Raw genomic sequence first — 72,089 nt, 5'->3', positions numbered from 1 at the left:
AGGTTCTTACACAATGGTCTTAAGGCTGTTTGTTCTCCCCACTTGTCTGTAAATAACAATAACCAAAAAAGAAGCTTTTCTTCTAACTCAGAAAAATATTCCCTGCAGATATTCTGCTACTCTGGAGACTACACACCTCCATGAAGATTTTTCAAGTCCTATATTTATGTCTTGCAGCCATACCCCCTTGAACTGTGATGTTATCAGACCTCCCAAATAAAGCAGTATACAGTCAGTCCCAGGAAGAATAATCTCCAGAGCCATATCAGAGCTGCTAGACCCTTTTGCTAATTACTATTATACATTTTGAGGTTTTTTCCCCCATCAACCCATGAAGCCAAATACCACTGTGGGACCAAGAAGTGGATCTTTCAATATTGAGAGAGTAGAGTTTGGACAGCCAAAGTAATTTCAATCCTACAGCTTTGTGGAAAAGGTGTGCAAGTTAGTGTGACAGCTCAGTTTCCCAGGAGAAGGTTGGAGAACATTCCAGAAGAGTTAGCTGTCGAGTTTGCATGATCAAATTCATGTGAAAACATTGCATTTAAAAACAAGACATGAGGATGCCACTTTGGCTTATATTGAATTTTTTGGTTAGCAGCAGCCTGGGCTGCTTTGTATTTAAATAATTTGCACCTACAGGAGCAGTTTGGTTTTATTTGTAAGAAACTGGAATTGGATGTGAGAGATTTGGGTTCAAATTCCACGTGTGACATATCTCTTCCCCCCTGAAGTTCATTTTCACCCATGAAAAGTAAAGATACTGATATTTCTTTCATTTTCCTTATCCTACCTGGCTGTGAGCTCTGGATTTTAGAGTGAGTCAGTAGACCACCTTCCTCTGTGGGGCCATCTTCACAGCTGGCTGCTGTACTCCTATAACCCCTGCAACAGTAAGTTCTCATTAGGGACTCTTAAAAATGTGCTTTATCATGGCTAGAGAAATCTTCTTTCAGATTATTAATTAAAATGAAATCCAATTCCTTTCAACTATGGACCATGACATTTGCAGAGGGAACATTAAGGGCAGAGAAATTTAAACGAGCTATCTTGAAAGTTTTGTGCTTGAAGGCTTGAAGATGCATTTGCCCTCTCCTCTCCCCTCCCTGTATGCACTGTTTCAGATCCATTGCTTATTGACTGATAGACTTATTGGTGAATTCTACAGCAGTGATCCAGCCCAGGGAGGTCAGCAGGGTGCAATTACCAGCAGAACAGGCTTGGGTGTGCTTCTGAACTACTCCTCCCTGCACAGCTCTTTCAGTATGCATATCACATCTCCCTGCTAGTAGCAGGCTGATGAGTGTGTGCAGTTAGTGCAGGCACACACATACTTCTGCGCTTTCCCTGAAAGTGGAGCATTAGCAACTGCAGTCAAAACGCACCGACGCCTCTTCAGCCCTGAGCCGAGCAGCAACTGTCTGATTCTGTCTGCAGGAACTAGAAACAGCACTGGAGGCAAGTTTAAAAAGGACTTAGTGACACCCTGCTGTCACATCTGGTTTCATGGACCTACTTATTAGTAGTCCATTTAAAATTACTTTGCTGGTCCCATCTGTAGTGCACATTCTTGAGAAGTGGCTGGCTGGGAAGGAGGGAGCACACTGCTGAAGGTATGTTACAATCCTCTTTATCTTACATCTTGAGCTGAATGTTTTCTATCTGTGCATCTCGCAGACATTCCTGGTATATGCAGTTTTGCACTGAGAGCTGATGGAGAAGGGCTGTAAAAAATCCTAGCATTAGGAAAAGATAGGCAGGCAATTTCATTTGATTTTTTCCCCCCTTTCAATTAGCCATGCTGATTGTTTGTTAAGGGGTAAATTCAAATGTCTGGATTAAACTTTCTGGAAAGATGACAACTCTGACAGCATGCAGCATCACAAACAAATAGACTGCTGTTATTTCTAGGAGGGAAAAATGTCCATTCATTGGTTGTTTAGCTGTGGACCTGGAACATTGTTTTCAAAAGGATGTGTTTATTAAATATGGGCTGTGTATGCACTGCCAGCTGAAATTTGCATACATGTTTTGAGATTTGAAAAAAAAGACTCTAACTTTCAAAATGCTCTGGACTGAAGCACACTTCTTTAGACAACAGGAGTGAGCCAGGCTTTTCATTTCACTTAAGTTCTTTTACTGGCATATATTCATCTGGTAAAAACTCTGCCAAATACAAGAAGTTTGCTGTTATTGCATTTCCATAAATGTAACAGCTGTGAAGAGCATGAATATTCATAGTGTTTAGATTTTTGCTCCAAAGATTTTTATGATAATTCTGACTTTTCAAAGGGGGTGGGACCTTAGATCAAAGGATTTTATGCAGGTTGAGATATTGTGATAAGCCATATATAAGAGCTTCCTCAAAATGCCCCATTATAGATAAACATATACTGCAGTGCACAGCTGACTGTACCTGTTATTTACTCACAGCCAACTTGATCTGTTGCTTTTACTTGGAGGTTCTTTTGCTAACAGTTCAACAGCAATGAAAATGAGGTACAGTTCAGATGCTGGTCTCTGATGGGATGTTATTTCCCTAATGCTATAAAGCTTTAAAACATATCCAAGACATTGTTAATATTATGATGGTTAAATTTTATCTTGGTACATCTTGCATTTTCACTTACTGAAAACTTATTTTGGGATGTTTCTAAGGTCAGAGAAGCCCACTACTATCTTGTGTATTTTAAGAAGGCAAAGTGATTTGAGTAATCTTTCCTTAGGAAAATTATCCTGTTAGTAGTTTGTCAAAATTGTATGAGCAGCAGAGATGGTCCTCCCCTGCAGGTAGAAGTAGAATGGTCTTGAAAATACACGGGCAGCGTATGTTCATGTGTGTCTAGAGATTTCACCTAAAAAATTTAAATAATCCTATCTGCCTCTAGATCTCAGTGACTTCTCTGTTACTAAAAATATTCTATTAATGGGTCATACTGCAGGTTTCTGTAACTTCACAGTGAAGGAAACAACTAGACAGGAATTGTGTTACATAAAACCACTGAGAAATTCTCTTAAGGTTTGTTGTAATTATTTCTTTAAAAATCCTCCCAGTACCCGGGAAGTGTTGGGAGCTGTGGAGTACCTTCCTCTCAAAAGTGTGACAAGTGGAGCTATCCATGCATGCTCAAAGTGAATTTAACATTCCTAATGTCCAGGGGCACCACTTTGGCAGACTGTCTTCACTCAGCCTGGACTGTGCTGCTCACCACTGGCAAGGTCAGCCTGGTTGGAGAGCTGTGCCTCCCAGCTGCTCCAGTCCTCACCCAAGCTGGGCTGTCACTTAGTGTCTCCTCCTCAGGGGACAGGAAAAACTATTTGTCCCTTTCATCCGTCGTTTTTAATGACAGCTGAATCAGTCTGGGGCTTAGGTGGAAAGTTTCTGTTCATCCCCTCCTATCCACCCACCTCCACATGGCAGATATGCAGGGACTGCAGACATAAAATACATTTAAATACGCATGAGAAAAAGAACAATTTAATGGGTCAGAACCTGTTTCCAGGGAGAAGAAATCAGACTACTCTCCTGAAATCAGTAGGAAGTTGTTTACATGAACAGAAGTTGTTTACAGAGGTGCAAACTGATTCAAAATTTCACTTTCCCTTGGTGCTGTTTGAATTTCTGTGACCTGAGGACCTGGCTCTGTTCCTTTGAAGCTTGGCTTTATTCCAGGAAAAGTAGCCAAAATGGGGAATTTGTCTTTTCCCTCACTAGAAAAACAACCTGTCTGTATACAGTGACAACAGATATCTGAGAACAAACACCTTTTTTTTCCTTTCCCCTCACCAAAGCCTAGGAGAAAAAGAAACCTCACACCAAAATACCCAATGAAAAACATCCTCCCAAACATCTCTGTTTAATTCCCTTTAAGTCATACAAGGTCTCCTCTCCTGCTTTAATGTGTGTCAGGCTCCCTCCTGACCTCCACCCCCTCGCTGGAGGAGGCGAGAGTTAATTCACTTTGACCCCTCGGCTGCCTCAGCCCTGCTCCTCTTCAAAGCAGATTTGCCGATGGTATCACCGCAGCTGCTGATGCGTTCTCTCCTGTGCCTTGCGAGTCAGAGGCGGCACCCGGAGCCTCCCTCGGGTGTGCTCTGTGAGTTACAGCCCCCCAGCCACAGCACTGCCATTCCCGAGCCCACCAGCCCTCTAGTGTTTTGAGGCATTTGATGCAAAGAGGTCTCTCTGCAGCTGCAGAGGTAAAGAGGGGGATTTGGAAAAGCTCACAAAAGCTTAATGGATTTATTGGAATCGAGAGTGATTGGTAAAGCCATACAGTGTCCAATCCTTCTGTATGAAAAAAGCAAGAGCTGGGTTTTGTGTGCTTTTAGAGCCCCAAAACCTCTACAATTGCACTGCTGCATGGCTGTGAGTCTGTCAGAGGCTGTTGCCATACAAACTGCTGCAGAGTTGCTATAGAAGACAGTTAGTTGTTTACACACTGTAACTGGGATTTCTGAGAGCATCCTGTATCTCACACACACGCTGCAAAACTGGAGTATTGCACGGGTTCCTCAGCTCTCCCATGGATGAGAGCTGAAAATGAAGATGAAGGGGAGGAAATGCCATGAAGCCTCAATATTGTAGCAAACTGGGATCCAGATGGCAAACCTTTTTACAGCAATATGGTGGATTAACTTTAAGACTCCCCTGGCTACTACTCTCCTGTTTAATTTGTCTTTGCTTAATGCTGTTTTGGTGTGATGTTTTTTGCGGGGTAATACCACAAAAGAGTGTGGTTTCAGGCATAGTCTTCTATCAGGAGAACTTTGTTTCATCTCTATTAACCCCTTCAGAGCTAATTAGCTAATTGCATTATCAGTAGCAACAATTTGAACAATATGTGGAGAAAATACATTCACAAAACAGGCAAAGTACGAAACCAAGGTGATTTGCACATAAAGGAAGAAAAACAAGCTGTTGGAGGGAGAACAAGTTTTCACTCTTCTGGGCTTTATTCAGAAATAATTTTTGGTAGTGCACCTGCAATAATAACTGAATGCAGCTGCAATAATGGCTCACATGGGAGATGCAAACCTCAGATTGGTGTTATATACCTGCCAACATTTTTGAAGCTAGATGTCAGGTAGTTTTGTTTCACCCTGTAATTTGTAGATTCATCCCTGTCTTCTTGCAAGCTGCTACTGGTGTTAGAATACATTCTTCCTTCGAGCAGCCACAGCAAGGATCATCACTGCCTTCAGCTTCTTCAAAAAGCTGGTTGGTGAGACACCCAGTGGTGACAGTGAGCACCCGTGAGCTGGACAGGGGGACCTCCTGGGTGCCTTCCTGCAACTTATCCTTTAGCAGAAATCTTGTCAGAAAGTCACCCTCAGACAAGGTGATGCTTAAGATTCCTTCCCTTTACTCTCCAATTCTGTCACTAACTGACACAGATTGGATGGAAGTTATTAAAAAGAAATATTATTTAAATAAAATGTCTTTGGAACACCTCTTGATAATTTTGGTCCAGATTATGCCACTTTGGAAGGGGGTTTATAACTCATTCCCATACGAGCACATATGGGAATGAACAGCCAGTTCCACCCCGATTCTGTATCTCACAGGATAGGTACATTCAAACCATTCAAAATGGGAATTAAAAATCCACATCCAGGTTCCACACTGTGAGACAGTTCATCTGCCATCACTCCCATCCCTGCCTAAGCTGATGACGGAATTCATTATGTCTCCCTGCTTAGGCTAAAAATTCCTTTGAGCTACCTTTTGGAGAGTGTAACTTAGAAACAGAAGGCAAAAATGAAATTAAATTCCAAATTAATCCCAGAAATAAACCTGTGTATAGTAAGTGAAATATTGTTTTAGGCTCTACAGATTGTGTTGACCTGCTCACTGTTAACTAAAATGGGAGCTTAGTCTTCTAACACCTGATAATTTGTCACTGGTTTAGTGAGTACTTTCTCCTTTGTGTCCTGTGCTCTGGACTATCAACCCTTACAAACCAATAATTAACTGTTGTGGATCTCCCTGGGGGTGAGGAGAAGCAATTCATTATGATGAAATAGTGCTTTTTGCCATAAAGTTCCTAAGCAGAACTTTGGCAGAGTGAATAATGCAGGAGGAGATTTGATTCAGGAAGGTTGCTAACAAACATTTTCACCAGCTGGACATTTGGACTTGGCCAGAGTGTAGTGTTTACATTATTTTGGTGATATAGAAAGAAATTAAGGAACAATTACAAGATTCTTTCATATTTGAGGACTCGGGAGAAATATCATTATCCAATTGAAAAAAAATCATCTAATTAAATAAGTAATGAGAAAATGTAAAACAAATGCAGTTTCAGATGCATGGGAAAGTTAACAGATAATTTAAAAGACTTACTACAAAATGTTGGCAAGTTTTATTTTGCAAGACAAATGCTGCTGTGGTTTCTGTAAATCCAGGGGATAAAAAAATTATACATACTTTTTATTAAATATTTCAAGTTACTATTTATAAATAAAGCTACAGTACTGACTAGTTTTCTCTTTAATAAAACCCAAATTCTGATATCTCTAAAAGATGATGGAAGATGTAGCTAGGCTTATTAAAGATAAATAAAGCTCTATAATATTTTTTTTCATTGCATTAGTTTTTTTCTAAACAAAATCTCTTATCTCAGAAAGCCATCAAGTTCTCACAAGGAACATAAATCACAGCAGAATAGGCAGCCTCCTGCTTCATTCACTGAGCTCCATATGCTTATCTACCTCATGTTTCTGCATCCCAGGCTCCTAAAATGCTTCAGTCAACATTCCTTCTGAATTGTGATACGTCATGTTAATCAGCCTCTACAGTGTCCCAAAAACGTTTGTAAATTAGACTTTTGATGAAGCAGAATATTTTGACAGGATTTTTGCATAAATCACACACACAAGCGTGCTCACACACAGAACCTGTTTGGAGAGGAGGACAGTTTTGGATGTCATGTTTTTCCTGGAGTATACATTGTGAGCAGCATGCTGATGCTGTTGTGAGTAGGAACACGTATGTGGCAGGATGCCAGGTCCCATAGCAAGAAGCAAATCAAGTTTAAGTCCACTCTTGGCAAGAAAAAATGTACCAGGGAGAATGAAACAGAGCAGTTTCCTCTTCCTTTGTCCTCCTTTCTCCCACTTCCTTTCTGGCACTTTGTTGTCAGTGGTAATATCAGCATTTTATGTCCTGTTATGGTAGATAAATGTTTTAACTTAATCTGTTCTTCCAGAATAATCCGAACTCAAAAATCAAAACAATTTATTTGAATTTAAATAAATTTAAATAAAATGTAATTAAATTTGCTGGTTTTCATATTGTTTATAAAGTAACTCAGTCCACTGAGTATATAGAAAGCCAAACTGAGGCTTGTTCATATAAGTCTTGTGGGCATTAGCACTGCCTGGCTGCAAATCTCTCCATATTTATTCTCCTCTGACCTCCTTTGCTACAGTTTTATGTTCCACCTTGTCCTTCAGGCCTGTGCTCAGGCTGCTTACAGTCTGCACAGGTCTGTCTCATCTGTCCCTCCTGCTGGAGTGCTGGGGCTGAGCGAGCAGAACAGGAGCAGGCAGCGCTGTGTGTCTCTCTGGGCAGCCCTCAGGCTGTAGCTGTGCAGGCAAGGACCTTCACTGCCCCAAACTGCTACAGCTGGGGCCCTGGTTGACATGTTCTGAGGTGTCCCCATGAATTCACTCCACCTCCTACATCTCAGTCCGGATGGGAGGCACAACAATAGTTTTGCATACTTAAGAGTGCTTTTTGACATGGGAGCATACAATATAGAATCATAGCACGGTGTGGGTTGGGAAGGACCATAAAAATTTCCTGACCATGGGCAAGGTTGGCGCCTGTTAGGTCAGGTTGCTCAGAGCCCCATCCAACCTGGCCTTGAACACTTCCAGAGAGGGGGTGTGTATCTCACCAGGAAGTGGCATACACCTGAGAAACTGCCAGACCTCACCAAGAAAGTATGGGACCATGTCTACTTATCTTCCCCAGTGATGTTGCAGTCTAATAACCCTGTCAGCTCTGGTTTCTTCACAGAGCTTTCCCTTTTCTCAAAGTTGCTGTGCTTTCACAAGGTTTATATAGGCTATCTCTTTGGCAACTTTTGCACAGTTGGGGCTTATAATACTTCCCTGATATTATTACAGTGTACATTTTTGCATCCTGTATCTGCAGTGATAATGCACTCTTTGTCATACATACTGTGCACCAGCTAAAAGAATCACAGAATATGCTGAGATGGAGGGGCACCCACAAGGATCCAACCCAAGATGAGTCCAACCCTTAGCCCTGCACAGGACATCCCCAAGAGTCACACCACGTACCTGACAACACAATACTCTATTTTCTGTATATAGATAAAACAGTATATGTCCAATACTTACACTGTGCATGAGGTAATACACACAAAATCAAACATATTTGCAATCATATATGCAATTCATGTTTCACAAAACACACATTACCCACAGAGAAAGGTCAGTGATTTGTCATCTAGGGCAAATCCAACAGAGTTTGGAGTATCAGGTTAAAGCATCCCATAGCTGAAAAACATACAGGTTAGCTACTGCTTTTTTAAAAAGGTAAAAGAGCTTATAAGTATGTACAATTTTATGGCTAAATATAAACAGAAGAATGCTTCAATAATCATAATTACAGCTGTAGAGCCAAATTCTCCTAATGATGCAATAGCCATATATATAGATATGCATATATATTCTATTTCACAGTTTGAAGTTCTTAATTCTCAACATTCAAATCTTAGTTTCCTGCCAATTTGATAATTATTCCTGTTGTCAATTGCTTTCTAAAATTAGTTTGAATGAGGTGGAACTAAGTTTAGTTTAAAAAATTAAAACGAGGTGCTGTGCCTAGAGATGCTGCCATATCCCTTTCTTTCTGCCTTGTATTGCTGCTTTCTGGAACAAGCTGTTTGATCCCGTCTCTTGCTGATAATTTTGCACTGTCTGCTGGTGGAAGCTGGGGGAGGGGACAAAGCTGATGAATATTAGAACAGTGAGAGAGCTGAAGATGTTAAAAAACAGGGAAGCTTTGCAAACTAGGTAGAAATAGAGTAGTATTGCTCTTTGCAAGCTCAGTAGAAATGAAGTAGTATTACTTGTGAGAGCTTTAATAGCAGTCACACAATCACTGGCTTAAATGTGTTTTGGTTTTGGGTGCTTTTAATGGCAATAATTAGCTAATCAATATTGTTTCAGAATGGAAAAATATCCTGCTAAACAACAGAATAACATTGATTAACTAAGCTAGTACCATTTTAAGGAACATTAAGTAATCAAGACTGTTTCCATGATGACATCCCAAAGTGAGAGAAAATCAGGCAACTCTAGTATTGGATGAAGCTGGGACTGCATTTGCACTGTTGCTGAGGAGACAACAGTGCTGCATTTGCCTGTGCAGAATTGTAGTAAAATGTCTGAGGGAGGCACTGGGTTCATATCAGTGAACTGGATCTTATCCAAGATATAAACTGGATGTTTTCTGAAGATATGGATTTCATTCCACTCTTTTCATTACTCTTTATATACTTGCTAATTCAAACTGATATGTTTAATTTGAATATCTCAAATAATTAATGATTATATATAATCTAGTACTTTGAAATTTATTGAGAGGCCTTAGGAACTTTTCAGGAGATGCCACTCTTAATAGATGTACTTTGCATCAGAGCAAAATTAATGATGGGGTGGGAGATTTTACAAAGAAGTCCTGTATGCTGGTGGAACAAGTAGGAATAGGGTCCACAAGTCCTGGGTGCTAATTTACTGCTATATCTACTCAACATCTTGAACTTTTAAAATAAAGAATCCAGATTAATCCAGAATTACATATATTTTCATATATTGAAGCAACTACAGTTACAGCTGCAGCTTTTCAGACTCTGCAAAGCAAGTTGTATGTAGATGCCCAGATTTAGACATTCTGATCAGGATTCACTGAGAGCAATATTTCTCTGAGATACAATACTGATTCCTTTACTGTGTGATATTGCAGGAGATGACACTGCACTGCTTTTACTGTATCTGGGGTAGCATAAAGACCAAGGCGAGGCTGAACAGGACTCTGAGCAACCTGATTTGGCTGAAGATGTCCCTGCTCATTGCAGGGGTGTTGGACTACATGATCTTTAAAGGTCCCTCTCAGTCCAAACTGTTCTATGATTCCATAATTCTATGATTTGACCTATAAATTACTTTGCATGAGTGGAAGGCAGTGAGCACTTGATAAAAAGTATAACATCTTCAAGGACTGATCCAGGGTGCCAAAAAAAACCCAAAGGGGCTCAGAAATAACAAAAAAAGTGTGGGGGTGAGCTGGTGGTGGTTGAAAATTCTTGAATCTGCTTGAAACCAAGTGGGAATGACATTAAGCTCTTTTCTAGGCATAAGAGCAGTCAACATCCCTTCTCCCAAGGGTTAACTGAGCAGACATTGTGTTTCATGATGCATGAGCATGTCTTTAAAGCATTCACTCCTGGAGGCAGGTCATTACATATGAATCCCAAGTTTCAACTGGGAAAAATATTTGTAACATGCAGAGCATTGAGTACAAGCTTGAAAATAGGATCCTTTATAGTATGAAAACTCAAAAGAAAAAGAAAAAAAAAAAAGAGTTTAAAAATCTTTTTTTTGAGAAGTGGCATTCAATCAAAAGACAGTTTTCCATTCAGAATTGGTCTTGCAATAATCAGGAAAATAGTGTACACACTATTTAATGTTCAGGTTTAACCTCACCACAATGAAAGCAGAAATGTTGGACAGATGAGAATTCTAATTATTCTTAAGGGTATCAGGAAAGCTGTTTCCCCAAAGCTGAGTTTGAAAATCACTTTCTATAGAGAGGATCAGACTGTACTTTCATGGTAGTCAAATTTAGTCAAGAGGTGAGACATGGATTTTATCCATTAGGGCTTTGGATTAGTCTATGAACTGAAATATACCATTATTGCATTACAGCCTGGAGAGGACTGAAAGGGAGAAGCTCTGCTTGTATGTTTAAAAAGATGGAGCAGATGCAATCTCTGTCTCAGTTTTCAAACCCTGATGCAGACAATTCTCACAATGGTTTTGTTTTCTATCATAGGCCATACTTGTTGTATATAATTGTGAGGGAGGCTGTCTTTCTACCTGATATCTTCTCAGCCAGCTGGTGTTTTGTTTGGGTTGATGGTATGCATAGTTTCACCCTTACAAAGGGGGCAATCTCTGCAGAGGATTACAGGAGGTGGTTCAAGTGGATAGATCTGACTGGTAGGATAACAAGTAAGATGTTATGACCTGTCCATGTTTTCACACTTTGTCTTGATAGTTTTTTGTCTGAAGCCAATTTACTGTATTCAGTATTCAAAAGGATTTGACTTGATCTTGCCCATTAGAGTTCTTCTGACAGGTGCTATAACTCATCTTCCTTCCTTTGTAGATCAGGAAACAGGAATTTACTGAAAACTAATTTCTAATCTGGAGTTCTGCACTACTGAATTCATTTGCCAGAAGACTAAAAGCAAAGTAAGGGCTGGAATAAACTTTACTTTTTACTGACATGCAAATTTAGTTTATTTTGAGTAAGCACTAGAAAACAGGCCTTATTATCCAAGTAGAAATGTTCAGTATAGTCTTTCTAACATTATCTGGTCAACTTGAGAGCGTTAAACACTCTGGCAAATTAGATAAAGCATGAATTCAAATAGAATATTTATATTCTTTTAATATACAGAATTTATTTCATGGCTGGGTATTCCAAAAGGTCTCACTAGGACTACCATTGGATCTTGTAAAATTCTGAGAGTCAGTGATTTGTGAATGCAACATTTATCCTCAGAATTACTTTACTTTACTTGGATTATACCCATATGTTCTGCAACAATCATAAGGGGAACTGACAGGAAAAGATATCCTTGCTCAGGACAGTGCATTCATGACAAGACAGACTGTGTGCACACTGAAGAGAATAAAAAGGACAAAATAGGGTCCATGTTTAAAAATTTCTCTGGTAAATAATGAAAGGAATGGTTCCAACAGACTTTGTGGAACCAGAAATCTGCAAATTGCTTCCACCCAGTGCAGAAACTAATACCTCTGGTGGAGACATTGATTTTCCAAATACAGGGTGCTGTTAATGGTAACAGTCTCCATATTTCTTGATGCAATGTCAACAATGATTTGTGTTAAATTAGAACTGAATAAGAAATTTTAATTAGTTTTAATGAAAATGAATATACATCATCTACAGAAATTTTGGCCTTGTTAGTTTTTCAACTTAGTTTCTATTCTGAATACATCTCTTTTACAAATTGCATTTTAAATTTATTTACCTTCAGGAGTGAGGATTTTTCTATTGCCTGAGTTTTGTTTCTCTAATAGGTGCATATGGCACATGATCAACTCTCTCCCTTGTGACTTGTATAAGTAAACTGTATTGATCTCACTGCTTTTTCAAAATTTTGCATATTTTCCAGTCCATCAGTGATCCAGTGGTTATTTTCTGAATCTTTTCCAAGGGTAGAAGCCTTCTTTTTCCTTCTACCTAGAGGCCTGTAGTCAGCGGTTTTCCCCAGGGATGAATTGTAGGTCCATTATTATTAAACTCTTTCAGCTGTGCCCAGCAACAGATCAAGGAGTAATGGTCAACCTCAGCTGGAGGAGGAGCTAATTTACACTGAAAAAGGCTGTCCAGGAAGGTCATGGATTCTCCCTGTCCAGAGACATTCAAAACTCACCTGTTCAAAACATGTTCCTGTTTAATCTGCTTTAGGTGACCCTGCCTTTGCAGTGATGATTTACATAGATCCCTTCCAACCCTAACAATCCTGTGATTCTATGATAATTGTGTCATTCTGTGCTAGTATTCTTAACATATGGAGAGCAGAACTGTGGCCAGACTTACAGTAGGAATTATAACTTCGACAAACATATGTTCTGTTGGATTTTTTATCATGAAGAATATTTCCATGTTTATAACCTAGTATAATAGCAACCCTTTTGATTGCAAAGTTGTACTGAGAAGCTGCTCTCAGTTTATCACACTTTGTCATCTGAAGACTGTTTCCAGATAGAATCTGCCATTGAACTACCATGGCCTATATTATTGTCACTGGCTTGTGGTTTAAGATTTGAAACATGTATGGTTTGTTAAAAGGGGTGACCTTTCCTTCTCCTTTATTGACTGCTGCCTAGGCATTTTGGTCATCAAAATCTATATCTTTTTTATATGTGGTTTTGTTTAGTATATATCTATTCCTAAGCCATTGACAAAAAGATTAAGATATAAACAGCCAAAAAGAACTAAAAAAATTCATTAAGTTTATACTTGACACACAGCTGGTTGGCACTGATTCAGATGTAGCACTGTGTTCTGAATCTTATTATTTACTACTTTTTCAGTAATTTATTTTGTGAATATTAAATTGTTCAGTCTTTATCACTCAAGATTCCATGTGGTCCCAATTTGAGTGCATAACAGAAATCATTACAGCAACATCATTATTTTCATCAAAGTTCTAAACAGCAAAATGTTGTCTATACACTTAAATTTTCTACAAATGTAGAATAATATCAACATTGCTGCATTCTTTTACTTCTTATTAGTTCAATTTTATATTAGCCATTCTATTATTTGGTCTGGGATGCTGTTGTATTTACAGATCCATAGCTTTCCACACAAAATAAAAAAAAAAAACAAAACAGTTTCTTACATACTTTTAAAAGCATAGCTATATTCTGGACCATCTCCAGAATATATTGGAAAGTGAACATTTGTGATCCACAGAATTTTTTCCATATTATTTAGGATTTGAGTATTACCTGGATCTGCTTACTTAAGAATTCTCACTTTCACTAACTGTTGCTAATTAGTTACAATTGTAGTCAGTAGTGTTTCTCTCACTTTATATTTTACAACTGCATTATTAACTCTCCCTGCCACCATAAAAATATTTACTGGAAAAAATGTCTTCCCTCCTTTATTGTTATTAATTATTCTATTTCATCCTCCTAGAAATTTATCCATGTAGCTTGTTATATGAATGATCTGGAAGAAACTTGTCCAAATTTTCAAAATTTGCATGAAGTATGTCTTTTCCCTGACAGCAGACATTGTACCTTTTGTGGCAACACCAACTACAACAGAACAAAGATTTTTTTCTCTGATAGCATCAGTTATAACTTCTAAGGAAGATGATTTTTCTGAAGTGGTAAAATATCATCTGATCCTCCCATAGTCTAGCCAGAAATTGCAATGAAACTTTGAACTGACACTAGTCTATCAATAACTGGATTGGAAAAATAGTAAGGGTATTTTTTTTTAATAAACAAATGTTGCTAGTTATAAAGTTACTATTAATATTATTGCTTAAAAATGAGGAAGTGTTTTCTGACTAGAGGTAGAACTGAAATGCTACATTTTCTTACTTATTCTGCCAGGTTTTGATGTTGATGTCAAACTCTTGTATGCAGGATCAAACTGAATTCTTACAGTGTTTAATTGTCAAAAAAAGAGCGCTCTTTAAAAATCAACAGAATTTTTATTTGAAGGTATGGAATTATTAAAGAAATCAATACTTGCTCACATTTTAATCTGCAGGAGAAAGTGGAAAACAGAAAATAAGCAGGAATGCATGGGCCCTCTTGTAAATCAGCTGAATCTCAGAGTACAGGCTAGGCTGCTGTAGACTCAACTGCTATTTATGTTATTCTTCTCATGCTTGGATCAAATTTGAATGAATTTTAGAAGAAATTCCATCTCAATGAATAGTGTTTATAAACTTTGCTTGTCTTTTTATTTTTCCTTCCTTACTTCCTTGTTTGAACACATAGAAGTTATTGCCATCAAAGGAAGAGTTTAGAGTGCTGGTGAACTGTAGGTGTTTCTTCTATTTTTTTTTCTGTTTTAAAAATATTTCAGAGCATTGTAAGACTGATTACCTTACTTTTCTTTTAATGCTAAACAAATATTTTTTTCAGACTAAATGGTTTTATTCCTGAAACCTTCTGAAATCTCTTTCTCGCATATTGTCTTTAGAACATTTGCTTGGTGTCATCTTTAACATCCTGGTCCATTTTTCATGGGGTGGGAAGGAAGGAAATTTAGTAGTTTAAGGTGCAGAATAGTTCATTAAACAATGAGAAAATTAAAGATTCAAACTGAATCTTTAAATCCACTCTGGATCTTTAAAAGACCACTTTGGGTCTGGAGAAGAAAGATTCACTGATTTTAATTTTAAACTTTGTGTAAACTCAAGAAAATATGACTCAAACACAAAATGCTTAAACACTTAAAGATGGATCAAATGAACAACTAAAAGTTTTTGTAGAAAAATATCCAGCATTTTGCTGAGATTGATGTCTGGTATATCTTCTTGTAACTTACATAATAATTTCCATTGTAAAACAATTCTTAATGTATTCTAGGTGAGAATAATTAATGCGGTTTTACTTCTGAACTTTATTGCTGTTATGATCACTGTGTTCAGCAAATAGTTGAAGTTTAGTGTCAAAGAGCAAAGGGTTTTTTCTGGTAAAAGGCACAAAGTAGGCAAAGCAAAGACACAGACCAGAGGAAGGACAGACACTCTCTTGTTGAAGGAATCCTACCACAGTGTCATAACTCTCTTTATGAAGGGAAGAATTGGGCACACAGAAAGGCTTTGTGAATGAGACCCTATTGACCTGAACTTAGACACCTACATTAGCCAGGTGAGACCTCCCAATGCAGATTTTCAAAGTTTCTGCACAGTCAGTGCCTGTATGAATAATGTAAGCACTTGCTTTAGACCTGTTCATTAGATACCTCAAATTTAGGAGAAAGATGTATGTCTAAAATTGTTCTGAATCCTATATAAAGATTTCTGTGACTTCTGTGAGCGTTATATCAATGATACAGAAGAACACTGAAGTTATGTCAAGTAAAAGAGAAATGTGATAAACAGAGAGGTCTAACGCTGTATCTGGAAGCAGATAGGGCCTCCATCTCTCCCTCATTTAAATATCTTATGCATAATCTTGGCTTCTTTGCTGGTTTTTTTTTTTTTTTTAATTCCTAAGAAATTGTACACCATGCCTCAGATTAGTTGAAAAAGAAAATTTATCAATAAAAACTGTTTCAAAGAGTTGCTTATTTCTACTTAATACCTTGTCCAATGAGGGTGATTTTGTAAAGAATGTCTGTATTATGCCATTGACTGCCAAAATCAAGCAGATCCTGAGCCAAATATAAAGAAACTAAATATTTTTCATGCTTTTCCTTTTTAATCTGCCATTTGAAAAACTTCCATGACATTTGGCTCTAGATTAGATAGATGTGTCTTGTTTTCATCTGAATGAACAGTTACCCACCAACTTTTCGAGAGAAATTCAGTCAGCCAGGCACTGAAGGGAAGCAATCCTTGTGTATGAATCCAGGTCAGCTATGGATGGGAAGTTCCTTGGAGGATGGCACTCAGAAACTCCCATGGGCACACTGGCTGGGGGCAAGCTAAAAGGTTTTCAATTAAGATATGGGATTATTCCAGGACATTACTCCTTCTCTTTCCTCCAGTCATGTCTGCTCCATACAGATCTACAAACAGCCAAATAAGATAAAGTTTATTTTAAGGCTTGGCATCACCTTTTGTGTGTAAGTCTTTCTGCTCTTATGATAAGGTCTTCTGGTTTTACCAAATTATTCAAACAATTCAACAACTTTCTTGACTTTCTATAGACACATTGTTCTTTAATGTCTCTGTTTTGGAAACTGCTGATATTGCCTCCTTCACAGACTTCTGTGGAAACATTCCAGAAGTTCACTGTGAAAAAAAGGGCTGCTTTTATCTATTTTAAGCCAGTTTCCCAAAGTGCCCCAAGTGCTTGCAGTAATATGTGGGTGAGGATTCATGGTTCTGCATTCATTTTGTAAAACACCTTCACAATGTAAAGCTCTAACACATTTCGCTCAGCTTTCTTCTTCTTAAAGTGAAGAAGAAAAAAGAAGAAAGTAAAGATGAAGACTGAGAACAAAACTTAGTCCCTTCTCACAGAGAAGGTTTCTTCCTCTTTGTGACTCTAGTAGCTGTGCTCTGTGCCTTCTTTAATATGTCAGTCCTGCTCTGCAGAGATGAACAAGACATGGTAACCAAGGTTTTATGCTGTTATTACCTTCTCTTCTGTTTTCAATGCCCTTCAAATGAGTTTCTTTTTTTAGCTGTTGCTTCGTGGGGAGCCATGATACTTTGAAAGCAGCTGTATTTTCCTTAGGAACTGTACTTTCACACCTTGAGGAAGGTTATGGCATGAGAGCAGAGGCTGCCAGCTTTCACTCTTATAGCAATGGGCAGTAAAAAGAAGATTTTTGAACTCAATGAAAAGTCACCACTTTATAACCTAAAGGTGGCCTACAAGAAGGATGGAGAGGGACTTTTTACAAGGGCATGTGATGTGGCAGTGATGGGATAAGAGGAAACTGCATTAAACTGAAGAATTTAATCTAGAATTAGATTAGATATTAGGAAGAAATATTTTGATTAGAGCAGGTGACATGCCAGCTCAGGTTGCCAGAGAAGCTGTGACTCTTCCAGCCCTGTAAGTGTTCAAGGCCAACCTGGGCTAGTGGAAGGTGTTCCTGCACATGGCAAGGAAGTTTGAAATAGATGGTCTTTTAAGTCCCTTCCAACCCAAATCATTCCACTATTCTATGACTCTGTAGTTAAGAAGTAAAGCTCTTCCATGTTTCATATACTTTATTGGACACAAAAGAAAAAACTTTGTAAATATGAAGCAAATTATTTTGCCTCTGTTTTTCCAAGATTTTTGATGCACTCCAAATGTTTCTACTTGCAAGTTCTAAAAGGCCATTTACAAACCCCTTTTAGCTCATAATTTTTTTTTGTTTTGGTTTTTTTTTGGTTTTTTTGAGAGATTATTTTCTTTTGTAACTTAGATACTCAGTAACCCATTGCTGTACTCTAGAATTTCTTTCAACTACTGTAACTCTCAGAACCCACTGTCAGGGGCTAAAGCCATATATTATATAGCATTGAAGTTGATCTTTTTCTCAGTGAGACAGTTTTATTTTATTTTATTTGACACAATAATATTTATTATCTACAAAGTCACAGCATATATAATACTTGAAAAATTGCACCTACAGCAGGGGAAAAGGGGCTTTGTTTTGAAGGTGGTTGAACCAAATCTTACAGTGATCAGTAGAAATCCAGATTCTGTGCTTTGGTATCTCTAGCAAAGCTACCTGCTGTCTGAGTATCAATCAGGACACAAGGAAAATGGTTGTTGAGTCATTCAGAGAGATAAAGCTGACTGCAACAGAGATTTTCAGGTTATATTACTCCTTGTTGCCTCATACACACAGGAATTTGTTTTCATATGACTAAATGGTTTAATGATCTTTAGATTTCTAGACTTCTGAAACAAGCATTTCTCTTAGTTACAGCCTGGATTTCAGTTCAGTTTTGCAACCTAAAATGAGAAAGGGCCCTGTGGATGTCAGTTATGAGAAGGAGTAAATTGATAATCATTTGTGGGCAGGTGCCTAGCAATAGACATAAGAAAAAAACAACTTATTATGATAGAAGCATCTGGATTCAAGCTGGATCTTGACTTTAAGTGGAAATAATGAGGATACTTCTCCAAGAGGAAAAGAAAGTCTGCTTACTGCTGGGTATCCTTGCTCCCCTCACCCTGCTAACTCCTTAAGGTTCTACACTAAGAATTCCTGCAGTTATTATTCCTGGTGGAAGAATGTTTGGGGGTGTCATTTTACTGTGAATGATTACTGAATTCAAAACCTAACAATCCAGGGACATTCTGAAAGTTCCAAATGTGACCACTGAGTGGCAATCAGAGTATACTCTTGAAAAGTCTGGGATTCTTTCTCTTGGACTGAGCAGTATGCAGGCAGCCAGCCTGTGTCCTTCTCAAGCATTTACCATGGCTCCCAAATTACACGTGGATTGTAACAAGTCCATGTGTATCTGGACAGGTACAGGAACTGTGCTGGGATGAAGGTGCTGGTTAGTCCAAAACTGCTACCAAAACTGAAACAGGACAGCAAGGCATAAGAAAGCTGGAGCAACCAGCCCATCTTGAGACTGTCCTGCATATGCAGCCTTATCCAGCAGTGAGAGCTAGAACCATGAGGAGATGCTCTGTTTACTATCCTGGATCCCTTAAAAGGCTGCCTCCAGTTTGGCATGTTCATGGTGTGTGTCTTGAGGCTGATAATCAGCTCAAAAAGTCAAGAAAATTTGTGCTTGGTTTTCAAAAATGTTATGGTACCATCTATATTGCAACTAGCTCTGAAGAAAACCTAAAACTGACCAAGTGAATCGTGTCTACCCAGAAACCACTTATCAAAGGCTTAGTTTTGATGTCTCCTAGCTCATTTTGAAATTGCAGGTGCTAAATTCTGTCAACTTCATGAGGTCTGGGGCTCCTTATACCAAGGAACTTATGTATGCATAGGCAGCTATGGGACACAGTATTCTGAAATAGTCAATTGATCAATTTTAGGCTGATCTACCTGGATTTCCATCTTCTATGTGTAAAATAGACATGACTGCTTTCCCCTTTTTTATGGAGTTACTATAAATGTTGTGGTGAATGGAGTAAGGAACTTTCAATAAGGAGAATGTGGAAAGTTTGGGCTGGACTGGAAAGTTTCAGCTGTTCTAGAAGCTGTGTAAATGGGATTTTGTCAAATGTTTCTTCAGCTTTCATGTTTTCCCACTAACATGTGCATGATTAATATTTTAAAAGTGGAATGGACTTTCTCTTACAAGTTACAGTACTGTGTCAGAGTCATCAAGCATTTTGTTTACCCAGAATTTCTTGGAGCCTGTTCCACAACACATTCTCTTTCAAAATGTAGCATTTCAATCTCAAAGAAGCATCTAGAAGAGCTTCATTGTGTTCTGCAGCTTTTCACACACACATACACACAAACACACATATTTAAAAAAACCATAAAAAACCTTCAAACTAACATATATTTACAGTTTTTTTTCCCCATAGCATTCTTTGTAAATATTGTCTATATGTCTTTTTGTCCTGTAATTAGTATTTAATGAAGTGACTGGGTTAAAATGGCATTTCATAATATTCCAACTAATTAAATTCCTATATGATTTTCAGCTAAGAAACAGTTTTCCTTAGAGAGAAAAAGAAAACAAAAACTTCTAAATCAAATCCATATCACTTTTTAAAAAAACATTGCAAATATTTACTGCTATGTTTGGAAGCTTCTCTTGTGTTGCTATTCAAACACGGTGTGGAGCACTTCTCTTTGGAAAAGATATTAAAACCTCATCATTTTCCTCAAGAAAAATTAAAGCAAATCTATATATAATGATTCTCTAAGAAATTTAGGAAAGGATTTCAGTTATGAGTTAGCATCCTTACATAGGCAAAGAAGAGAAATTGAGTTGCTTGAAACGAAATGTGTTTTTAGAGGTAATATTTTTCAGTAGATGCTATTTTAAGCAAAAGACATGCTGAACTGAAAAGTGAGACTTAAAATCCCAGATTATAGTTTAGTGATTCCTGGCAGATATAGCTCTCTCCAAGGTGAGCAATAGCTTTTTAAATTTGACCTATACCCAAAACTGATTTGGACCAAAAAGACTTTCAAGCTCACAAAAAGTCTTTCCAGAGGTTGGTTTGAGCAATGTTTTTGAGCTTAGAGGACACTCCAGAGGCCACATGAGCAAAAGGAGTTGTGGCAGTGATATTAGCTCTCTGCTCAGAGTTTCAACATTGATTTCATGGGGAGCAGGATTAACTGGTCTACTAAAAATAGTCTATTATTTTTAATAGGATTACCACGATTTTTTTGCTCATTCAGAACAAAAAACTCATGAAAAAAGACATCCAGTTCTCCAGGGAGATCACTGTGATTATCAGTAATAATAGGCCTTGAACACTTGTGGTGATGGGGCAGCCACAGGGCAGCCTGCTTCTCTGGGCAGCCTGTGCAAGTGCCTCACCACCCTCACAGGAAAGAATTTCTTCCCTATATCTGATCAAATCCTGTCCTCTCTCAGTTTGAAGTCATTACCCTTTGTCCTATTGCTCCTGCCCTTGTCAAACATTCTTCTCCATCTCTCTTGTAGCCCTTTCAGGTACTTCATAGTGCTAGAAGATCACTCTGGAGCTGTCTCTCCTCCAGGCTGAACAAGCTCAACTCTTTTAGCCTGTCTTCATAGCAGAAGTGATGTGTATGTGTTCCAATATGTCCATTATCCTTCTTGTGCTATGATTGCAGGGCTGATTGCAGTACTCCAGGTGGGGGTCTCATGGCTGTACAGTTGAAGGGAGGATCAGCTCTCTAAATTATGTGCTGCACAGATGTGCAGTTTGGAGAACCTGAAAAACCTGAGACAATTAATTAGGGAGCTTTATGTTATATGTCAAATATAAACTTTGCTTTTAAAAATCTCTCATTTTTGTTATATATATATATATATATATATATATATATATATATAATACATGGATGCATACCTTATATATTAACCAATCTGCTTCATTAAACCACAATGCACAAAGAGAGTAATGGCATTTATCTCTCTGTAACTATTGAAGTGTATCCCTCATATTTTTTAACAACACAGTTAGCATGAATCCAAATGCCAGTTAGTGCTCAGAACTCTGCAAGTTGTGGGCCACTGACACCTCTCAGATCTTGTCCCAAGAACTAAGATAAATTAATATTTCAAGTGTGTTACAGATGACTACTTGCCATATGGAGACATGGCCTTTAGGAATGGGTTGTGATTTATAGATACTAGATGATGCCCTAAAAATTTTGTAGTCACCCTGAGAACTTTTTGTACAACTACTGCACTGTATAAGAGCCTATTTTAAAACTAAATTTAAGCTTAGACCTTTCCTGCAGAAGAGTTAATTTAATGCAATCCTTGGTGGTATTAAATCAGAAATATTTATGTGGAGTTAATCTGCTTTTTATTTAATCCCTGGCACATTTTTATGTGCCAGGACAAGACAGGATAAAAATTAGCCAAACTCAATGCAATAGAAGACACTCTCAGGACTCATTCTTTGGCACCACTGTAAGTACCATTATGATGCCACTGGATTCCACCTCCTGATGCAGTAGAATGTAGATTCAGAGGAGAAAATCAGAAGTGTATTTGTATCACTAGTCGGACACATTTAATTTCTGTTTTGTATTCAAGAACAGTTTGGAGAGCAAAACCTGTCCTTGATTTACTCCTATAACTAGAAGGTGGCAATGCAAACAATAGTGAAGGTGGAAAGAAACTTGCAGTGAAGTTCCTTCCCAGGTACTCAGGAAAATACTACATATCCATCAAGGAAAGTAGTTATTCCCCAGTGACAGGGAGATCAGGCAGAGATTTTAACTCCAGAAGGTATTTCTTGAAGCTACAATGCCTTTCAGAAGTACTGTCAGGTTAGTGTAATTTTTACAGCTTGTATTCTTACACCCAGACTATATTGCAGTCAAAAAATACCACACTGTGACATATACACCTACAGAACCTCCAGTTCCATTTAACCTGTTCTTAAATGCTAGACCCTCCTGTAAATACAGTAAAACAGCAAACACAACAAATACTCCTACTATTCATGCAACCTGTCTATTCTCTGAGTAGAGCATTTAGTAGTTTAACTTGTCAAAACATGCACTATATGTTCAATCTTACTTCTGTTACCTGCATTTTACTTCTCCCTGCTGGTTGCTCCTGCCTGCACACTGTCTCAATCTCAGCTGCAAAGTCCTTGGGGCAGGACATATTCTGCATGTGATACTTCTTGAAGCCTCAGTCCTATTTCGGGCTATACAGGACTATATAGGAATAGCAGAATCTCTCTTTGGTTAATTATGATAATTCCGTAGAATCAAATGGAAGGTACTGGCCAAGGCAGGAAATGTGGTTTTTTGTTTCTTTTTTTTTTTTTTTTTTTTTTTTTTTTTTTTTTTTTTTTTTTCTTCTGATTAGCTGTTTTAAATCTCAGAAGAAAACAGAAAAATTAACTGGAAATTGCTTTTAAAATTTTGCATGGATATAGCAGCACCTGTATCCCAAGAGGTTTCCCAGGGAAATGAAAAAGCTGTCTGCTCCAAGTGAGAAGAAAACCACAGTGGTTGGTTCAGAATGATCATGAAACAGAAACAGCAATGCATGACAGGTCTCTAGTGGCTGAATGGCACCTCACTTTATATCCTTACTGCCAAATGCTAGAGACATTTTTGTTACTGCTCAGCATGCATAGATCAGGCTTTGTCAAATGTACGGTCTGGGATTGTGGCATCAGTTGCAAGTGGTATTAAAGTGTTGCAAACATATGAAATGATTAAATTTTTCACTCCATAAACATGTATTTTCCAGTACACAGCAGCAGCCATAAAGGAATGGAACATTAAGATCCTCTCAGACAAAAAACTTGTGTAACTCTTCCATAGGGATTTGATAATAATTTGATGAGAAATGCCAGGCAGAAATATGGGCTAAATCAGCACCTGACCTATTTGTAGTCCATGAAATTGAGAGCTCCTCCTTGAAATGTGAAATAAAAATTGGGTTTCTTTTGTGACCACATTGTGCTCTGTTTCTGCAAAGTGTGTGTGCAGGAGTGTAAACAACAGTGGAAATTTTAAGAAAATGCACAAACTCCCAACCAGAGCCACAACAGAGAAATGAAATTTCTTTTTCTTGATACAGCTCTGGATGCTTTCTGGTATTCATGAGGGGGGGGGGGGGGGAAACTGTAGATCAATATTACTGGCTCAGAACAATAATATCATTTGCCCCACATTCTCCGGTTTTCCCTATCTTAAATTGCATTTTTTGAGGAAAAATGCTAACTAAGATTGAAAATATCTGCAGGTTTCTGCATCAAGGGCTTTTAAGAATATCATATGGAAGATGATCAGATAACCAGATAACCAGAAGATTAATCCCATGTAAGTGTTAAACTGGGTCTTATTTAGTGGAATATACATGAAAAGCATTAACTTCATAAAAGCATGTGGCCATGGGGAAATAGCACATATTTTTCTTATTGGTATCTCCTCCCCCTCAAAAAATGTGGAATCCAATTTGCCTCAAAGCATCCTTGTCTCATTTCTGATATGAATTTCAGTTTACAATATTAACACTGAAGGAAAATGTTTAACAAGTGCCTTGTGATAGGAACAAAAACAATTATCATTGTTTCTGGGTATGAACATACACTATGAGATTAGTTCCTTCCTCACAGACTTTCCAATGTAGGTTTAAAATAATGGTAACAGGTGGATTCAAACAGATGGGAAGAGCACGAGTTATTAGTATTGGAACAGTACACTAGAGAAAATGTGTTGTTGTTTAAGCACTGACTAATTAACAACTCATTAAAATAGTCTTGGTGCATATGTTTCAAACTTAATACCCTGCTAAAGCCAGAGTACCTGCAGCTAAATTTAACAGGTAAAGATTATGTCCAATGTAGAATTTGGAGATATATTTACATTGAGATATATTTGGAGATATATTTACCTTGAGAAAGCAGGAATAACCACATTTTTAAGAAAATGAAATGCTACTTAGAACATACTGACTGCTCTTCCACATGACACTTGTATCAACAATTCTTCCCAACAGTTTGCACCCACATTAGATGATATTAATTTTTATTTCCTTTCTAGTAGTACTTAGGTGAACTCAGATTAACCTCACCCACTTAGGCACATAAAGATCTTAATTTGAGAGCCCAGTCACCAAAGACAATGCACATATTCATAACTCTCCTTTTTCTTAAATTTGTGTCAATACTTATGAACATTTTAAGGCAGCTTCTTACTCGGAAGGAAATTTAAGCAACACTGTGAACTGAAAGATCCATTCAAAAAGAAGAATTAGTCATGAGGATTAAGCAAGCACAACGGGAGTGAGTTACAAGAGAATATTTCCAGGTGCAATGACAAACTCTCTCCTATTATACAAATTAGCTGTGGACCATCACTGCTAAGTATCACCCATGAGTGAAACCAATTGCTATCCCCTCAAAAATAATGACACATAGTCTAGGAGTAATGTAAGAGTTAGTACAGTAGAATATGACTTTTTAATAATGTCTTTTGGAAACTGCTGCTCTTTGCTCAGAGAAAATAAGCACAGTTTGACATCAATGCATGCTACAAGATCACACATTCCTAACTTTCAACGTGTTCACACATCCTAGACTCCTAGAATGGTTTGGGTTGGAAGGGACTTTAAAGATCACCTATTTCCAATCCTCCTGTCTGTTTTGGCTCACTCCAGAAGGTGAGAGTAGCTGAGGTACTTGCAAATGTATCCTTTGGGGTAGAGTAAAATGGCACTGAATGACTGGTGTATATGTAGAAGTATATTTTAGAAAAATTTAGTTATAGTAGAAAGGAGGTATGTAGCAATTATATTTATTATTTATAGTAATATAGCAATATAAAAATCTGAGGAAAATATGTATGGAAAAGAAAAAGAAAAAGGATAAGAGTAGATAGCAGAGAGGAAATATATCACCATCCACAGATCCAGCAAGAAGACTTGATTGTTGGTGGTTGCAGTCTTGATCCATCAGGGAAGAAGGAAGCCCAGGAAACAAAGAGTTCAGTGGGTGAATATGCATTCAGGATCAGGGGGGATTGCTCAGGTACCTCCCCTGGAGGAGGGAGTTTTAGTATTATGGATCATACCCGGTTGTCTGGTGGAAGACCCCAGAAATTAATCTGGGGGAGCTTTGGTGGTTGTTGGTGGTTGCAGATGCTCTCTGTCCCAAAACTTGGGGTGATATTTGTATGAGCAATTGCTTGTTTTCCCACAGTTTGCTACAGTTTTCCAGATGTTTTGTCCAGATGTGCTAACCAGTGGAATTGAGAGGTGAGTGCCTTCCCACTGCAAATTCCCCCCTGTGCTTATCTCACGTCCCTGCTGTGGTGGCTTTCTTATGGCAAGTTCCTTCTGGCCTCCTGAGTTTGAGATAAACAATTGTGATCTTCAAGTCCTTACACTGAGGTTGACCAGGTTGCTCAAAGCCACATCCAGCCTGGTCTTGCACACTTCCAGGACTGTGACATACATGTCATTCTCTGGGCAACCCATGCCAGTGCTCACCACCCTCATAATAAATAATTTCTTCCTAATACTTAAAGTAAATTTTTTCATTTTAAAGTTGTTTCCTCTTGTCACATCACAACATGCTTTTATAGAATGTACCTCTCCATCTTTCTTGCAGCCCTTTTAAGTACTGGAAGGTGCTTTAAAATCTCCCCAAAATTTTCTCTCTTTCAGGCTGACCAACACCAATTCTCTCACCCTGTTAGCTGATCATATCCCTGATAGTTTCCACAAAGTGAACCTAAACAAGATGCAACATGTTCTTCAATCCTATTGAATGAATGTAATCCATAAGTCCTCTTAGACATTAATTGATCTGAGTGTGGCCATTCTGAAAAACATTTGATTCATTCCTGGTTATGTTTAACTCCATAAAAGTTTAGAGAAGACAAAACTGAAGTGTCTGTCTGTAGACATCCCAAGTTTTGTCATGGAAGATTCAGATACTAACATAATAAGGTAATACACACTTCCATAGAAAAATTATACGCAAGCTGGTACATAAAGCATGGCAAACTATCATTTTAGGATTGTCCCTATGTAATTTTGTATTAATTCATTTATACATAGAGGTATTTTCCTGTTACTAATTGCTTTTCACAAATAGGAGTTCTGGCTCTTATCTTGGAAATAGCTTTTGTCAGCAGGCAGAAGGGCAGAGACTTCACTGAGAGGCAGAACATGAACTGATGTTCCCCCAAGGAGCAATGATGAGCTTCTGTGGCAATGCTTCTTGTATTGATGGCATCATTACCTTACTATGATAGTAGTATTTGTACAAGAAATTGATAACAAATGATGCTCAGTTATCTGACAATGCTATCAGCCAAACAGAATGCTTAAGTAGCATCACTCCTGTGAAACATAATCTTTCTAGTAATTCTAGCACAACCCTCACTTGCTTGGTTTCTCAAAGACATGATTAATTGCTGCTGGAGAAAATCTTGACTGAATTGCTTATAGTTAAGTTTATCTATCACATCACAATTTACATCCATGCTTTTATTGTTTATACACAGCCTTTTAGTTCCAGCTGAAATTGTAATTGAGAAATTGGTCCAGATTACTTTTAGTGTCTTCTGAAAAATTGCAGAGCCATTCCTCTAAATAAAACTATGAGGAAATACTGGTAGCTGTAAGATATTTGATGAGACAAGAATAGTAGACAATAATCTGTAAGAGTAATTTCTAAAAATTTAGTCTTATGGCTTCTTTTTACTGCACACAATGCTTCACATCTGCCTCTCTTCCCTTGCTAACAATCTATAAAATGAAAGAATTGTATTTACTGCTAGGCTTCTGAAGACTTCAAGATAAAGAGTTCTATGGAAGGCTTGATCTCTAGCATTATCTAAGTTAATGGATAAGGAAAGGAGCTGTGACACAGGACAGCCCAGAGCAATAGGTTTAGCTTACTCAAACACAATGTTTCTTTCTGAGGTGAGTGATAAAAGCTTCATTTCTCCTTTCATAGATGAGGAAAGATCACATTGTCAGCATATCTTGCACATCAACACAAAGTAAAAAATTAAATCAGCACAAAAATAAACAGTATATCTCCCTGTCTGCTTCACTTGCAGCCTTGTCAAGTTCTCTCTCAGCACTAAAGGCAGTTGAAAATCACAGAAAGTTTTTATTGCTCTCTTAAATAAATGTCTTTAGGCTGGAAATTGGTCTATACAGAACTGTGTTTTTCCCTCTGGCACTGCAGTAGTTGTTGAAGCAGTTTGTCTCTATCTCTCTGGTCTAATTATTAATATGGTTCCCCACTCCCTCCCCAAAGAAAAAGTATAAGTATATAAAAATAATAAGTCTTAATGAACTCACACTATTTCATGGGAGAAGTCATTCCTATTAGCTTAAAATCCCATAAGAAGGAATTATATCTATTCCTTGCAATTATACCTGCTGCCCTGTTGGCTGATTTGTCCAACAATGAACTCCATTGAAAGAATAGATGCCCAACTCATTTATAATACTGACAAATTCCTCATGTTTCAGCAAGGCATAAAGCAAGGCTAAATAGAAAATTAGAATAGGTATTCTCTATCTTTTCCACATTCCATCTACAGACATGCACTACAGAGGCCATCTAATTCTATAAACATGAAGTGGGATCAGTATTCACCATGACTTGGGCAGAATTTTGGCTCTTAAAACTGCAAATATTTAGGCTGCCATATGATATTCATCACAAAGATTTGCTTTCAAAAATACCTGTGGGGAAAGTGGCACTATAGGCACTTACAGATGTCAAAGGTCTGAGACCCTGAGGCCTTTCAATAATTACTTTGGAGTCTGAAATTAATAGAGGACAATATAAGTGAGGAATCGCCTTGGTGGCAATTGTATATCCAAAGAAAGCCTTGGAAAATTACCTTTGAAGTACAGTCTGTGAAAGAGATCAAACTAAAATCTAAGTATTGAAAAAACTTCTCTCAGAAGTTTTACTGATGATTTCTGTCTGGTTACTTGAGAATATCAGCCATTGCCTGGGCTGAGCAGTGTCTCTCTCTACAGGAAATAGTGCAAGTAAATGCAGGCTGAGAGAAGTATAGTTAGCTGAACAGATGAGAAAGCCAAAACCAGACAGCAATTTAATTAAAAATGAACCCCTGATTGATGATGTGCTGGAGAGTGCATAGAATTGAGTCTCAATTACTTCATGCCAGTGAATTCAAGGTGAGGTAAGTGGGGTTTGCAAATTCTACTGAGGTGAGAGTGAAATTAGCTCTAGGAAATGGAGATAGCAGATAATAAGCTTTTAAAGAAGGCAGAAGGAATGAGGATATGGGTTTTTTTGTTTGTTTGTTTGTTTTGTTTTGGTTTGGGTTTTTTTTGTTTTATTTTTTTGTGGACAAATGAAGTAAACCAGGCTGGTCTTGGCTCTGGAGTCCCAGAATCAATTCTATTCAGTTACTCCAGTGCTCCCTTGGATGGCAGTGGTCTATGCCAAATAGACTTCTTCCATAAAATCACAGGGATAAGGATTTGGGAGCTAGCAAGGGCCAGGAAAACTTTCCAAATAGGCATTTTTTTCTGCGGTGCTTCTGTTTGAGTGAGAGGATTAAATACCATGGCTCTTCCCTCTAAGGGGAATTTTTTCCAGCAACTGGCCCTGAGCACACTGGATGAGCTTTAGCTCAGCTGATATTTCCTCCACACTTAGAGGAATGCAGAAGAGCCTGACAGCTGGTATCAGATCATACAGATCACTCTTTACAAGCACTAGTCCTTCTCCCAACTCAAATGTTTCACACAGTTTGTGGAAACCAAACTGTTAAGGACATAATGGCTATTTGTATATTTTCTATATGCACTTGCTGAGAGAGTTCCAACTAAGAGTGTACAGGCAGTCCTGTATAAGTGGTTCCTAAGGGAAATCTGACTTTGATTTTTTATACCTCATCTGAAATGATGATACCTCATTCCTGGAATTGTTCCAAGCCAGGCTAGATGGGGCTCTTAGCAACCTGCTCTAACAGAAGGTGTCTCTGCCCATGGCAGGGGAGTGATGATCTTTAGGGTCCCTTCTAGACCAAACTATTCTATGAAATATTTTTTGCATTTCTTCATTTTTTAAGTGCATATGACAGACTCTAAGGATAGTTTGGCCATGTTGATCCTAGACACAAATGCATATTTAGTACTCTTCATCAGACCTTTCTAAATTTCTTTTCTCCCCATTTCACCTGTTTCTCCTCTTTCTTCATGACTTTGCCTATAAAGAATTTGTGAAGCTCTTGGAGCTAACTCTGAAGGGAGCAGAGAATGAAATGTTGTGGTGCATCTTTACTCGTGCAGAGAATGGCCTTCTCTGTGCTGCAAAATTTTCTTTGTGCTGTTCAGATGCCTAAAAGTACAAAAAAAAGATGCCATAAAAAAATCTTCCATGGCTAGAAGAAACACTACAGTGCTATTCAATTTTATATAAGAGAAACAGAAACGTTATTCTCTCTCAACATTTTTAGTATCATATAGTTTATCTCTCCCTCTCCCTGAAAGCTTTCCTAGAGTCCCTTGGAAAAAATGAGTCACTCTCTCACACACATCAACTTTCAGATACTTTTAGAATAACTTACCTTTTAATTTTTTTTATAAACTGAGAACTTTGTCAAATAAATGCTTTCTTCTCTAAGGATTTTAAATAAATGCTTTCTTCTCAAAGAATTTTAAATACTTAATAATCCCAAGATGTTTCTAAATACTAGAACCATCTAATTACAACAAACCAAAAGCCTCTCTGCCTTTTGCAAGGATATCAAACATGTCCATTAATGATGCACTGAGGTGAAAAAGTCATCACAGGTAGAAAGAGGGAATTCAATGGAAAAGAGGAAGTTATTTTTTTTCTACTTTAATAATTTGTTATAGACAGTCTGATCATCCTCTGAAGCTGCTGTTTCTTGAGGAATAGCATCCCACTTGATACAAGGAACTGTATATGAAAGAATAGTGAAACACTTAAGTACTGAATGAATAATTATTAGAACAAAATTTCTGAAACCTGATGTTCAAATATCCTCACTCTGAATCTTGTTTAGTTTAAAGATGTCACAGAACATGGTAACATTTCTGGGTCCTTCTGGATGGCTGTATTTTCACCTGTGCCATTAATTCAGTGCCATGGTATCACTAGTGCCATGTGTTTATTGCTAAACATGGAGAGGTTTGTCCTGTGATTATTTATGCCCTGCAATTTAACTCAAAAAATGTCAGTTCTTCCCTTTTCCTGCTTTAGTTCAGTTTTAATTTCTGGTGCATGTTTTGCTGGTTGCTTTGGGGTACTGTGGGCACTGTCTAGGACAGACCAGATAACCACAAATTGCACATTGTGTCTGTGCAGCACTAAAACAGCTAGCAAAGTGATATCAAACAGCAGCTCAGAGCTTGAAAGGCCCATGAAGTAATTTACTATACTGTGGAGACATCTCTAGAGGCTGCTGGTGTCAAATATGGAAATCCCTGCATTCTTTTTCTTCCCCTCCTTTCAAGCTAAATCATCCTTCAATCTCTATGATTCCAGCATACTTCTAGCTTGAAACTGTCTATCATTTCTGCACATGCTGAAAGGTTAAAGAGTTGACTAAAAATGTTAAAACTTCTACTTATTCTGCCTTCAAACTAGCATAATATTCAGAATTAATGTAACCCTTCTTCCCATGAAGAATTTCTTTGAAATGTTTAGAGAGGAAGGAAGGAAGGAAGGAAGGAAGGAAGGAAGGAAGGAAGGAAGGAAGGAAGGAAGGAAGGAAGGAAGGAAGGAAGGAAGGAAGGAAGGAAGGAAGGAAGGAAGGAAGGAAGGAAGGAAGGAAGGAAGGAAGGAAGGAAGGAAGGAAGGAAGGAAGGAAGGAAGGAAGGAAGGAAGGAAGGAAGGAAGGAAGGAAGGAAGGAAGGAAGGAAGGAAAATTCAGAAGAAAACAAAAGAGAAAGAAGATAAAGACAAAATAAGAGAAAGACAGCTCTCACGCCTTTCTTCATGCAACCTAAATTTAACCTCCAAGGCACCTTTTGTAGCAGAAAAGCCCCGGATCATTCTCATGCTCTTAACAGGATCGGTCCTTTGTTAATAATGATCTGCCAACAAGCTTTGTTGATCCCAACTACATTCCATTGGATCCAGTTCACATGTGACAGTTGCTAGCAAAAATAAATGTCTCTTGTCAGAATGGCCAATATAGCTTCATATGCTTCCTAGGGAACAAATATTGCAATTTATAAGCCAGTTTTACATAGCAAAGATAAATAGTTAACTAAGCAGCAATATGACTAGACTCAACACTTCAGCCCAAAAAACATTCCCAGAATTGCATAATTATATTGACTATTGAATTATGTGGGTCGGACTTACTCAAGCTTTTGGAAATATAAAATTATACTGAATATTATGAAAGCAAGGGCTAGTACAGTTTTCATACTAGACTTTACAGATGGGCAATAGTATGATAATAGTCTACCTTACATTGAATTGCTTATCCAGTGCCCGAAAGAATTCAGATAAGCAAATGTACACCAGACTGACATGTTTATATTTATATTGGATTTTGCAGTGTGTCTCATGTAAAATTTGGAAACAGTTTGCACTATTTTCTAATTCTTGTGAATGTTTGGAATTAATCTTGGGTTTTTTACAGATTAAATCATTTACTGAAATAAATAAAATTACCAAATATGTGAGAATAGTTTGCAACTAAGTTACCATCATGCTAATTTTCATTAAATCAATGCATTGAAATGATTAACCACTTAGAGAAATACAGTAGAGAAGTGGCAAATACACTTCACATCTGTAGGTAATAAAACACATGCTCAACTTTAACCTTCAATGCATTGATGAAGGACTTTAAAGTTTATTAGAGGAAAAGTTTGGTTTGGCATAGGTGATAAGGGGAAAAAGATGCTGATAAATCTGCATGACAGAAACCATCACAGCAACCTGAGGAAAGAAAAGTTGAAAACAACAGATATGTTGTATATTCTGTAGGAGTAAATAAAGGGGTTAAAAATACTATGTTCCATGCAATGAAGAGATGAGTTAGGTAGTTCCTTATCTTTTCTTTAAGCACTAATAATCACATAGGGACAAAAGAAAAGAAGAGGTTACAAGGGCAGTTGATGAATCTTCAGGGGCTGTAAATTAAGGAGAAAAATTTTTACTTTTGTCTAGGCAATTTTGAGGAAACTATTTGAAGGGATTAAATCGATTGATTTTCCCAATAGGAAACTAACTAAGATAGAAGTAACAACAGAATCAGTCCCTGGGAACTTTAATGCTTCACAACAGCACCAAAAATGTAATATTCCTTGATTCTGCATACCAAGAAATTAAGTTTGACAATATCTAGTGATTCAGCTCTCCCACTTCCCTCTGCCCTCCCCAACAGCTGGATTAGTCCTAAATGTCAGAAGTGTCCAGTCCTCAAAATTTGGCCTGTTGGCTTAAAATAGCAATTAACTTCTTCATTCACACTGCATGCTAATGAGCAGAACTGTGATTTTCTACCTTTAGAATTATTTAATCATTAACAGGCTGTCCAATCCTCTTTGTATTTAGTACTGCAATGGCAAGAGTCTCTCTTATGCTCTTTCATGAATAATAGGTATATTTCTAAATAGTCTAAAAGGTGGTGACAGCAATTCAAATTTATGAATTCTGTTGAAAGTTGTTCAATGACATTGAATTCCTTGCATGTAATAGATTTACTATTTCAGGCTACAGAACTTGTTGGTGGAACAGTGTGTATTTCTGGATATGTGTGTTCAAGACTGAATTTCTGAAGTACCTTTATTTAATGATCAGTGACATATTTAGGAGTCACCTTCACTTGTCAACACATTTTTCGTTGAACTGAGTCAGAACTTTCATCCTCAGTTTTGTTTCTAATGAGTAGACAAAACTCAGCTATAAATTGCAAGCTGCATTCAAGTTAGCTTTTAAAATATTTTTGGGAACATAAAATTGGCATTGTTTATGTGCTTCACTTAACATAAATAATGCATCAGTTTATCTTAAGCTGAATAATTCAAATCAAATGTTGGTAAACTATTAAAGCCTTTTTATATGGAGATTCAGAAAGAATCATACCTCCTTTGAGATTTATGCTGAATGTGTTCACTGTGGACCTTTTAACATTTTTTAAAAGATCTTTCTTGATATTATGCAAGTATTTTTCATTCTGTAGGGGGGAAAAATCACTTTTGTTGTTGCATGACAGATGGCAACCACAAAAGAAATCTTATTAGATGTGTTTGAAACACATCATATGAATTTAAATTTTGTACACAGATGTTTCACAACAAGCAGTGTTTTGCAGAGAAATGTGGGGAGCAGAGAGAAGAAAGTATTTAAGTTAGCACATGCACATGCATACGTATATATATTTATCCATAAATATGTATGTTATGATGCATTTGACTTTCCACAAGAGTAGCAATTGCAGATTTAAAAAACACCGTAGCTGGGAAGCAAAAATTCTTTAGTTCATGTTTTCATATGTTTTCTATACACACAGCAGAGCAAGAGGACAGGAAGAATGCATTTAATAGGAAACACTATTGATTTAGAACTTGAATTTGACTTTGTTTTCATCAGTATGCATGTGAATCACACCAATGTGTCTGAAAGTAAAATTAATCTTGAAATATAGCTTATGGAAAGTTTTTCTTCCTTCAGTGGAGATCTTTCAAAAGAAAAAGAACATAAAAAGTATCTAATAAATAGGGAGTACATCAGACCATTACTTCAAATTTTTTGACTGGGTAATATTACCCAAGAATAACTTTCTTCACAGTCCAAGTTCCTATAATATAAGATAATCTATTCTTTTGTAATGGGTATTCTTCAGATATAATGAAGTGGTCAAAATCAGCTGTGGACCAAACCAAGCCACTAAAACCACTTAAACTATTTTTAAATACCCCAAACCAAACAAAAAAGCATTTATTTTTATTTTTTTCTACTCTTCTTTTTTTTTTTTTTTTTTTTTTTTTTGAGTTACTTTTTTACCAGAATCAGTTCCTCTGGTGTTTCCTGAGGCAAGCATCAGATTTGCAGCACAAACAGAGAAGAAAGCAGCACATAGAAGAGAAGGAGAAAATAGGGATTGGGATAAGTAGAGACTGCCATCAGTAGACATGATCATATTACATTCACTGAGCTAAACTAAAGGAGCTCCAACCTCAAGGTGGATTAGGAGCCTAAACACAAAAAACCAAAAAAGTAGGAAGAAACAGAGTGGCAGCATGCAGAATGAACTGTAATTTTTTCATTTTTCATATGGGACTATGACAGTATACAAGAATTAGAATTTTTTAAAATATAGAATTTCTAAGGTAGAGGAAGAAAACATGAGTCCTAGACAGCAATTGTAGTATAGCTTTTGATGCAATAAAATACAAAATTATATAACATGCTGAGAACATCTACTCTAAATTGTCCGTTGCCCACTAGGTCAGAACAAAATTTTTCACACTTATAAATTTTCCCCCAAAAGAATAAAAATACATGCATAATATCAATTAATTTGATCTATCTGAAATATTTTGTGATCAATATCATTTTTTCTGGCAAGACCATGGAGCAGGTTCTCCTGGAATCTCAGCTAAAGCACATAGGAAATAAGAAGGTGATTGGTGATGGTCAGCATGGCTCCACTAAAGGCCAGTTGTACCTCACAGATTTGGTGGCCTTCTATGAGTGATCAAAGCTTTGAGGGAAAGGCATCTACCCAGACTTGTGCAAAACATTTGGCAATGTCCCTGGGCAGGGCTTTCAGCCACTAGATCTAGTGGGTGGCATCCCTACACAGGGCAGGGGGGTGGGAACTAGATGATTTTTAAGGTCATTCCAACCCAAACCATTGTTTGAGTCTATGAAGTTTCCATGAAAAAAAAATTCTGTCCATTTTGCTCTGTTTTATAGGCATTAAATGTTGTCAACATAAAAATTGTGGAAGTGTGATGAGTCTTGAACCATGGAAAATTGATATTGATCACAATATATTTCAAATAGACAAATTAGGAGAAAAAACATTAGGAAAAACTCCTTTTTCTCCTAAATAACACACTTATGAAAGATAGAAATGAATAATGCTGTCTGCCACAGATCTAATGATATTCCTAGAATTGCTTCACATATCAACAGATAAAAAAGGACATTTAATTAGCAACTGTCCTTTCTCTTTTGAATGAAACCAGAAGCATTCTTACACACTTAGGGAAGACAGAACCAAATTATCTGTTTGGACTTGTTAAGATTCAGCAGGACATATTCTGAAGCTCAGTTTCTAATTAATGTGAGAGTTGTATATCACACTTGATACTTTCTCAGTGGGTTTCTGTGCTCTATGGATCATGGGTAAAGAAAAAAAAGAAAAGGCTGATATTTTGATATTGAAAAGGGTTATAAATTCTTTCACTGCAAGTGACTTTTTTCTGCTCAGATCTCCTGAGGTTTTAATATAATTTAAAACAGAGCTCATTACTTTATCAAGGACATAGATATAGAGAGACAGCTACTTTTTGAGAGAACAAAGAATATTTGTGACCTATCAGACATCTGTGTACACAGAAAGATGGTGATGGTCTCTTGTCCCAATCAGAAAGTGACAGGACAAGAGAAAATAACCTCAAGTTACAGCAAGAGGGTTTAGGTTGGCTGTTAGGAAAACTTTGATCACTAAAATGCTTGCCAGGCATTGGCACAGGATGACCAAGGAAGTATTTGAGGCACCATTCCTAGGAATATATTCAAAAGAAGTGTGGATAAAGCACATGCAGACGTGGTTTAGTCACACAAATGCTCTCCTGGGTTAATGGTCAGATTCAGCAGTTCTGAATCTTAGTGATTCTATGATTCTAAATTATTCTTTTGGAGAGAGTGTGTTTGTGATGGTCATGTATGCAAGAAGTTAATTTGCAAAGCAAAGTAGAATTGAATGCTAAACAGCACAGGAGATATAATACACTGGCATGGATCAAGAACATCCACACTTGTAGGGCAATAAAATCCTATTTACCCACAAAGCAGAAATACTTCTTGACTTTGAAAGCTGGCAAACAATAACTCTGCTCTCAAACTTCCTCTCCTTGAAGACATCTTAGTTAATTAACAGCTTTTTAGAATTAATTTTTCTTGACAGAGGACAACCAGATGTATAGAATTTGCAAAAATTCACCCCACTGTCTGGCAAACAAAATCAGTAAACCCAGCAATATTAAACTAAAACAGTTTAATAATATTAAATAATATTCACTTCCTAGGGACTACTATTTATTAGCATTCTTAGATCTCAAAATAGCTGAATAGAGACAAATATTATTATAATGAATATAAAACTGCAGAAAAAAGATGTGGCAGATTGGAAGCTTCCTCATAACTGGGAAATAGCACTGTCATCCTCTGTATTGTACATCCAAAAAGCACTATGTGGTTAAACCTAACCAATCAAGCAAAACAAACCTCTGATAGGCTTCTTAGGGCTTCTAAAGGAATTTTGTGCACCAGACCTTAACTCATTTGACTTTAAAATCTCTTTCATGAAACCTCCAAAAGCTCATTAATATGTGAGCTCATTAACTCAAAATATTAATAAAAATTACATCACAATTTTAATATCACAACTGATTGATAAATCAGTAGGATTTTTTTCCTGTCAGACAAAGAAAATGGGTGCTATTTTTAAAATGACTGCAAGAGACCTGTCATATCAAAGTTTAGCTACCTGGTTTAGAAAAATGTCTTTTGTTCAGTGAATTAGATCAGAACTTCTACCTCCTAATTCTCAGAGAAAGTTCCTGTACAACAAGATTGCTCCATTGTATTGCCACCTACATAAAATGTATTTGGAGATTTTAATACACCTTTAGGATGGCAGAACTAAACAGTAGCTTTAACAGGCTGCCCAGGGAAAAGGTGGAATCACCACCCCTGGAAGTGTTCAAAAAATCTATAGATTTTACCTGACAATGCTGGGTTAATGGTTGGGCTTGATGATCCTTGAGGTCCTTTCAAACCTTTATAATTCTGTGATCCCGTAATTTTTTATAGAGGTTTATGTGCAGTTGCATATCTATAGCCAAAACTGTGTTGACTAATGGTCAAAGCTAAGTACAATCCAATTCTATTCCTTAATTCTGTGGGGCTACCTGAAATTCACAGATTTTGTAAGCATAGCACAAACAGCAGTCATAGCATGTCAAAACCCTTGGTGAACTTAGTAAGTAAACTAAAAATCTTCATTAATTCCTGGTTTGAATGCTAAACTGATTGGTTCAAAAACGAGCATGGCTTTATGCTTAAACACATAAAGAGCATGAGTTTTCACCTTAAAACCAGCTAACTATGTAATAAGAACCGTATGTTGATCTGTAAACAGTCAAATATAAGTCAAGAAAGTGAGTACAATCATGAGAATGGAAAGGTGTTTCCTGGACTTTGGATAATTTAATACAGATATATCTTTCAGAAATCATGGCATTATGGATTCCAGGAATTAGAAAAATCTGTACTTTTTTTCTAAAGTACATTGCAAAAAACGACTCAAAATTCCTTGTGATATTTCCATGGAAAGTTGTGGACTTGTGGGCTACAATCTTTCAACTTCTGATCTGCTTGTTGCTGGTATTTTTCAAAATATGAGGTCCTGTTACTTTTCATGAATGACAAAGCAATAATATATAATGACACATATCCTCCTTAATAATGACTTGTGTCTTAAAACACTGGTTTATCAAATGTGAAGTTTGAAGATACTGAAACAGCTCTAACACAAAATTATTGCTGAGTTCTTGCCTAACCTTGGGAATTTTTACAGTGACCTAAACAAGCAGCCATGTATAAAAGTACTTGTAAAATATGCTATTCATCCATAAATGGATCTCTGTGAAATAATACATGCTATCATCTTTTTATTTTACTGTATTTTCCTTTAATCTTGAAGAATGAGTGGAGTCACTGGTTGGGTTCATCTGACTAACAGAACAAATGAGAAGTGCCTCTCATTTCATGTGTCTTTTGATACTGAGTGCTGTTCTTACTGCTGAGAAAAGAAGTCTTTGATATGCCACCCACACTTCAGAAACCTGCTGCCTGTTAATGCATCACTCCTAGAAACTCTGTGAAGCCCTCCAGGCAGGTTTGTTCATTCTCCTTGCTGTTTTTAATCTCTAAATTATTTGCAATGTAAATAAGCCAGTACAGATTAATAGATTGTGAGGGACAGAGAGAAGTAAAAGGAAGAAAGAGATATATCTGGACTTAGTATGTGATTTTGCCTTTGCAGTAAAGATTTTGCAGTCTAGATTACAGAATAATAGCTGGAAAGAAATAAAAAAAAAACAAACCAAAGACATGGCTCCCTTCCTGTATTTACAGATTTGTAAAGCACTTCCTTCACAAACCAGAATTGTGCAGTGTATGAGGATTTACATTGGTTACTCCTTGTCATCATTTGAATGCATAATATTTAATAAAAAGGTATGTAATGATCAAGAGAGAATATATTAGAATTAGTTATTTTGTTCTTCTGGGCACTCTTCTGCTCTGTAGATTGCACCAAAATGGGCAATTGTGAAATTTTTGAGAAAATATTATGAACTTTTCATGTTCATGACATCACAAATAGTGGTACTTCACATATTATGAAATGGAAACACTCAGAAGAGTTTCAGAAATTACAGTTTGGGTGTTCAGTTCGGTCTTTTCTTTGGTGAGGACAGAGTTTTACCTCAGCCATGGGAGAGCAGAGCCTAGGACCATGGGCTCTGCCTAGCTTGCTGTTCTACATCACCTTACCCCATGGCCAAGGCATAATTAAGGAATTCTCACTTCTTATAAACAATGGATGCATGGTTTATTGTCAGGAAAGTAAAGGTGTGAAGGAGAGTGGCTTGTGGTTTTTATTTTAGTGGGAACACTAAATTAGGGAATACCATTCCTAAACCACAAGCTTTCTCATTAAGCTCTTCTAAAACAAAATTCACTATGGATAGAGTAGGTTGGGGTCTGATTCTAGAGGAATTTTCTATTTAGGTGTTGGTGTCCTCAATCCCCCTAGTTTCTCTTGAATTGCTGTACATATTGGTTTTGTCTCCTTAGTTATCCCATACTTTGTATGGAACAGATGTGGTGTTTAAAGAGCATGAAATTATGAGTAAGGTCAAGGGAGCCAAGAAATGTGAAGTTAAAACTGAGTGATTTGTTATGCAGCTACTGAAGAGAAACTTTAGCATTTTTCTATGTGAGTGGTGTATCACTCTGATACTGATGACATCTTAAAAAGACTCTAGTCAAGTCCCTTGCTCAAAAAAGGGTTGTCTAGACTACGATAGGCAAAACTTTTTCTGATTGGGATTTGAAAATATCCAAGGGTAGAGATCACACGAATGCTCTAGGCAACTGTTCCAGTGATCAACCATATTAATAGTAAAATTGTTTTCACTAGAACATCTCTGTTTTAATATAGGACATTTTTTTCTCTTCTGGAACTCAGTGCAGACCTTGCCTTTTCAGTAACCTTCTCTTTCGTACTGTAGAATTGCTGGGATTCACTTTGATCCTTATCTTCTCCTGGATGATTCTGGTAAAGGTTTTCCATCTCACTGTGAATTCTGGATTGTTTCAGATAATTTGTCATTTGAAGCTTTCCACCACTCAGAAGAAGCAGTAAGGAAGTAGACGTGATGAATATAGAGGTAAATTCAATGGGTGCTAATTGCCCTGATCAGGCTGGCCCTGATCAGATCCATTGCTAGTGGTCCCATAAGCCCCATATAATCTTTGCCAGAAGGTATGCCTGTGTCCAGATCCTCACAACCATGCCCTGCCTGGCCATGGAGACAGCTGATCTGGGCTCCAACTTGTGGATTGATATCATGGCCCGACTTTGGATTTGCCTCTTTAGCATGAACCTGCCTGGGTATTTGTTTGGACCTGGTAGTACCTCATCTGCCCTGGTCACTTGTAATCAGAGATGAACCCTGGCTGGCATGATCCATACCCTGTTAGCCCTTGGTGCACCTTGACATGAACAAATGAACTTATCTCACATGATATCTTTCATCTAGATGGAAGTAAGATTTAGTGCAAAAGCAAGAACGAGTGAAAGCAGAATTGGAGAAATTCAGAAATTCACAATTCAGTAAAGCTGAATCTCGTTTGATTCATTAGTAAAAAAGATATTTCCCTTTTCTTGGCTGCCAGCAGAAATCTACCAGTTTTATCCAATCAAAGAATTTCTCATAAAGGAGTCTATGGCAGGACACATCCATGCTGGTGTCCCATGGGACCTGTCTTACAATGACTCAGCATGTGTGGGAGTCAAACAGGTGACAACACCGAATTCATAACTGGTCTTCTGTGTAACGGTTAAAAGCTGCAATAACGAATTGTTAGGCATGTGACACCTGGCAGGATATTACCTACAGAAACTGGCCTGGACTAACAATGTGAGAATTATGGCCAATGAAATTTGTGCAGACTCTTGATTTTAACCATGAAGCTTTAACAAAAGTAATCAATGCTGTTTGAGGGACTATCTCAACAGCAAAAAGCATGAGGAAATTTGGAGTATCAGGGGCACTGATTAGACAGCAAACAGATTTCCCGTTTTCCAAATTATGTAACATTAATTATGTTACAATTCTTATAAAGATTAGGAAATAGAACTGTGGAAATAGAATTGTGGAAAGACTGCCACAAGCAAGAGACATGAGGGAAACACCTGAGCAGAAAAATTATGGGAACTCTAGGATTTAAATTATGTGCTGTTTTGGTGTAAACACTTGTGGCTATTTTGTGGAAAAGGAATGCATTAGTTATATTTTTTCAAGGAGTTCAACTTTCTACTACTTCAGGAGCATTAACAATATATTTGGAGAGTAGTAAAAAGCTCACTCAAGACTTTCTTTAAATTGGGTGTTATTATTTATACATACAGCAAGCAAGCATAAGCGCCTTTTGAGACTTTGGTCTGGTAGAAAAAGCAGCTATTATCCATTATTCTGACTGGAAACAGGAACAGAAGTAGTTTCTAGAACAGCTACCTTTTACTTTTAAATGTAACCAGCAGGAATAAAATCAACTTGCTTTAAAGAACATGGAGATTGCTGATTCTAAGCAGCAGAGGAAAATGTCAAAGCAGCTTAAATCGAGAGAGCAGCCTTCTTTATTGCCAATGGTTTCAGTACACTGAGAATAATGGGGGAGGACAGACATTTTGAGAGAAAGCCACCTCCTTTAGTTTTGTTGATAAGGATAAAATGTTAACCTCTATTAAAGAAGAAATTCAGTAGCAAAGAATGAATGTGGAAAAAACCCAACTCCATTTAACTAATTTATTTTTAAAATATGTAATCCTCATAGATCTTGTTTATGATTCCTCCACCAAGATTGTCTAAGGCATTAAAGGACAAAATTGTTTGACATGGGAAAATTAAAGACCTGGTCTTTAAAGACCTGGTTACTTGGTTAAAAATAATTTCCATTTTCCATCTAATTAAGATTTGTGGGTTTAAATTCTCACAAGATCCATCCAGTGTACAAAGAACACATACTGTGATTTTAGTGTGGATAGTCTTTTATTTGTACATAATGAAGGCGGTGAAGTTTTGTGTGAACAAGCAAATTTATGTATGTTACTGTGATCACAGCCTAGACTATGTTCAGCCAGATCATCTAAAGCAACACATCTAATCTATTATCCTTCTTGATCACCACTAATGGCCATTTAAGTAGACTTTTTTCTTTTTTTATCTCTTTAATATCATTGTGATGATAAAAAAGATATGTTACTTAAATCCATCAGAGAAATCTAAATATATTATTAAAACTTCCTTTATCAGTAAATTTTGAAAAGCCCTGTGAAGTTTGATTACTTACTTCTAGCATGTTGTGCAGACTGACATTTCCTAGACAAGATTTCTGTTCCAGTGAGTTTTTTAGAAAATGTTTTAAGTTAGTCAGCCTCTAATTGCTTTTATCATCCCACCTGAACTTTTAAAAGTAGAAAGTTATTTTTCTTTCAATTCACGTCAATAAACTGGTGTACAGTTCCAAATTTTTTTTAAAGATTATCATGTTTTAGTTATGTGCAAAGCCAGTTTTACAATGTATGAGTCTTTATCATTTAGCACTTTCTTTAGCTAACACTGGAGGATTTTTAAATTATTTGACTTGCATGAAATCCTTATTCACCCTCCTGCCAAATACATTGTCAATCACACAATGAGAAGAATGTGTCTGCCTTCTCGTTGTCTTACCCTTCTCAGCTAGCAATGAATTTAGTCCATGGCTAGAAAACATTTCCCTCCTGCTATGGTTAGAAAATGGATAGAAAATTTTATTCTTAATCACAGCATTTATCAATATCATCTTCACAGATATGTTTGGGTTAGGTCTAGTAAAAGTGCAGAGGACCATGGCTTAAGGCCATAGGAAAACCCCTTGTAGTAGGGGTGAGTAAAAACTCACCCCCAGAATCCTCCAGTTCCAGGATTTTGTCATTGCCAGAAAGTGCTCTGCTTCCCTTGTTGTCATTGGTTCCTTTTTGCTGCAAGAATTTTAATATTCTTAGTTGCCCTTCCCTATTGGATCCCCTCTCTCAACTCCACCCTAATTCCGCCCCTCCTCCAAGTTTATAAATACCCTGACATGGCCTGACACCTACTTTTGTCCATTTGCCCTCATGCATGGAATTAGCCTGCCTGTGCCATCTTTCCCGATTTGTCCAGTACAAACTCTTCTGCTTGCTGTTTGCTGTTTTCTATTTTAAAACTTTTTAGTTCCCAAATGATCGAGTCAGATTTCATTTCTGCATAAAATTACTGAGTTCAGTGAAGCCATGGACCCTGATAGCCAGACTAGGATTGGCTAGAGGCTTCAGAGATATGATTCATATTCTGCATAACTCTTCAGCATTGTTTATGTTTTCCTCTGCAATAATTTTTATCTGCTTCTGCCTTTTACCTCTGATTCATTGTGATTTCAGTAATTCCTTCTGAAGCATTGGTAATGCTTCAAACAACATAAGGTTTTCTGCAAATATTGCATTAAAGCATTTATTGAAGAATTTTTAGAACCTACATTGATACAAATCAGACTATTAAAAGACAGTATGATCCTCTTAGATTGGGACAATCTCACAAAAAACCATATCTTTACTTCAATTCTGGCCAAGAGATTCTGTAACAAGGGCATATTACGTTTGTTTTAATATTCTTCTTGGCTGGCATTTACATTTAGATCAAGCAGAAAAAAAAAAAAAAACTAAAACATTTCCACTTCTGTTTACTTAAATTTGAAAGTTTATGAGTGGTACTCATTTTGCCAAACACAGGCATAAGCAACAGATCTGGAGATACCAGGCAGCTGTTTCCACTAGGTCATGATTCATTGAACAAAACCAGAATTGTTTAAGTTGGAGAAGGTGTTTGAGGTAGTGAAGTGCAACCATTAACCCAACACTGGTAAATTCACCATTAAACCATGTCCTTAAGTGCCACATCAACAGATCTTTTAAATATCTCCAGGAATGGTGACACAACGACTTCCAAAGGCAGCCTGCTCCAGTGCTGATCTCATCCTAGTGTTTGCATCTAAATTAGACCAGTCTTAATTTGTTTAATTTATTCTGCATTGATTGTTAAGGAAGACCAAGGTGGCTGAAAACATGGTATTTCATGTGAATCTTGTCATTTTTGTGTTTGCATGTAGTGCAAGCAAACAGAAGAAGAAAAATAGCCCATTTTAAAATCTAAATATTTGGTGTGGATACTGTAATCTATAGGATGCTTTGACTGATTATGGTAAGGTCCACTTTAAGCATAAATAGAATGAGCATGCATATACATAATTACTTTCATTGTACTCTTCAAAGTAATTATTTTTAAAAAAAAAGTATTGTAGGCTGATTGTGCAAAGTTGATGATAAGAAAGAAAAATAATTACTTATTTATGCTGAGAGGAGTGAATTTACTGCTGGTGCAAGTAGGCAAAGCTTTATTTGAATCAGTGAACAGGATTGTTCTGAAAAAGAAAACCTCTAGAAAGCTCTAATAATTTTTGTCCTGTAGTTCTCAGGGATGGATTAAGCTATAAATTCAATTTAATTTTAATTGCTTTGGGTCTCTAAGGAACCAGTCCATAACAAATGGAGTCCCAGAGGTGAAAGTACTGAATTGGTCCTAGTGTTATGTTTAAATGAAACACACAAAAAATGTGCTAATTAGCAGGGACAGAAACTGAAATTATTTAGTATTTTATTTTATCTGAGGCAAATAGCTTTAAATGTAACAATTATCTAATTATACTGTTTCAATGCTGTTTAGAATTTTACACTTACATATGAAGAGGAGTTGAATGCTGCAAATAAGGAGTAAATTTTTTATTTCCACTAGAGCAAATACTTTATCATATGCTTGACCTATGGCACAGCAATTAAGGATGCAGAGCTCAATTGCCTAGAGAGATTATACAGAATTCATTCATTGAGGTGGAAATGTTTAATTAAGACATGAATCATAATGAGTACATACATTGCTATGGTTCTGTGGAGTCCTATAGAACCTTAAGAGAATAGAACAATTCAAACCAACAAAATAAGAGCTCACACTTAGAGTGGTTACCTTGGGAAATCCATCTGCTGTCTGGGAAACCTACAAAGCTCTCCTACATATGTGATTGGGTGAAGTTTAACAGTGAGCAGAAATTTGGGAGTTCATAGAGTTACAGATTTTAATGGAAGTTAAATATCACCATCAGCATCTGATCCCACAAGTAGTACTGTGATATAAGGATGTGAGGAGACTGAAGAATGTATAAAAAAGTGGAATTATATATAATCAATTAATGGACCACTTCAAGTATTGCCTGCTAAGAAGTGATTTGATGGCTGGTTATCAATACTCATGATGCATGGTGCTCCTTTTCCTTCCCATAATTTGGTCCTTCCCACTAACTCCACACCTATAGGTAGAGGTAAATGTTACACATTAACAGCACACTTGGCAAAAATTACAAGCCAGAATATTTTTAGTAGTAAACATAGAAAAAGTCATGGCTAATGAGAGAGGTATTTCAGGCTGAAAGAAAGACATACTGAGTCAGATGAAGTTTTTGTCACAAATATATAGGAATGTGATGTCAAATCTCACACTTCTATAACAGATTTCATGGCTGAAAATGCTCAAGAATTTACAGCTGGAATTTGTGCATTTTGGAGGAGATATAAAAGTGGACGAGGGGGAGAGAAAAAAAAGATGGTAATGACTGGAGCAATAGGGAGGAGAGAGATGTATTTCAAATGATACCAGAACTGTATGCCTATTGAAATGTTGGTGAAGTTATAAAATCAGTTGAAATGGGGGGGAAAAAAGAACTCCGGGAACTCAAGTTGAAAGACTGTCAAGAAAAGAAGTGAAAGAGATTTAGCCAAAATTGTACTTGAAACTGTTACAAGAAGAGAGTGAATAGTGCACTTGTAGGGTGTATTTCAGAAATCAAGGTCTTTGAACAAGGGATGATCCTGAGAATGTCTGATAAAAATAAAGCTGATAGAAGCAGAAGGAAGGGTAATGAATCTGGTACACAACTGAAGAAACAGTTTTGAGTTAATCTGGCCAGTAGATGAGGAACATCTAAATTAACTGACTTGCTTTCCCTCAACTAAGATTATTTATGCTCCGAAGAAAGCACACAGACTTAAAGTTATTTCCAGTGTGTGCTGGGTTCTGCTGGGGAAGAGTTAGTTTACTTTACAGTAGCTGGTACAGGGCTGTGTTTTGGGTTTGTGCTGGAAACAGTGCTGATAACACAGAGGTGGGTTTGTTACTGCTGCAGTGCTCACACAGAGCAAAGGCTTCTGCTCCTCACTGACCCCACCAGTGAGGGGCTGGGGGTGCACAAGGAGTTGGGAGGGGACACAGCTGGGACACCTGACCCCAAATGACCCAAGGGACATCCCAGAGCTTATGGTGTTGTGCTCAGAATATGGAACTGGGGGCAGAAAAAGGAAGTGGAGGACATTCTTAGAGATTTTTTGGCTTCTCAACTCACCTTTACATGTGATGTGGCCTTGCTTTCCTGGGGATGGCTGTACATCTGCTTGCTTGTGGGAAGTGGTGAACTAATTCTTTATCTTTTCTTGCATGCACAGCTTTTGCTTTCCCTACTAAATTGTCTTTGCCTCAACTCATGAGTTTTCTCACTTTTACTATTTTAATGATCTCTCCTATCCCACTGGGGTGAGGGGAACAAGGAGCCGTGTGGAGAGGAGTAGTCATCTGGGGGTTAAACCCAGACAAAAAAAATTATAGATTATATTTACAGACTATATATTTTTTAAGTGACCATCTTATTTTCACAATCATAAAAAATATAAAAGTAACAGTTGCAAAAGCGGTATGTTCTGCAAGGAGGTCACCAGAGAAACCATAGGAGATTCCACCAGTTTAAATTAGAAGAAAATCTGATCCATAATATTAAAGGCTTTAAAGGAACTGTGAAAGACAGAAAAAGTCAATTATGTGTTTTGATCCTGATGTTTGCAATGTAAGAGAACCATGGGTGTTAAAGGCCATTTCTTCACCCATTTTTATTTCAGTAGTCATTTAGCTTTGAACTATTGAAGAAAAATTAAGTCCAATGAATGTGAATTTATTGCTTAGGTATCTCAGGGGGGTGGAAGAGCACAGAGATTTGGAGAGATTGCCATTAGAAGTCAGGATGTCAGATAACAAGGACACAGTGGAAAGCAGACTCCAGAAAAAAAGAGTCTACTTTCATTTAGAAGACAAAAACGTTTTGGGAGAAGTTACCATGCCTAAGCAGTACTGCAGTCTGAGACAGGAGGCACAGGTTGGAGGCATTAAAAATTTACTCTTGGCTACCCTCCAGAGAAGCTTCATGGCTGTCACTGAGGGTAGAATTGGCTTACTGTCTGCACAATGTGAACTTTTCCTAATTACACTACATATGCTATTTGCTGCTTTTTCTTTTATCTTTTCTGTGTTTCATAGGTAATTTGTCACTGTGTAAAGGATGTTTTTTTTCTCCTCCCTGTTAAACAACAGAAGCAAAAGGGCATGTCTGCTACACCTATTTAGTCTCATGAGTGACTGACTTGTTTCAGTAACATGAATTTGTTTTCATCTCTCTAAAGTAATTACTTGACAGTAAAGCTCTTCCTTCATTACTTTAGAAACCTTTCTGGTGTCTTCTGAGCATTGTCTGCATCTCAGGCATATGGCCTTTTCTCTGTAAATGCCCCCAGCTTCATCCATTATTGTTACTTCAGGAGACATCCGTTCTTAATCAAGAGAATGCTTCACAAGGCCATGTGGGTTTGTGCTTTTGCAGTCAATCCCAACAGCTCCATGCACAAACATAAATTAAACTATTAAGAATCTAAGGAGATTATAATGACTGCAATTAGCTCCCAATTTATTTAATAAAATGGATGTTTCCAAAGAAAGGTCATATAAAAGGAACAGATTGTATGCAGTTAAACAAACAAACTAAAAGACAATTTAAACAAAAGTACTTTGGTGCTTATATCCAAAGAGTGGCAAAAAAAAAAAAAAAAAAAAAAAAATTGCTTTGATGTGATTCCAAGGAGATGGCAAATAGAGAGCAATCTTCTCCCGAGTTTCCAGTAGGTATGGAAATTGTTAAATTATCTGGTGGAATTAAACTCCTTTAGAGGTCTGTTTACTACATGGTAGCAATCTTAATTGGGTGATATTACTGACAGATTATAGGTTATTTTAAAGCTTTTTGAATTGCATAATCTCATAACTTTTCTTTCTCTATTTTATCAAAAAGGTCTCCATTCTTAAACTTACAACAAAGAATTTTACATTTTTTTTAATGTTTTATAATCATTTATTATGTATAGAGGGGATCCTGTGCTTATAGACCACCTTCCAGGATGAAAGTAAATCCACACATTTTTTTTGGACAATTGGCTAGCATTATCTGTTTAAACACTGAATTATCTGATCTTACACAATTGAGTTGGTATCATTAGTAGAGATACTAAGCATAAAATAGTGTACTTATCACAGTCCAGAAGTCGGATAATTAAAGGTTTGAGAAATCAGAAGTTTCAAGCAGGCAAGGGGTAAATGCTTAACTGTGGCAATGCCAAAACCCTAGATAAAAAGAACTGGAGTCAATGGAAGCCAGACTGAGTAGTCAGATGAACAAAAGCCAAATGTATTCTCTGATGACAGGATTTGATGGAATTACTATAAAATCAGTTAAACTCATGTACAGGAGAAGGCTATCTGGCAAAAACCAGCAAAGTTTATAAGGAAAACAAATTCAAGAGTATTTTGTAAATGACATTGCAGCAGAAAAATAACTAATGCTATGGCTACAGATTCCTGTGATTAATTAGAAGGATTACAGACATCATTAATACTTAACACTAAAATGGTGTTTGGATAGTGCCAGTTCAGTACAGATGTTCTTTAGCTAGTGGGGATAGCATCAAACAGAGCAGTAAAGGTTATCCATTGAAATATACAAAGATATAATTGTTCTCATCTTATCAATGGGTTGGAAAATATAGATGTATAAAAAAAAATCACAACCTTATAAAAGAATTTGCAACATCCATTTTTAATGTTCAGCCAAGCTGTCTCATTAATGAAATCCCAGAGGAGCTGAATGTCAGGACTTCTGTGTGCTGCTTTTTGTGTTCAGCTTGAATTGTTCCATGACTCTGCAGCCTTGGGGATAACCAGGGAAATCCCCATTGAGGAGTAGTCTGCAAATGAAGCATAAGTTGTGCTCTAGTGTATTCTTCCTGCACTGGTAGGTTGTGGTACTGGGATCAGTAGTAGTAGTTGGATGCTTCTGCCTAAGGGTAGGAGGGAATTAAGGTTCTTAAGGATTTTGCTGAAGGCTCTAAAGCTGTGGTGGGAATGAACAGCACACAAGGAAGTTAAAGCCAAGGATTTCAATGGTGTTCACTAAGCTTTGATGCCTGAGTTTTCTTAAGCTCAGTATCTTGTAAATCAGTTTTCAAAATTAGACCCCAGCTCACCAGAAAATAATTAATTCCAAACAACAAGCATAAAATCCAAGCCACAGTTTGCTGTATTTTGCGTTCTGGTAACTGAAACATGATTTATGTCTTTGTTTGCCTTTCCTTTGCTTCAGCTTTTTATTTGGTTGGCAAGGTTATAGTGATTCTGGTATTCTGCATTCTCCCTTTGCAAAACAAAAGGACTACACACCTTTCTGTTTCATTAATCCCAGTACTGTTTATAAACACGTTTTTTCAATGCAATAACAACACATATTTATTCCCACACATCATTTATATAATATATATAAAATATTAAAATTTTTTCATTTTATTTTTTCAATTAATGCCATTTCAACAGAATTCTCCAGGATTAAGTCCTTTTCCACATGATCTCTATGCAGCACTAAATCTTACATGTTTTACTGAAAAATCCCTTGATATTTAGCTGAGGAATGTTTTTTCATAGAAACCAATGTATAGAATAACTGTAACTTTGATTACTCACTGTGCAAAAACATATCTTGAATCCAGTACCCAAGGAAAAATAAAAGGAATTATTTTATCAAATTAGGATATTTCTCATGAAGCGCTTGGTCATCAAAGTTTCCCTTGGAATTCCTGATTCTTACAATAAAACCTTTTTGCATCAAACCCTGTTCATATTTCTAAGAAATGTATTAGCCCCAGTTGTTATGGCAGTACTGAAGGAAATCATATTAGTTTCTTAGATACCAGCAAAATAAATCAGTCATTCACTTCAACAGCACAACTATATTTTTGGCAAAGATAGCCTGTGTATGTTCTTTTCAATACCAAGACTTTCTTCCATAAAGATAGATGGATTAAAATATGGGTATTTTATTTATCAAACCATCCCAGTTCATCCACATAAGTGGCTGTTTATTTCTGGGTTTAATATTTACCTCCTGGCTCCAAGTGCAAAACATAAGCATCTTTGATGAAGCACTTGGGAGAGGTTCACAGAGTTAATTAACTGTGATGATAGCTTTCTACAGTGATTTTTGTGAGTATGACAGACAGTTATCAATCTGAATGCTCTCTAAAGAACAAATAAAAACAATAGTTTACTGCTCCATGAGGTATTTGAGATTTTAAAGAGAAAATACAATTGAAATATGTGTGCTCTGTATGGCTGTCATTTGAAACATAGTTCAACATAGTTCAAACATGCACAGTGCAAAAGCTATTAAGGGTCCCTTCCCACCCTAAACCTTCTGTGATTCTATGTCTACCTTCTGTCCAAAGCGTTTTCTATTATAAATTAATTGCAAGCAAAAATTCTGAGAATTGAGGTGTTGGATGGGGCTCTGAGCAATGTGATCTAGGGAAAGGTGTTCCTGTCCAGGGCAGAGGTGTTGAAAGTATGTGATCTGGGCTCCCTTCAACACAGAACACCCTACAATTCTGTGATTTTATTCTAAACCCTCCCCCCCAAAAAAAAACCAAAACACAACAACAGAAAAAACAAACAAACAAACAAAACCCAACAAAAACAAAAAAACAAACAAAAAACCAAACAACAACAACAACAAATCCAAAAAACCCCCACACCTCATTTTTTGAGATCTGAGAATAGGAATGTCTTCCTCCACATGGGTCCTCATTACTCATATGTACCTCAGAAGGTCAGGCCAAGCAGTTGGACTTCTGGCCATAAAAGAATCATCCTTGGGTCAAATTTCTCTCAGTAGTGACAGAGTGATATCTGACTAAAGCTCTTCCTTCTTTGAGTTTTTATAAGGGAGAAGAAGAGACAGAGCATGAAAGAGAAGGAGAGAATTCTTCAAACTGTATCTTCAGCAATATTAATTCATCATATATTTAATTAGGCATGGTTTCCTAAAGAGCTAGAAGCTCACACAACTGAATGACTGATAATATTTATCTAAATTGTTAATGTACTCCTGTAATCTAGCTCTTCTTAGAGGTCATCAGTGCAACCATGAGCTAATGTAGAAATGGAAAAGCATTTGAAAAATCTGGGAAATAGTTGCCATGTCATGGGAAAACTTGAAAAAATTAATAAAGGTTAAAAGTCAGTAAAAATAGAGTTATTTAGAACCCTGAACCTGTTCAATCATGCTTACAATGCTCTTTAAAATATTTCTTTTATTTAATGGCCTGGAAAACAGGTAAGAGAGCTACATCTTTTTCAGCTTCCTTCTCTTCCCTGCAATAGAAGCACTAATACAATTGTGGCTTTTTTTCATTATTATTAGTGTTTACACCTCTGTCTTTTTCTGGTAAATGTATAACTTGTGTAGTATGCTATATTCTACAATCTCTATATTTCACCAGCACAACACAGCCTTTTTCTCATCAGTGGATTCTGATAGAAACTCTTGTCCCCAAGTGCTTCCCTCAGCAGAACAGACAGACAGCATAATGAAACAAAACAATGTGTAAACACAATGTACCCAGAATTAATGAGGTCTTTAGTCACAAGGTAAATAATAGAGAAAAAGAAAGCAGAATAGGCAAGGGGAGAAAAGCATATGGGTTCTGGATGACATTTTAATAGACATGAGAAAAAGTGACATAAGGAACTGGTCTATTCTTATTCTGGCATTTGTCTTAGAATAAGGCCTAGGGATCTAAATATGCCTGAAGCTGAACCCTGTTACTGCTACAGGAAGAAAATATACAAAGAAGATCTCCCAAGATATTCAACTCCTTGAAAGGGAATCTGACTACAGAAGAGAGTTTTGATCTGGGAGGATGCACAAAACTTACTCACCACCAGAACATATTTTCCTGTAAGAGCAAAACAGAGTAAATAAACATAGGATCTTTGATGAAGCAAATTAAATACACAGCAATTAAACCCCAAAATATATATTTTTCCACAAGGCATGGCCAGATTAAGGATACTGAAGCTATATATGATGGTTCTATCTGTTGAAAATTCAGAAGAACAGAGACAATATGTTGAACATAAATGGTGCTACAAATTACATGGGAAATAGAGGGGTAAAGAAAATTGTTAAGGTCAAAACTAAGAAATTATAATAGGTTGGGATTTATATTTACAAAGCTGTGACTATGTCTGAGTTAGTCTCTGCTATCTTTTCTTTTAGATCTCCACAATCAGTGAAGACATTTTTAAATATCTGTTTTAGCAAGATAAGGTTAATTTATCATGGAATATCCAATTTTTCTCTCTGGGCACCATAAAGAGGTGATAACTTAGATGTACAAATCTGTACCTGATTAGCTAAATCCTATAAGATAACTTTTGAATCTTGGGTTGACATCCTGCCAGATGGGAAAAAAAATCCAAACTTTTCAAAGTGTCTGGAACTAAATCAAAACCATTCTCACAACAGAATTTTTCTGCAAGGCCATAAGGAAGAGTCTTGAACTTAAATCCTTTGCAGCCAGCTTGATGCATGTCTATGTGCTTTTCTTCTGGTAAGTTTGGGGAATGTTGGATAAGAGGATCCTTAATTTCTGGATGTAAGAGCAATAACTTGATTCATTTGTTAGGAAAAAAAATCCACTGAGCAGGGACATGTAAAACAAATGGAGAGAAAAAAGAAATTATCCATCATTCTTTGAGCTTTAAGCATTTTCCTCTGGTGAAAGCTACTAAGACTTATTAGAGGCAAGTAGTGGACAGATCACTCCTCCTAGAGCTGCAGAAGTGACCTGTGATGCTTCAGCAGCATCAAGAGCTTTGGTTATACAGTACATGCTTTTGGAAAGATGTGTTCTGTTTACCTGTATCTGTTGTCTCAGCTAAATGAAAAAGAAATAAAATATTCAGAAGAACTATGTTCATAATCAGAACATAAGTATACTCTTGAATGGACAGCTGCCTATCAAACCATCATTGGTTCTTACTGCATAGCAAAAGTATTTATTTCTAATCAGGTCCTAAGAATTAGGGAAAAAATAATCTTGGCCTGCTCTAAGATGACCTTAATGCAGCACAGATCTTCAAACCCTGAAGTTCACTTTCAGATTTGTCTGTTTCTAGAGCTGATTTAAGTGAGGGAACAGATTTGTAGAAGAGTGGAATAACTGAGAGGGAACAATATATGAAACTTTTGATTGATGTGTGGCATGATGCCTCTTAATTTGCTATGTGTGCACATGTTGGCCAAACTCGCAATGATTGCTTTGAGATAAATGAACAAATCTTGCCAATGTGTATCAGTACCTATTTGCAATACTTACATCCTCTGCAGAGTGTTCTGCAAGGCTGACAGGCTGAAATTCATTCATAAGTGTATATATTGAAAGGAATAGGATAGGAACATAACACAGATGAGAAATAACACCATCTGTTATATCCATCTTGGGAGATAACAAACTGAAGAAAAACTGGGTGCCTAATGATTCAGTAACAGCACAGGTAATAAATATAGAGACTGTGGTTGCAGACATTTCCACTTGAGCTAGAGCCCTATGTATCTTTCTTTCTCAGTGGAAAAATATAATTTACTCGTATTCACTGTGCCTTACCTTTCCTCATTAGCTAACTGAAGAAAGATAGCAGACAAGAACGCAGTTAGTGAGAGGGGTGTCATCCCTGTATTCATATTATATTAGGAGCAAGAGCAGGATTGTTTTCAAAATTCCTGAACAGAGCAACCAACCAATTTAAGTGGTTGATAATGTTATTTTCAGAGAACAAAAATACATTTCCTCTTAAGAAGAAACTTGTCCTAGGCTGTGACCGTAAGCCAAATTATTCCAGTTTCACTGATGCTGCTCCATTTCCTTTAGCACAACTAAATGGAGGGTGCAGATACACAGCTTACAGCAGTGCTACTGCTACAGAGCACGACATGCAGCAAGCTGTCAGACTCAGCATGTTTGGAAATAAGGGTCCATTTTAGAAACAAAAAATATAATCTCAGGGGTGTGTGAGCACAAGCCTGAACTGACCGTTCAGTGCACAACATTCAGTAATTACTTTCCTCACTGTGATTGCCATTTTTGAGAGTGTAGAGCAGCCATGAGGTTAGGTCTGTGGAGTTGTGGGTTCGTGATCTGAGCAGCCAAATTGTGTTAACCACTACACCTGTCAAAGCAGCCTGGTGCACTCCTAATTGATGGAGTCAGTAGCACAGCACTGACTGCATGTTGGGCTATCATTGTGATTTAAGGGAAAATGGCAAAGGACAGAAAAAATAAAAATAAACTCACAATTTAGTAAGTGTTTTGAATTCATGGATTTAGTGATAGTGCCCAAATGAAAGGAAACAAACCAAATGTGGTAAGTTCAACAATGCTGCAACTGTAGTAACAACTATCATTTAAAACATTTAAAATAACAATTTTTCCTGGTGCATCATTAAAAAAAATAAATAAAAAAGGCAACTGAAAGCTTTGAAATAGCAACTCACTCCCCAATTACCCTTGAGTATGCCAGAAATACACTTATATTTATATATCTCCTGCTGGTTTTAATCAGACTCTTACAGGTTCTTATATCAGCACTGCTTATATGTATTACTTTCTCCATGAAATCCCTTTCCTTGCAATGTACAGAAGGAGGTTGCCATTATCAGTAGCCCAGGTAAAAAAAAAAAAAAAAACAAACCACGACAAAACAACAAAAAACTTTAATCAGAAATCACAAATCTCAAAGACAAAACTTGCTTGTAAAGGTGCAGTCTTTCTGGTACTGGATTTTTAACAATAGCTGGTTCTCTGAAGGTATAAATTGCAGCACCACATGACTCAAGTGGTAGTTTCAAAGTAAACAAGATTGATTTTTATAAAACTCATAATGAAATGATTGTCTGTGGCTCAGTTTATTTTCTTAGCATTTGGAAGAAAGAAGGCAGACCTCATTTTTTAATGTTTTGACAGTTTAAGACTTATTAATGTCTTATTAAGAAGCATACTTGACTAAAGTTTTTCAGTATTTGAGCACTCAGAGGTGATAAAGGCAACTTACTGTCTGTGTTTTTTAACTTCTGTGTTTAGTCTACCTATGCTTGGCTGTGAACTGTTGGATGTTAGCTCCTGGTTCTTCAGCATAAGTGTGCTTCATCAGAATTTCCAGTGAAGCAAATGGGAATTTAATTCTGAAGGGGTTCAAAATTATAATCAGACTTCAATTATATTTCTTTGCAGTTACTTTACCAAGTATGGTTTTGCTGAGTTTATATAATTCAAGATTCAGCACTAAACACTGAATTATGAAATTCTTCAAATACAAAAGGAAAGCTTGAGTTTCCCAATAGTGATAGTATGATTACAAAAAAAAAAAAAAAAAATTTACAAGTAACATTCACAGTTCTATGTCATTGCTACTTCAATTGCTATTAAGGACTGCTCATGAGTAAATGATTGATTATTATTAGATGAAACAAGATAAATTATTTTTTTATGTTGTGTTAGGAAAGGAAAATAAGTGAAAGTTAAAGCAGGCAAAGTTGAAAATATCTGAAAGGATTTATTTAACATGGAAATCACTGACAGAATAATAAGTATTGAATAAGTATCCACCATTGAAACTTTGTGAATTGTACATATAGTTTGCATTTTCTGAATTGAAAAAAAAAAAAAAAGACAGTCACTATGACAAAATAAAACCACAAACAAAAAGTGGAATAAGAATAACAATTTCACTGCAAGGCACTTTATGGACATTTTTTCTTCTATTCAACTAATTTTCTGGCCATGTAAAATAGGGATCAAAATGGAACAATTCACCTTCGAAGCCAAAGCATCTGGAAAAATTTATCATCCCAAACCCACAGCAGGAATTCCACAAAACTCTTCTGTGTCTTAAATTTTTTGTTTCATACTTCAAAGCATAATAAGCTTCTGAAGAACATACAGCATTTGTCAGCTTTCTTGTTGATGGTGGTAGTGCATCCATTAAGGGGTTTGCTCATTTAATACACCTTCCTTCACTCCAGGTCTTCCTTTACAACATGATTGAATTCTACACTTTCCCTGCCCCCCCTCCCAAATGAATGCTTTTCCATTGATTTACATATAGCTGTCTATGTATTTTCTGCCTGAAATTTATAAATCTACCTACTTGGAGTATATTTCTGAGATATATGGATATTAGAAATGCATCAGGGTCAAGGTACAGGCCAGTGTACCCATTGTCTTTCATAAAATCCATCACTGAATCTCCTGATAGTACAATAATTGCATGGTGCTGCTAGAAAAAAAAAGTGAGCTGCATAGAACAGTAAGAATTGTTCATGACTTTGGTTGATTAAAGTTGAACTCCTTGGCATGTGTGAAAACCCTGTCATTACCAGTAAAAGGCTCTTTGCTTTGTTTTTAAATTAGTAGTCATATTATTATGAGCAACAGGTAACATCTGGCTCTCCTAGCCGCATCTGTGAGTTACCATATCTAGCACTAAAATGTGGAAATGTGGATATGTAGAAGGATGGAGACTTGTAGAAGAAATTCCTAAGTGAAACACTAATTTATCCTGATAAAAATGTCTTATCTGCTCCATAACTGGAGTTCACATTATAAAATATTATCCCATCCAAATGCTAGTAAGTGTCTGAAAGGCAAGCTTCAAATTTCCTCCTCCTTTTCTCCTGGTAGTACATGTTGAGCATTTCATTTATATTGCTATCAGTTACCTAGAGGAAGTGCTTCAGAGCTGTAAGCCCATATGAGCGTGTACATTTTAGTAGTTCAGTAATTAAGCTGGCATTATAATGCATGTCAACAATCACAGCAGGCTTCAATGAAGAGCCTTATTAGAACAGATATTGAAAGAACACCAGGGTGGTAGTCACAGATTAGCAGTACTGGCATTAGCAAATGGACATTGTGAACTCAGGTAAGAAAACATAATTTATTAGTTAGAGTAATGCTAATGCTGTTAGCTCCCCGTGGTAACTAATTAGAGGTGCCAGATAATGTTGATTCATTTAAAGATCTGTTGCTGTTTTCTATTACAGTTCTAGAATATACAGCTGTAAAGTACAAAAATGATTAAATGAGAAAACAGGTCTTTAAAATAAATCTGTGCAACTCCGAAGCACAATTTAACAAAAATAGTTTAAACAACAGTAGCATATTAATAAATTAACATAAATGTTCCCAAGAGAGCTGTGAATCTCCAAAACTCACTCTAACTGGAATAAAAACTGGCTACAAATCCTTGACATAGAAAAAATAAGCCCATAGACACAAGTGATGAAAAGTGGGCTCTTACCTTTAGAATTGTGCCCAAACCAATGTCTTTAAGTGGCTCAAATTCTTTCAATCGTAGAATGACAGAATGGATAAGGTTGGAAGGGCTACTGGAGGCCATCTTGTCCAGTTCCAGCAAGGGCCCCAAAAACATGGTCCTCAGGATTGTCTCCAGACTATTTTTGAGTATCTCCAGAGGAGACTCCACAACGTCTCTGGGTGACCTGTTCAATGAAATATTAATAAATCCCTCTGCAACCTTAAGTGGAAGATTTTTCTTTTTAGTCCATCTCAAGTTTAGTCCTGTCAGGAACTCCTGATGTCCCTTCATATTATCAGCTCATGCTCTACTATATTTACCAAAGCTTTACCTGGCAGAGAGTCTCCTCAATCTGGGCATCTCCTGTAACCTTTGTGAGGAGAAAGGCTCTTCTCTTTCATCTTTTCATCTGGGCCTGAGTGCAGCAGCTGAGACACCAGACAGCTCTTCGCTGTGCAGTCACACTCTGATAGTAAAAGCCTGTTCTTAACCCTGTTTTTTCACAGTTTGTGGCAAGGAGCAAAAGAACATAAACATGTTAGAATGTCATATGAAAGAAAAAGCAGTAATTCTATTGACACTTCTGATTTAGCATGCTGAATATTTTCAATGTTTACCTGATAATTTGTGATGTTGAATTTTTGTTCATCATATCATCTTTGGGCCTCTTGGAGTACATACTTTACTAGTTCTGCTTTATTCTGGTGTCGAAAAAGATATTTTCAGTGTTTCCAAGAGTGTTTTTATTTAAATGAAGTTGTGTCAAGCCATTCCTCTGCTGATAGTTGACAAAAACCATGACAGTGGCTTGAGTTATTAGGCCATGGAAAACTGGAATGGATTTCTAAGAAAAGATAACATATGAATTAATGAGCAAATGAAATAGATATCCTATGCAAGTATGAGCACCAAGGTCCCTTGGCACAAGGGAACATTATTGTGATCCACAGAAATTCTTACGGCCTGCTTTGACAATCATGTATTTTGAAGTGTTCCAAAGTACTCATTGAGTTGATAGCTTCTTCAGAAGAGTCTATTTGGTCAAAAAATTCGTGTTCTGTAGATTTGCAGATTAAGACAGAAAAGCTTCCCAGGAAGCACTAGAATGTCTTAGATCAACCACCATTATATTATGCCACAAGGGATTTATTTCACTTTAATATTTCCTGAATTCCTTTCTGAAAGTGTGTGGATGGGTTTATTCAGTAATTTATTCTGATTTTTCCTAAACCAATTTATGAAAGAAAGGAGGTAAGATGTTAAAGCACCACAAAACATGAAATTCCTTCCCTTTTCCATTATAACTGAAACTGTACCTTTATCAGGATGTGTATTGAGCTGAGGACACAACATACACAAGCCCTGGTTGCATCCCAGTACCACTGACATCTCTCCATGAAGACTCAGTCTCTAGGGGTCTTGAGCGCACACGGCATTGCTAAAATAATCCAGCTGAAAGCTAGTCATTAGTTACCTATAAAGATATTCTCATTAAATAAGCTAAGGAAGGGAAAATTAGAAATTTGTGAGGCTTGACCAAATATCTAAGTCCTGAAAAAAAATATTGGATTCCAATTTGAGAAGAATTAAAATGCTATCCAGGCTCTCCAGAGGCTACTAAATCTCTCCTAGTGTATTCAACATAATTTTTTTCCTCTGACAGTCTTATATAGAGAAGACTCACCTGAAGAATGTCCCATGTATGCTATACCAGAGCTGCTTTTCTGGAGTGCATGGGAGAATTGGGGAGGAAACAACTGGGACCTGGAAGTGGTCCTTGCCAGCAACACCTAAGTCCTGAACATGTCAGAAAGATCTAGGTGAAATCATTAAGAAACACACAAACATAATTTATAAAAGCAAAATTCTTACCTAAGTAATGAAGTGAAAAAGTAGACCGGTTTCCAAACAATATTGTCCTTTGAAAATTATCAGTCAGCTCCAGCATCTTCAAAATTTGGATTCAAAATCTATTTTTAATCCAGGAAAAAAGACTGTTGTAACAGTCACTCAGTTTCTCTTTATTCAGCCACATTTTCAACCAGACATATATGTTTAGATATATGCTTTATATGCTTTCTGGTGACATATCCAGTGGTAGGTGTCTATTTGGGAGTATATTATGTGGTTAATGGAGTCACCAAAAGCAGAGGCAGTGATAATGGCATCAGCTATGATCATCTATATGAAATAAATAAAAGGTGTTTAAAATCAAGAAATGAGATGGTGGGATACCTGCCATGCCTTACATTTAGCAGTAAAGGATGCTAAAATGAGAAAGAGTTGAAATAAAATTTAAGTGATGGACAAAAGAAGAAACAGTGCAGCCAGATGGAATGGAATTAAAAGAAAAATTCTATTTTTTCATTAATGATGTCTAATAGTACGCAGAACAAAACTGTTGAGTTAACTAGTTCACACTACAAAAAGAAAGCCTGAGATCATAGACTAGAGAGAACAATTCACTGTTGTCTGGGGACTACAGTACATGTCTTTTTTTTTTAAAAATCTTTTGTTCCTGTGATCCTAGATCATTCAGAGCTCTGTGAGTTAAGCCTTCTTTACAAACTGTTGACTCTACTGGAAATCCAAGGATCATCCCAGATTGCTTTAGGCAATTTCAGCCTGAGGTTAAAACAGCCAGTTCTGTGACAGTCAGGTGTGGAACAAATAAAACCTCTGTTCAGTAAAGGCATTACCCCAGACACACAGACTCAGTGCTGCTTGAACTTCTGCTTTTCTGAATGTGTGCACTTAGTTTGGGAATGAGTATTAGATTTACATGCTATAATCACCCCAAATTCACTTCTTAGGAAAATTGAATTGCAAAATAAATGAGGCAGCAATTCTGGTGTTGCTGAGAGAAAAACACAACCCTGATCAAGTCCAGAGGTAGAAAAGATCTCTTGAGTTTTATCAAATCGTCCAAAGACTGATACCCAGTTATTAAGGTAAATGAAACCCTCTTGCATTTTCCCAGTTAGGAGAATGAGAAAGAGAAGAGAGGTTCTGAAAGAGAACTACACAGGTGGTGAAGGGTCAGGAAGGGAAGCCTTGGGGGGAGTGGTTCAAGTCACTTGGTTTGTTTGGCCTGGAGGAGACTGAGGGGAAACCTCATTGTTGTGTACAGCTTCCTCTCAGGGGTAGGAATGGGGCAAGCACTGATCTCTTCTCTGTGGTGACCAGGGGCAGGACCTGAGAGAATGCCCTGATCTTGTGTTAGGGGAGGTTTAGGATAAGCTTCTTCCCCCAGAGGGTGTTTGGGCTCCCCAGGGCAGTGGTGATAGCACCAGCCTGGCAGAGTTCAAGGAGCATTTGGACAGTGCTGTGGGGCACATGGTGGGACTCTTGGGGTGTCCTTAGTAGGGCCAGGAGTTGGACTCAATGATCCTTATGGCTCATTTCCAACTCAGGTTATTCTGTTATTCTATGATTCCATGTTGTACTTTCACATCACTAGTTTTGCTCCTCTATAAGGCTAACAACAGGAATAAATAGGAAAGTGGCAGGGAACACAAATGTACAGGAGACATGAGATTTGAAAAGAAAATGCTGCAATGGAAGGAAAGCAGAGCTGACTTTTATTTGGTGCAGCTGCTGAGTTATTTGAGGACATGGCCCTCTGGCTGCCTTGTCATCAGATACCTTTGAAAGATCCCCAGTGTGAATGGCAGAATGGGTCAAGAATGACCCAGCTCAATTCCCATTTTATTGTTTTTCGTTGTAATCTGATTATCTGGTGCTACCATGTGTCAAAGTGACATTGTTTGACAACTGCATCAAATTCACAGGAGCACAGGAGTGTGTTAGGAAAAAGATGTGCTTCATTCAGCCCTATCAATCTGCCTTGGGGACTGCATGCACTTTTTTTGGTTTCTAATCTCTTTCCCTTACAGTACAAATAGCTAATATCTTGAATAACTCTAATTAAACGTCACACTGTGGAAGATATGACTTGTCAAGCAACCAGATGACTGGTACAGCCATGGCACCTGGAATATAAGGGGCTATGATGACTGGAAAATATCTAGCCTTAATTTTTATGTTTAACTGCTTGATAGCCAATGAATGTAGAATCTATGAAAAAGTGGGGATATGGATTGTTTATTGATTAAATACAATTTAGAATCAAGTGATTATGGTCCTAGACCATTCAATTCTGGCCATATTTTTATGACTGCACAATATTTTATAAAATGTTTTTACACACCAGGAGTTCATTTAATTTTGTAATAAGTTCATTTCATTTTGTAATTATCAGATTCCTATTTTCCTTCAATGCAGTACAGAGAACTCACAGAACAGAGTTTAAGCTGCTATTTTAACAGAACAGTCAGAAGCTGCTGCAGGCACAGGCCCAGAAATCCAATATAGAACATAAATTATTTACCTACAACTGCATAATCAGGGTCATGCTGGAAGAGGCACCCAACAAACAGCAAGGTGCTATGAGAGGTGCTGTCAACATTCCTGTTAATAGACTGACACTCAATTTTTGTCCCAGCATGTGTGTTGGCTATTGTGCTGCTGGAGATGATGTCTTTCAGATGAGACAGAAAATTAGCTTCTGACTACATGTGGTCACTAATGATCCCATGCCAGACTCTGTAAGAGCAGGAGATAACCCAGGTGTCCTTCGGTTCAGATAATTGCATTTTGCTGATCTAAATTTCACCTGTGGTTTTAATCAGATATGATATTCTTAACTTTCTGCTCTAACCTGTATATGTAGGTTCACTGTTAATGGATAAGGGCTGAGGGAGATATGAGTCTTTATGTTTGTGATATAAATTCTTTACAGGAGAACTGTCCCATTGTTATTGCTGTAAGAACATATTCATGGGCATTTTGAAGAGTGGCATGGGAAGGTGATTGTGCCAGCAGTGCAAAATGAAGAGGGGAAAATTCCATTAAATTATACTTTACTTCTTTTCCAACAAGCTATTAAAATAAATATATCTTGACTTAAAAACACTTGAAAAGAGTATGTGTGCAAGTGAGGAGAAAACCATGCTCTTAAGGCTCCAGATTTTATTCTAACTTATATTTCTAACTTAAATTCTGTGAAACCTAGACAAACAATGTGGTAACACCATGGGGAAAAAAAGTGAATTAAGTAATAAATCAGATATTTGCCTAGGTTGCAATCACAAGAAATAATCCTAAATCCTTCTTGTTCTGTCCCTAAAAGGACCAGAAAGGCTGAATCGTGAAAATTTTATGAAACATTCCTAAGGATGTGGGATCAGTACAGTGGCATTTGCTTGAAATTCAAGCTGAGATGTTTTCTCTCCCCCAGCCCTGGAAATGTTCCAGGCCAGGTTGGATGTGACTTGGTCTAGTGGAAGATGTCCCAGCCCATGGGGTGAGGGCTGGAACTAAATGATCTTTAAGGTCCCTTCCAACCCAAAGCATTCTGTGGCTCTTTGATTCTATGACCTGTATTCATGTGTACAGCTCCTTTACTGTCTCTCACATTGGTCCTTTTAGTTTGGAAAATCAGAAAGTGATAAGTTCTCCAACCCCCCCCCCCCCCCACCCTCCAAAACCTGTAAACTATGTGAGAAACACAAAGAAATCTAGATTCCAAAGTACTGCCAAGGGAGACAAAATGACAGCAGCAGTAAATTAGACTCAACAATAGTTTGTAATGTGACAGGTCAGAAAACATGACTGAAAAGTCTATACACAGAAGTGTCATGTCCTTGATCAAGTTTCTTTGGGTGCTACTTTGCATCTGAAATACTGTGTATAGACTGTTCCTGTCAATAACTGTTGTATAACCAGTGAGGGAATCAAACAGCAACAAAAAAACCTCAGTCAGGCTGGCAGCTGTTCATGGAAGGCACTGGAAAGGATTTGTGATTAAGCAGCTGAAATGACTGAATAATGAGGAGTAATTAGAAGGCTAATTTATGACTAAGCATTTAATTTTGATGATGGAGGTCAATGGGAGTTTAATCATTAACTGTGAAGGAAGATTTATCAGTCGTCAGTAAAAAGTTATTTACCATTATTTTTGCCATCATCTTACCAGAAATTATTTTGACATTTATGAATTATATGCAAAAAAACCCAACCCTTTAATATGAGGGCTGTAGTTAGAAGAAAAGAGGCAAGAACTTTGTTGCAAAGCAAACCTTCCCAATGGTGTTTCCTGATGCAAATCCAGGTGGTCAACATGTGGGTAAACCAGCAGCCAGGCTTGTAAAAAGAAGAAGCTAAGGTGAAACCTCCAGTGACTAGATGATCAAACAGGATTGAACTGCCTCCATGATTATTTTGTATGACTGACTTTATGTCATCAGTTTCAAAGTGGTTTGTTCCATGAAGACAATACTGTATTATTGTCAGCTATATGTGCTTTAAGGCAGTTGAAGTAAAATTAAAATAAACATGACTCTCTTTTATTAGTATGAAAAATCTCATTCAGATTTCATAACTGGAAATTTCAACAAGAGCAAGGTGATTTTTCTTAAAACAATTCTTTGCATTCCAACAACAACAGCAACAAAGTTTTTGCTTAGTTCTACTACGATAAGGCACATAAGGCACATCCTGCCTGACTTTAGATTTTTATCTAAAAAATGCTTAAGATCTTTATTCTTCACACGTTCCAAGATGAGAAACATTTAGGTGGCATATTTAAACCACATCCTTGGTTTGGTAAACATCTAAGCCTATTATTACTTTAATTTCTTGGCAAAATTAGAATAAGATAATTAGTCAGGAGGAGAAAAATAGGCTTCAAAGTTCACTAAGAGCCAAAGGCGCATTTCAAAGAAATAAATCCAAGTTGCTATTTGAAACGTTGTTTAAAAACTGTACCATAATAGACCCTGAACTGTCTCTAGTGGTTCTTAGAATTTGTCTATTAAAATGCACAATAAATCATACATGAATGAAAAATGGATATCTAGCAGGTATTATTTATCTGGGAAAGAAAGCAAACAAATTAAATTAGTGTTTCTCTGGTTTATAAAGAAGGGAAATCACCTGGGCAACATTTTGATGTTATTAATTTTATCTTCACAATTATTTATTTTGCCTTCTTTCTAGCACATATTTTACCATTTAAATACGAGTTTACACAATAGAAATTGTCTTCAACCTCTAGTAAAGCAATATATACAGATTTCATACAGACATCTTACATTAAATATTATCCACAGCAAAAAGACCATCATAACAGTCTCTAAGCTTAAAAGCTAGAAAATTTTCTTTCTGATATCCATAAAGATTTTCTGAGTGAATGTTTTTGCATGACAAAAGACTACAAGACTATTGCAGACAAAGTAGCTACAGTCTAGAGAGTTTTATAACCTATGCACTTAGCAAATAAATCTCACATCTGTGGCTGTTGATTATTACTTTCATTATTATGGAGAAAAGTAGACCTTTCTTTTGCTAAGCACTTATGCTTATTCTATTTTCCAAGATGTGTGTAAGCTAATGGTATGCTAATCAAGGTAATGATTTTAAAAAGACACTTTAGTAATCCTTTTAATTAAAAAAAAAAGCTCACATTAATTAAGAGGAAGCCCATTATTATTTAGCATTAGAGTTAAAAGGCATACTTACAGCAGTCCCTCCTCTAATTCAAATTATTAAGAATCTGTGATCTAATAAGCCCCACATCAAAGCTGTGATGATGAATGCTAGTATTTTTTTTAAGTAAACCAAACCTTTTTTCTTTTCAGTTGAATGGAATATATCAGTCATAAGGAAATGTAAATGTGTCTTGAAGTCTGAGTCAAACCAATGATAATATCCAAAAGATAATACAGCTCCAAGAATGTTTATCATGTAGCTCATGGGGGCTCTTGGTTTTTGCTTGAGAAAAAATGATGATCATTATTAAGAATCTTTTGAAGTCACTCTTTTGAATGTATCAGAGCCAGAACTGCTCAAAGGACCTTGAAGTCACAACTGAACTGATAAAATCAATAGGAGTCTTCCCATTAAACTGGATAGCAGTGATCTACATTTCAAGGTGAACAGTTTTTTGCTTGCACCCATGGATGACAAAGCCAACATTTAGGTCCTCTCCCATACTCTAAAACTGGAAGCAGGTAGTGTCTCCAGGGAGATAATATTTACCAGTCTGTCTCCTTGGCTGTTTAAAAGTCTGTTTTGGGCATGGCCTGTCTAATGTTCTCTGGCCATTCACACAGCAGCTGTTTGTTCAGCTTTTGTTCTTAGAGGCTGTGAACCCCCTGGCATCATGTTGAACTTTCAGACTGAACCTGATAAAACACAAGCAGGGGCTTTCTCATGCCCACCATCCAGTGACTAGAGACTGGTAATTCACCTTACACACTGTAGAAACAGCTCTCAGTTCCACCTGAGGTATTTGTGTTTATATCTGTTATCAGCCAGGTAAATGCTTTAATCAATATCCTGATATTTGAATTGCTCATTCCCCCAAATTAAAACATTGTCTGAGATTAGCAATAAATACTTGCATCCATAAAGAGAGAAAATGGGGCAGTGTACCTAGTTCTATGTCCTTTTAATTACAGCATATAGGAAAGGAGAGCTAGAGGTCAGTTCAGGTTCAATAAATACTTAATGTAACACTCAAAATACCTGGTTATTTCCTGGGTTGCTCTGATTTTTCAGTCTTTCATTGAATATTTACTTCTTCCAAAACAAAACAATAGAATAGTTAGAAGGTGTCTAGGCCAGGAAGTATTTTAAAATAATCCAGCAAATAGATATATATTAGACATGCAACCTAGGTGACCTGGTGATTACTAGTTTAGGAGAAATTGCTACCTTCCTATCTTCCAGATGGGTCCATAAGGAAGGACTGGTTTATGTTCCTATCTCCATGGGAAACCTGATTCTTGTGAATCCAGAGATTACAGAAAACATAGGAGACGTTGTCATCCCCCATTTTGAATTGGTTTTCAATTGGCTCATCCTCAAATTGATTCACACTCATTCAGCTTGCCAGTGGCCTCCAGAAGGCAGAAGACATTAATTTTTGGAGGCTTGGCATTGGTTTAGTTCTTTGCTGAGTTTGGACATTCATTACAGTCAAATTGAAGATGCTCCTGCACTCTGCCTCAGAGACCTTAGTCCAATATATAATCATGATAAAGATGCTCTGTGCACTTCCATGAACAAAATTTTGTGGAATGAAAGCTTCTTGTAGTTTTGGGAATGAGAACTACATGAGGACATGCCAATATTTTGAGTGTAACATAAATTAGTAATTCTATCTATATCCTAAAAAATTGTCATAAACTAAGATATGATAGTCAAAAATCATTCTGAGAATAATTACTGCAGATAGGACGAAATGACAGAGCAATTTCTGTTATGTTCAGATCTTTTTCTGCATAAAGGGAAATCTACATGCTATGTCTACATAATTGATGAGACATGAAAATCTTTTTTATGTTCTGGCTTCTGTGAAAGTCTTTCCCTGTTTCCTTCCCACAAAATTTAAATAAATGCTACTCAGTGCTTAGAGTTCATATGATTCTTGACTCCCTTATGATGCATTTCAGCAATGTCCATTGCATTGAATTCTGGTGATGTACAGCTGGCTGTAAAGAAACAAGGCAATTAAATAGCCTGGCTACAGAAAATGCAGTCCTGTCATCCCAGACTCATGAACAGACTTCTCTGCCAAGACTCTGATTAGCTCTTTTGATATACTTATGCATTGGATTTTCTTATTGCAGCCAGACCTCTTTTATTTAGAGGTGACAAAAAGAGTGGCAAAATATAATAAAATGAAATAAAATGAAATAAAATAAAATAAAATAAAATAAAAACTAAAAAATCCACCAAAAATAAAACAACAAAAAAGTAGCAGGAAAGAAAGAAACAGGAAAGAAGCAGAGAGGAGAAAAACTTGTAATGAGGGGCACATTTACATTTTTGCCCATGAATAACCACCATTAAATCTACACGTGGTGGGGACCTGCTGATACCGAGGATTTAGAATAATTTAATTTCAATAGCAGAACAGAAAACAATTCTCAAACCACTACAAAAAATGTTAATGTACATGGCATGTTGTGAGACCTTTTAAGAATATCCTCAATAAAAAGATGAAGGATGAAATGGAGGTTTAGCCTTCAGTGCTGTGAGTGTTTTGCTTATTTAAGTGAACTCTTATGGATAGAACAATTTATGCAAACATAAGGAAAAGAAAAAAGTGGAGTGATTCATTGCATCAGAGCTTATCTATGGAAGTGAAATGAGCTGAGTGGGGCTTGGCAGGGCTGACTGCAGCACAACTCTTCCCTGCTGAGTTCCTCTTGGGTTTTCACATTGCTTGATTTCATTGTGAGAAATGACCAGCACCTATGGAGATAAACCTTCAAATTCCTAAATAATCTTCTCTGTTTGAATTAAGAGTCTTGATTTATTTTTATTCATATTATTTTTATTTCATACTTTTATTAATTAATTATTCAACAAAAATCCATACTTGTTTTGCCTTTGACAAACAGCCATTTGCTTGGTTGTTGGTATTGTTGGTTCCTGGGGTTTTGCTGCCTTTTTTTTTTTTCTTTTTTATTTTTTTTGTGGAAGTGAATTTATTATTTATGAACTTGGTCAGTCCTGTTTGTTTTCTTCTGGTAGTGATCCTGGTAGTGTGGAACTATTGGTAGTCTTTGTGCAGTCAGAAGTTCCTTGTGCAAGCAAATGGTAAGATTAAAATACAGTGGGAACATGTGAAAAATATTGTTACTTTTGCAATGTTTTTATTGCTGAAATAATTTAAATTTAAAACTTTTTTATATTTAAGCATGTAACAGAAATCCTTAATTTTAATAGTTTTATAGTATCCATCAAAAGTCATTTAGTAAGTGTTCATATTCAAGAGATATAAATATCCTACATCATAAGATGCTTGCTTCTTCCAGATACTTTCAGTACTGCAAGAGTAATAATGAAATGTAATTTCATGAACCTCAAAATACTGAAGATGTGGGAATAAAATGATTCATTTTAGGCTTAAAAAATTTTCTGTCAGCTCAAAATCTTGTCCATATAGAAATTAAGTGAAATCCATTGGGGGCTATATAATCTACTTATGTTTTCTGGAGTAGATGTAAGTTCTTCAGGTACTTTCACATATTTCAAAAGAGGTGTGTCAAATTTTCAGCAAACAAGTGTTTCAGTAGTTAAATTTTAAATGTCTGTACAATGGGAATTTCTGCAATCTATTCCTTCTCAGTACACTGTTGTCTGAAAAGAAGTATCACTGGCCCCAACAGCCCTATGAATTTGCTCCCAAATCTCATCGTATCTGGTGAAATATAATATACCTTAAGTCATGGGTGGTCATTTATCCTGCCTTTATACAAATATTTTTCAATAGCCAGTATGGTGGAGACCTGTGAAATGGAACTTGAATTCAGTCTTTTACTTAAGATCAAACATAAAAATGATGCTAAATTGAAATAATAGTAGTCAGACAAGCTAATTCAGCATGAAAAAGTAAAATTTTGTATTATTATGTTTCTACAAATCCCTTTGCTTCAACCACATTCAAAAACTGAAGCTGAGAAGACAGCATAGGCTTCATAGTTTGAGATCAGAGCCCTGTGGCTCTCTCGGAAACATATTCCATTCAAAGTACCTGTTTTCATATTCTTACACTGTCTTGAAAGGTTTGCATTTACACAATATACTCCTACAATTAAACTTTGTTATATTAAGAAAAAAACATGTAACAACCTTTCAACATGCAAAGATGTTTGGGAAGACTTTTCACACGATGAACTAGTTCCTCTGCTGTGAGTCAAGAGGACAAGCCATCCAACCTCTTCCTGACTGAAATGATGGTAACACCACAAGCTCTGAGAGAAAAGTAAAAATTGTTGGTCAGACTGGTTAATTGATATACCTTTTCTTTATACTTTGCACTAGAATCTCCTGGGGCTGGATCCACTTTTTACACTATACTAAAAGGTTTTCAGTGTCTATTGTTGGTATTGAGCATCAGTAATTTTCCTTAACAGATAAAAAACTTGCATTAGTGACTACAATCATAGTTAATATTACAGACAAAGGGACATAGTGGGTGGATAGTTTACAATTCATTTACTTTCTCAGATTCACTAAAGTCTTTTCACTAAACAATTAATATTAAAATAACAAGAGGGAAAGAAGAAGAGGAGCAGAAACAAATAATACATTAAAGTCTCATAAAGAAACAAGTATAACAATCACAGTGCTAATTATCCATATGATCACTGCAATTCTCAACAGGCTGATTTTGTTTGAGCAAAGTAGAAATAGATGAATTCTCAAATTACATTTGATTTGCTTTGCTTCTCATAAGTGTTGTCATTTGATCATCAGTAATGAATGTGTGTGTATGTATCATATACACTTTTATCAATTCAGAAAAACATCAGGTTCCCCAAAGTAAAGCTGCACCACTCTCAACATTGTGCAACCAGCTTATACTCAAGTAAATGTGTCCAATCACCTTAGCTCATTACCAAATATCTGTTTACCTGTTACCTGTTCTAATCATACCACATTAGTCACTGCCTAAGTGTAAAGTAGTTAAGTTTGATCTAGTCTGTGGTGGATCAAGGTTTCTGGACAGCCATAGTGCATCTCATCCAGAAAGATTTCACAGGCACCGTGAAGGATATGTGAGGATTTGAAAACTTTTTAACTTGGATATTTGAGTGCTCTTCTCGTGTCCCGCTGGATGTTTGCACTATGAGATAATAATTTCATTCTGCCTTATGTCTCATCCTAGTATAGCTTGGTTTGCAAAATCCCTGCTTCCTTCATCCAGAGGTTAAAAAACATATAGTGAATGAAGGGAAGAAGAGTAGAAGGAGTCATTGCCATCTAAAGGAGTCATTGCAATCTAAAGAGCCATTTCTGTTCCTACATGAAGAAATTGTCCATGGATTACTGACAACATTTTTAAATCAAGCAAAGTTTGTTATTCCAAGAAGAGCTTTACTTTTCCAGGCAGCCATTCTGATATTCTGTGTAAATGTTGGTGGTATACCCACAGCTGCACATCTTCTTGTGCTTGGAATAGTTCTCTGAACAAAATTCATAGGCTTGGTGAAAAAAAGAAATATATCATCTGGTAAGCCAAGAAGGGTGATATTCTGTATTAAGTTCTCCAAACTCTAATCTTCATCTCTAAAAGGTACTTTACTGACCATGCAGTAAAAAAAGTTAGTCTGCAGTACAAAAATTTCTAGAGCCTTGAAAAGAGAAAATATAGAGGCAGCCAATATTATACAAACAATATACATTCCTCAGTAGAGCATAGTAGAGAAATTGTGAAGCAAATTTTCTTTCATGGTAATAAAAAATGAAGTCTTCCACAGACACTTTGTTCTTATGAGTTACACGTGGAAATTATCCAAATTCTTAAGGGCTAAGGAGGCCAGAGCTGAGAGTGTGTAAGCTTATTTTTCTTTTCAGAAGAGGGTGACACTGTGAGAGACCTATAGAAGTTATCTGTATATTATCTGATGTCCAATTGCTAAGGATTAAGATAATATCCTGCAGTGTTTATGAAGGAAGAGCCACTTTCAGGATTGTGATAGCAGAAGTTTACTTTCTGATTTCAGTCTGTGCTAACTGTCCAGATCTCATCTAGAAGAAAGTGAAAATAAATGATTGGCATTATGCACTCAGGCAAAAGATTTGAAGGCTTTCCATGCAAGGATGCCTCACTGCTAAGTACCCTCAACATCTTTGCTCTGGAGTGTTGGGCATAGTCAAATTTGTATGCTACAGTTCTGTTTGGATAACCACAGCTCCAATAATGAATTGTATACACATGTGAGAGTCTCCAGTGTAAAAACAAACATTCTCAAATCTTCCTACCTCTATTCAGCTGGAAAAGCCCTGATTTGACTTGCAATACACAAATCACAGAGATACCATCTAATATGGCATCAACCTAAGATACTGAATTGCAAATGAGCAGGGCTTGCCAATGATTAAATTATCATTCAAGTGAACTTTGCAAAGTAAGGAAGCATGAACAGAATTTCTTTGGAAAGTTCCATTTGGATGGGCAAGTTAAATTATCCTTTTCAAGTTGCTACAGGCTTTATTTTTCATGAGTTTGGCTGTTGTGTCATCATTTGTACCTGTACAGTTCCATTTTATTTGATTTATTTTTTTCAGTAGCCCATGAAAAAATGGAAATAATTCTAGCCAATGTTTGCAAACAATAAGGAACTTTCCCACAAAATAAGAATAGATTATTGTTCTGAAATCCAAATT

The sequence above is a fragment of the Erithacus rubecula genome (assembly GCF_903797595.1).
Source record: "Erithacus rubecula genome assembly, chromosome: 1".
In the NCBI taxonomy this organism is placed as follows: Eukaryota; Metazoa; Chordata; class Aves; order Passeriformes; family Muscicapidae; genus Erithacus; species Erithacus rubecula.
This window is presented reverse-complemented; position numbering follows the sequence as displayed.